This window comes from Impatiens glandulifera, chromosome 8, assembly GCF_907164915.1.
Source record: "Impatiens glandulifera chromosome 8, dImpGla2.1, whole genome shotgun sequence".
Classification (NCBI taxonomy): domain Eukaryota; kingdom Viridiplantae; phylum Streptophyta; class Magnoliopsida; order Ericales; family Balsaminaceae; genus Impatiens; species Impatiens glandulifera.
The window spans coordinates 726,764-795,512 of NC_061869.1; the positions used below are offsets into that span (position 1 = coordinate 726,764).

Genomic DNA, 68,749 nt, shown 5'->3' on the forward strand with positions numbered 1-68,749 from the left:
GTCTATTATGAGTAAATTTTAGTATGATTGTTAATAATTTAATTAAAATTTGGTTAAATTACAATTTAGGCAATCACAAAATTAGTTGGATCAACCACAAAGTTGTAAGGGCCGGTCTTAAGAATTACTGGCCCATTAAAAAAATATTTATGACACACAATGTTTAAATAAAATAATACTAATTATAATTGTAACAAAATTAATTAAAGTATATACATAAATTAATATATAATTATAATATCTACTGTATAAAATTTTATAAAATATAATTTAGAGAAAATGTATTAATTGATTTATAATATATATTAATTAATTAATTGATAATAAAGCTTCAATAACTTATTAAATATTGTTGGTTTTTTTTTTAATATCAATATTGTGTTGTTTTGTTTAAATTATTTTTATAATTTTTAATATAAATTGACCATTAAATAATAATAATAATATTTTTTGGAAAATTTGGAACCTAAATTGCCTTTTACCCACTTGATGCTGAATGTCGTAGAAAAAAAAATTATTAAGATAATTGTGGGTTCTAAATTCCTTTTAATAATTGAATGATATTATTACATTTTGTTTGTTAATTTATTTGGAAATGGTTAGATTCCATGGTTGGTTGAAATTACAATTATAATTTTTTTTTTGTTCAATCTCAATTAAATAATTAATTAATTCACTGATTAAAATGATGAATTTTATTCTATTTAACTCGAGTTATATAAAGCTTGTTTAATTTTGAAAATGATCCATATATATTAAAAGGATAAAAATTGTTTAAACACGTCGACAAAGCATGACATAATTTTTTTTAACTAACAGTTATCGAGCTCGTAGGTACTCTTAAAGAACGATTAACTCCCTAAATAATTACACCGACTTTTCAATCATATAAAGCCCGTTTAGTAATGTATTTTAAGAAATAAGAAATGTATTATTAATCTATAGAATAGGAAACATCGTGATGTCTGGAATCTTTGATGATTTAGGTTTCAATGAGAAATGATAGTTGAATTAGGGGAAGAATATTGAAGGTAAACTTGTTGAGGAAGAAGATTATACTTGATATTAAGTTCTTCAAATGCTTTCTTTATCTCAAACATCAATTCGGATCTTCGGTTGCTCTTCTCCGCGAAATTTTGGAAGTTAATGGTGTGTGTAACATAAAGAGCCATCTTCATCTTGTTTATGTTCTCAATATCCTTTACTTGAACGTTGTGTTCAGGACGCCAATATTTCGGTTTGCTCTCCAAATACCTCAAAATAAGAACAAAATTCATCCAAGAAAATCATGAGTTACAATATTAGGTTAATACATTCAAAGAGATGTTATAGTTTATATTTAAAAAAATATATATATGTTAAAAATTGAACTGCTAAATCAATCTTGTCAAAATGATTCTTTTATTTTCATGCATACTTTTGCAACTTTTCAAAAAATGTTTTTAGTTGCTCTTTTAGTGCCATATATGTAATTAACATATAACAAACATTAGCTTACCATTTTATCTTTGCCTTAAGAGCCAAAATATTCTCAACCGAAGTTGAAACATCAATGCAAAACTCGACGCAGTCACCCATCTCGGGGCTTCTATAGAAATTGCTAATTGGTTTCGTAGCCAAAATCGAGTTTGGATAGAATATTTTCTCATTGTCATATCTCAAGAACACCGTTGTCAAAATATTCATCTCTTCTACCACCATCTGCACAAAACGATTACTATATTATTCTATAAAATTATCAACTAAGAAACAACAAATTAAATTATAGTACTGACCTGTACTCCATCAATAACGCAACGATCACCAATATCAAACGGATGCATCACGAAGACAAAAATGATCGCTTCGAAAACCATCTTACAAGTATTTCCAAATATAAACACAACAAGCAAGAGTTGAGAAGAGATGAAGACGAGCACATTCGTGGTTAATAAACCCATCAAAAGCAACCATACGATCATTATGACAACTAAAAGAAGAGCCGATACTATTTTATTCAGCTCCTCGATCGCTGTTTTTGTGTCTTTTAAAGAATGAGCCAGCGATTTCCGCTCGTTGTATACATTCACCTAAATGAAACATGAAAAAGGAAGTTATAGTTCAAATTTGACAAAAATGAAAGTGAAAAGACTGATTTAAATATCTTGTATAAGTTGAGGGGCAAATATATATGTTAGTTACCACCCAAGCCTTCCAGGATGATTTTGGAATCTTGCCATTTCCTATAGCTCCATCGAACAAATGAAGAACATTATCCACGTCATCTTTTTTCATGAACCGCAATAAATCCTCCTCTTCAATATGCCTAAATTCCATAATAATCCAATTATTGCCCATAAGAACAAAAAATTGAAAGAAAATCTTTCAATTATGAATAAATTATGGGTTATGCCTAAACCATATGTGAGAAACATGGATTAAGACGGACAATAGAGCTATATCGTTATTATTTTTTGGTTTGAAAGGAATCACATGACTCTCAACAATTTCAAACAATTTCAAACGAAAGTGGCAAATTATTTATCGTGTTATTATCTACATTATACGAGGTTTGATCCGATAAATCGACAGATTATGTCGGTGATATGATTATCCTGTTGGAAGATCTTGGTAGACATTAATTTTTATGTTTTTGTCGTTTTAATTGAACGAAAATCTATTTTAAAATACTTTTATTCGTTTTTAAAAAATATGAATAAATTAAGGATAACTTTAAATATTATAGAGGTAATAAGTTTTTATTTGAATAATTTAATCATTAATACAAATAAAATATTATTAGTTATTTATCTAAAAATGAAAAAATAAAAATAAAAAATTATATAATAAAAGAGGAATATAAACTTAGTAGACCTTAAAAATAAGGTCATGAATCTGGAGTGGTCTGATATATTATCCCAAGTCTCCACATTTAGGGACCCAAAAATATATATATATATATATATATATATATATATATATTTTTAAATGTCACATTTTGGGTTAATGTGACCTTTCAGGACCCAAAAGGTGACTTTTCAATAGATTTATGGACCCGAAATGTGAAATGTGACATTTGTGATTTTTCGGGACATTTCTAGAACCAAAATACAACATTTTTAATTTTTCCATTCCTGAACTTATTATTTTCTCTGTAACTTTGCTGAGTTTATCATATTTTTTAAACAAAATTAGTTAAAAATATTGATTAAAAATGACATAATAATCTTACTTGGAATGAGGCTTAGCTACGTTTTTGAATATCCGAATGGCAGCAGCTTTGGCTTGAACTTCACTTGTAATCTCCTTTTGTCCGGCTCCGGCGCCGGCGGCCTGACCATGATCATCGTCGTCGTCTCCGTCAATGCTCCGATCAAGGACACTTGACAGTGTAGTCAAACGGGACCCACTTATAACTTCAATCAAACCTCTCATTGTCCAAGCAGAGATCTTATCTTGCTTCATCTTATGAAGCTTTTCAACATCAATCACTTCTTCTTTCTCAATTTGATTCTTCTTCGTTTGTTTCCTAAAACTCAACCTAGAACTGTTACTGTTACTATTACTATTACTATTACTCCTTTTCGAATCACTCTTGCCAACTAATTCCAAATCCTCGTATTCAACCAGCGGAAACCCAGAAAGCGTTTGAAGAACATACTGATGAAAGATCGATTCTTGAATCCTATCGAAAAATCTACTGACATGAAACGATGAAGCTAATAACTTTAGCAAGAACGTCTTAACCATCCATAAACCTGCACCGATTAGACACGACACAAGAGCCCTAGTTATGTAATTCAGAATCCGGGTTGTGTTTTTGGGTCTCTTTACGCCGCGATTAATCAAAAGGGTCCAAGCGATAAGAATCAGAGACAACCATATAGAAACGCGAACACTCTTCTTCAATGCGAATACGAAATAAAGAACTTTTCTTTTAAGAAGGAAATTCCTTTCTAATAAGAAAACTATCAAGTTTATGAACCATTCAGTAAATAATCCTCCACAGAAAAACACCAAAACCAAAACACACCATTTCCATATCTCTAATGCCCATAACATACAGCTTTTCAGTTTGTGAATGGTTAAACTTGAAACAAGAATACCCATTATGCAGATGAACAATGTCCATTCGATTAAAACCGTTGCTTTCAGCTTCTTACGAGATCTTTCGCTTACTTTAATGTTGGCAGTCTTGTAAACATCTTCATCGTCATCTTCCTCTTCCTCTGGTTTGGATGAAATGGGGACATTCTTGATCAAATCACCTTTGTTGTCATTAATGGAATGTGTGTCGAATGTTGGCTCTAGCAATCTGGAGTTGGGCTTTGAATTTGAAGAGCGAGTGAGTGTGGATGTTGTTCTTCTACGGGTGAGATTTTCTTCTGGAGTTGTGGAAATGGAAATGGGTTGGATTTCTTCGATAAGGGCGCTGTTTGAAATGGAGAGAACGACTTCTGGATTCTTCACCTTGTGGGTGTCGGCAGCAGTTTGCTCCACCGTCCCCATTAGATCGCAGAGACAAGAGACAAAGACATAGGAGTAGGAGGAGATGGGATTCTTATTAATGTTAGGATTGTTGTTTTCTATCGATGATCTGTTGTCACAAACATAAAAGATTCGATGGACAAAGAATATTATTGAACTGTGTTGTTAGCAAAAAGAAAAGTATAATGATCTCAACGGTCAAAATGTGAAGACTGGATTTTTGAGATATGGACCCAAGAAGCCAAGAATATGACCGACAATAATATATGTTCCTTTTTAAACCAAAAGACAAAAAAAAAAGAACAGAAAAATGGTTGGTTTGCGATCCAAGTTATTCTTTAATATATTTTCGGATAAGGTATTAAAAAATATTGAGATATTTGAAAAATAATTATTAACAATATTTTAAATATTTTTTTTTATAAATTATTAATATATAATGATAAAATAAAAATAATAATTTAAAATAAATAATATTTTAGTATTTTGGTTAATGAATTGAGTGACGGGTGAATTCTATTAATATCTGGAATTAATTCTTAAAATTTTAAAATTTTATGACTTCACATAAGGTTAACGAGTCTGATTTTAAAGAAATTTTTAAACATGTAAATTCTTATTATTTTAAATTTACGATAATAAGATTTTACGATTTTATAAGAATTTCGATTTTATGTTTAAAAAACAAATTTATATTTAAAAATAAAAAAAACAAATTATTATTTATTTAAATAAATTAATTAATATAACTAATTTTGTAAGTATAATTTTGTTATAATGTTATTTACTTATTATTATTTTTTAATTAATTTTATATTTAAATATATAAATTTTTATAATTGGTTAGATATACTTAATTATATATAAATAATAATAGTGTATAATTATTATTTTTTTTCAAATTAAGCTTAAGTAAACTCTAAATTTTACGAGTTTACAACTTGTTAACCATTTTACGTAATCTTTCAATTTTCACCGCATTAAATGAGATAAAATATACATATTAAAAACATGATTTTTCAATTTGGGTTGTTCAAATAATTCAAACCAAACCAGGCCCAAGTTATAGTTTAATTGAGTTTGATACACCATTTCTATTATTTAATTTAATCTTGTTAAATAGTTTAATTATAAAGATAAAAAAATATGTAATTTAAAATTAAACACTCTACCTTGTTTTTTAAAAAAATATCCAAAAAAATACATATATTTTGTGTTTATTTGTAGGTCAACCTACTCTAACAATGTGTTATAATATATTTTAATGATTATTTATTATATTTTAAAGGTAATTTGAATATTAAACTAAACTATAAAGATATTTTATAATATTATTGCATATATAAAAGGAGGTCGTTTCCTATTATATAAACCCTAATCTCATCTATTCTCTCCCTTCCAACGTCAACTTTAGTCATCACAAATTTAGCTTATTTTTAAAATATTTTTTAAACACAGAAATTAAAGTGTAGTACTCAATTGTATTTATCTCTTATATTTAAATATTTATTCTCTTTGTAAAAGAATAAAAATACATTTTGCATATTAACTAGAAAATCAATTATAATATATATTTTTGTTCCTAGCATTATTTCCAGATAACATATTTATTTCAAATAATAATCTAATTAAAAATATATATATTTAAATAAATTAAAAATATATGTTTAAATAGGATATTATATCCCATATCATATAATATTCAAACTAACAAAATCTGTAACAAAATATCTATAGAATCATCCAAAAAAAAATGAATAATTTAATACCACAGAATCACACGTATCTAAAATAGTTGATTTAGTCGCTCTCAGCAGCAATAGAGAAAATCATTCTTCACAATTAATTCTCAAATCTCAAAGCAAATTTCCACACAATCCTTTTCCATGGCAGCTGTTTTCTTCATACTTAACAACACCCATTACTTATAATACACATAAACCCTTCTCTCTTTATCAAAACCATGGTATTAGTACTATCACCGTCGCAGTTGCCGCCGCCGCCGCCACCACCATCTCCGTCTCTGAGACCACTACTCTACTACGCCCTAGTGATGGTTGCAACCGCCGCCCTTATCCTCGCCCTGTACAACATCATCATACTAAGGCTGTGCTCCGAGCACCGCCGCCGCCATCATTCAAGACAGAGTGAAGCACAAAGGTCAATTAATGATGATGAGCCGACTACCGCCACCACAAACATTGAGCAAATCTGTAGTTTCAAGTTCAAGAAAGAGATGGGTATTCAAATTCACGAGGAGGAGGAGGAGCAAGGATACGAAGCACCCGAGTGTTCAATATGTTTGTCGGTGTTCGAGGAAGAAGATGAATTGAAGAGACTGCCCAGATGCATGCACTGTTTTCACTCTAACTGCATCGACAAATGGTTCCTTAATTCACACATTAACTGTCCTCTCTGTCGGGCTGAGGTTGTGGTGCAAAGTAAGGAGACTAATCAGCTGCCGGTCATGAATTCCCATGTTGTCATACTCTTACCAGTATGATGATCAAACAAATTTGTATACATCTTGAAAAGTCAATGTGATTTGGATATTCTTTTGATTTATCTTTCTTATGAATAATCTATTTTTTCCTTATGAATTAGTTTAGTGCTAGCTAGCTATAATGCTATATGAATCAATGTAATGTAATGTAATGGGGTCATACTTTTATAAAAGGGTTAGCTTTTTACTCATCTAAATGCCCCCACAAGAAATATATATATATATAAATGATACACAAATAAGAGACAAAATCATAACTTTCTTTAATTTGCTGAATCCTTCAGCACTATGAATAGAAGAAGAAACAGACAAATTTGATCTTCCCCACCCACTACTCAAAGCTTAAAGTAACATAAACCCATCTCCTTAAATCAAAATACCAAAATAATCATATTGAATGATTGTAATCTAGTAGATCTTTGTTGATTTCAAATTGGGTTATCCACCATTTTGATAGGATATTAATCAATCCACAATCCACCCAATGATAAGTGCCATTAGTGGGGATACCAACAAACGTAAATTGAGTTCAAAAAGAAAGGCACTAAAACAGAAAGTAATATGTCTGCATACCTTATGCCATATCATTTTGAGGTTGTGCAATGTGGACTTTGCTTTTTCTTCCACCACCAACCCAAAGGTCATAAACCTTAAACCCCCCACCATATTTAACCTTCATCATCTTCTTCACGAGGAAAGCAAAAAACTGCTTTCAATGGAGGGGAACACCTCCTCATCTGAATCAACTACAGTCCAATCGACGACGCCATGGATAATTGACACAGTTTTGCTGATTCTCTTGATCATACTTATCTTCTTGCTCTTTATGTGCTACCTTATGCCTTCTTTTCTCTACAACGCATCTGATTTTCTCCAACCCAGTTCAATAAAGAAGTGTGTGGATTACTTCGATGTCTTACTCATAATCATTGCAATTTCAAGTCATCTCTTATCCAGGTATGGATCTAGATCTAGTAGTGACAATGACACCACTAGTGACAGAGACAACGAGATAGTCACTTCACAAGCTGACACATATTCATCTGAAGAGAAGTTTTATGATGCTCAACAGAAATTTGGTGAAGGGGGATTGAAAAGGATCAGCAACTCTTACCCAGATTTGAGAAACGAATCACTTTGGGGAATTGAAGATTATGGATTCAAATTCTTTGATGACTTTGATGTTGACATGTACCGTCCGGTTCAAGTTGCTGATAATTGTAACTGCACAAGACGTAGAAGTAGAAGAAAGAAGAAGGTAGCAGATTCTAATGTGAAAGAAATTCAGGTCGTACATCCGCCTACTCCACCAAAATCACCTCCCCCTGAGGATTCAGTACCGGTCCAAACATCTCAGATTCAAGATCACAAGGAAATCCAAACCCTGCCCACTGAAATTTGGAACTTTTCAGAAGAGGGTATGTCGACAACAAAGAGTGGTATGAAGAAGAGCAGCTCAGCGAAAGATTTGGCTAATCTAATAGCTTCATCGTTTATTAACCAAAGAGAACGGAAAAGGAAGCAGAAGATGAGAAACCTTCAATCAAATCAAAACGAGTCTTCACTTTCCGCATCGAAGGTCCCACCGCCGCCGCCGCCACCGCCTCCACCGTCCATCTTCTACAACCTATTCAAAAGGGGAAGGAAAATTAAGAAAATGGTTAATTCTGCACCACCGCCGCCGCCGCCTCTGCCGCAGCGTTCCGTATTCAACAATCTGTTCAAGAACGGCAACGTGAGCAAACAGTTCCAATCAATAACCGGATCGGCTCTACCTCTGCCGCCGAGTTCTGTTATCAAGAGCAAACAGTTACAATTAGTATCTGCATCAGCTCAATATTCAATCTTCAACAATACCCTTCAATCTGGTACCGAATTCAAGCGATTCAACTCAGTCTCTTCTCCACCTTCGCCTAAGCCGCCACTGATATCGCAAAAGACGATGAACTATAACGACGAAGACCAATCGCCTGCAGTCCATATTCAGTTGCTGCTGCCGCCGCCGCCGCCTCTCTCTGAACTAGAATTGGCGGAGGAAATTGACCGGCCTTCTTTCGGCTCTCCCCCCGACGTGGAAGAAGACGTCAATAGTGTTTCGTCTGAATCTACTACGGCCGGAAGAGATGTATCTGGATGGATGATTTGTCCAACTCCAGATGTGAATATGAAGGCCGATACATTCATTGCAAGACTCCGAGGTGAATGGAAGACAGAGATCATGAATTCCTTGAGAGAGGGGGGAGAGAGTTCTGGGATTTAGACCCATCAATGAGACCGATCATCAAAAATCTTAACTTTTGCAGAGTTTGTTGTAGCCCAATAAATTTTTCCAAGAAAAATATATCAAAATTGCAACTTTTTGTTGATAACATCTGGAAATTAGCTCTATGATCACACACATTCTAATTAGACAGCTTTTGTGATCAAGAAAAAAACTAATTAATTTATGTTCTATCAAGTTTTATTTAGAGTTTCTTACAATGGTAATAGTGTTAAACTTAAGTAATCAAATATTTATGTTACAACCTAAATTGAAAGCCATAACTTTTATGATGTCAAGTCTAATTTTATTTTATTTTTAACAAAATTTATTTCATACAAAAAAAAAAAAAAAAATTAAAGAAAGAATAAAATATCAACCCCCAAAAAAAAATTCATAACAAAATAATTATTTTGTGAACAAATCTCACACCCTACTAAGCTGTAAGTTGTCATGAAAAAAAAAATGATAGCGGAAAACAAACCGGATAGGGTGAAGACGAATAAGACGGTCTTACGTCATTTTAATATACCAAACCAATTAATGACTGGGTCATCCTTCAAATTTAGTGTGTTTTAAATACTTTTGTAGGGTTAACATACATTTTTTATGTAGAAAATATATTAATTTTGAAGTATGGCTCAACCTTTGAGACATTCTTGAGTACAACCGATCCTCTCCGCTAGAGGAGCACCTCTGTACTCTGTAGAGAGTGCGAACAACCTTGCTATGTCAAATACCATGACTCTCATGGGTTTGGACATACAATCCCATCACAAGCTCAATCCATATCAAAAGCCTTGAGAGAATGCCTTCTTTCTCAGTTGCTAGAGGTGAATAGACTTACTTTGGTCTTTCCTTGTCTTGAAGTGATAGGTTGATTCCTTTGTTCATCCAAAATTGGCGGGCTCGTATACCATCGTAATGAAACTTTTCATCCCTTTTTATTTTGATTATTTGGAAATGATTTTTGTTGATTTCGTCGGAGTCTCGTGTAACAAATTACGTCAGTTTCAAAAAGATAAATCGCGTTAGAATCAATAAAGTCACGTGGAGTTTCTAATTGCATAAAAGAAGTCAAAGTAGTGGGCACGTTGAGGTCACTTCTTCGACGGTCCCAATAGCCGGCCCGACAAACGTTGCCCCACAAAACCAAAGAAATGAGGAACAAGTGCCAAAGCGTCGATCATAAAATTATTTATTATCATACCCAACGCAGTCAAGTGAAATCGAATCAATACATAATTCCAAAGAACACAAATAAAGTTGGATAAGTCAATCACCAATTATATCAAAAACGAAAACTAAAAAAAAAAAATGGAAAATGCTCAAGTCTAGTTTAATTATACTTAAATAAATCTAAATTTATAGTTTTGGATTGGTTATTTAAAAAAAAAATGATAAAAAATTAAGCATGTTAATCACATTTTATTATACTTTTAAGCTATTGTGATAATTATGAAAATAAAATAATAAAATCAATTAACTTATGACTTGTTGTGGAGAACCACGACTATGTCCGAACCATATAGACTAGAGAGAGACCTTTTTATAAAATATTATTGTTGGCTTTTAAACTTATTCGTTTTGAATACAGACTTGCAAACTCAATTCCTAGAGCGAGAAACAGTAACGCACGCATTTACAGAGAAGCGAAAATCTACAAGCAATACTTTTGTATTCTTCTCCTTACAACCTTCTTTTACGAAATTTCCAACTTCATATTCTTTCTTCCTTGGCCCCGATCTGACCTCCTTCTATTCATGACTTGAAGAGAACAAGGAGATCGATCGATTGATAATAATCATAGCTCATCCATGGTAAGTCCACCTGCAAAATAATTCCTATTTTTTCATTCATTCCTTGATTCTGTTGACAGTTTTTTCTTCTTTTTTTGCTTAGTCAAATCTGTTAAACGTCGAGTCCATCCTTGATTTCTTTCTCGAATTGATATGTTTTTTGTGCAATCTAACTTCGTTTTAGGCAATTCCCGTGCGCTTAACTTGCTTCATCATATAGCATTTACCTGAACCTTTCAATCTTCAATTGACTGGCTATCTCGAGTTTGTGTTATTAGTGTTGAGTTAATATATGGAGATAATGAGGATATTCTGAACAAAACATGATATGTTGGATACTAGTTGTAAGTATGATTGGCTGTGGCATTATGAATTTGTGTAATACAAGTTTCTTGTGTTATTCGGAATCCATATGAGATGTTTGTTCCTTGTATTGATTTCGCTTTGAAGTTTAAATTGGAAACGTGAACTAAATCGGAAGATGGAATGGATAGGAATTAGATATTCAATTCTTGTTATTTTGTCTTAAATTTTGTGTGCTAGTTTTTTTATTCCTTTATAGTATAACCTAGCTATTTATGTGTATTGTACGGGCAAATGCCAAACACTACTTATTTAGGAATGCATTAGGTGAAGGATATATTTGTCAATGCTGGTTTCATCAAACTGCAGATAGAAAGAAATCTGATTGGAATGATTTGAATTGCATTTAAGCCATTCAAATTCATGTTATTATAATTGAAGAGCAAGGGCTCTTCGAAGAATTCGTGATTTCACCATGAGTTGTAACACTTGATCGTTTTTGTCTTGTTACATACGTTACATTATGGATTTTACTTATTTGGTTTGATTTCTACCATGATTAATGTGACTTTCGCGTTTATATGGTTTTAATCATTCTTTCATTTAAAAAAAAACTGGATGTCTTGAATTAATCAACTGCAAGTTTATTGTTCACCAAGAAATTTGCTAATGGATACCTTTTGGAATTCTCTTGGCATTCAAATGTCTCATAATGCATATGCATGAATATAGCCCATATAGGAAAAAACATAAGATTCATATGAATTCTCTAATTTGTAGACCTCATTCACTGCTTCACGTGTCTTTTGAAATTGTATGTTTGCAGACAACACCAGATACCATAATTGTGGGTTCTCATGTATGGATTGAAGATCCAGTGCTGGCCTGGATTGATGGTCAAGTCATTCAGATCAATGGCCAAGATGTTCGTGTTAAAACTACGAAGGGGAAAACTGTAAGAGTGTTGGCCTAATTACTTTGTTCAAAACTTATTTGTTTCATGTTTCGTTTTGGCAGGTTTAAAAATAATCTTAGATTTGTTATGTCATCACACTGCTGAAATTGAATGTTTTCTTCTAAAACAAAATTTAAGAACATTGATATAAGGATCTTGATGTTTTTGTTCTTAACAACTACATGTAATCTTATAAAAGAAAAAACACATGTGATCCTTGTTATTATTATTGTTATGTTTTTGAAAATAATCCATCCAATTAAAATAAAAATCGTTTAAGCACAACTACATGTAATCTTATAAAAGGATGTTTTTATTCTTAACAACTACATGTAATCTTATAAAAGAAAAAACACATGTGATCCTTGTTATTATTATTTTTGTTTTTGTTTTTTTTTGTAAATGATCCATGCAATTAAAATAAAAATCGTTTAAGCACAATGACAAAAACATAATATAAAAGAGAGTTTAAAATAAAAATAAAAATAAAATACAATTAATTGGCTCAAAGATCCCCAAGACTTTTCGGATCTAATCTCCGACATCGTCATGATAATGACATTGTGAATGAATCTTAGCGGCCTACTTTGGTTGTCAAATGTTCTCTGGTTTCTTTCCAACCAGATAGTTTACCAAAAAATTATAGGGACGAAGATCGTCCACCAAAAAATTATAGGGACAAAAATCCTTCTTGTAAGTCTCGCTCTTTTAGTCGCTTTGATCCATGCCTCCCAATAGTCACCGATGGTCTTCGAAATAACCCATTTGATTCCAGTCAAATTGAACAAAAGACTCCAAATACTTTTTTTTAACACACTTAACTAGGCGCAGAACTTGACGCCTGACGGACTCGAACCTAGGACCTCTCAAGGAGGCTGGGAATATCCAAATACTTGCCACAACGTGACAATGTAAAAGAAGATGGGAAGATGTCTTCACATCCTTGTAACATATACGACTCACAATAATCATGTCTTTCCGCATACATCTATCATCAGTGAGAATTCCGCCGTGAATAACACTCCAACAAAAAAATGAGATCTTGGTAGGTATCTTAGACACACAATTTTTTCCAACAAATCTCAATCGAGTTGACTTGATTGAACAAAATGTAATAATGTCCCACATTGAAGTTATCAAGATCACGTCACCGTATAAAATCCCAAGAAGACGGATTTAACCCTTTATTTCTAACCATGAACAATAGTCTATCATGGCATTTCCTTTCCTTTCCGTTCAATCTTCTTCTATATATGATACGGTTAGCAAAACTACTAGACCGGATGTCAAACATATTTTTTTACCAATGCATCTCTATAAATTGAAATAGAAGCAAGCTCGGGGAAAATATTTGCCAAACATTTAACATCACACCAAGTGTCGTCCAAGAAACTAATCAAATGTCATTCACCCACAATAATGTGATCCTTGTTATTAAAGAGATTTTATCTTGCATTGTGGTAGCCCCAGTTTTGGTTTTCTCACATGCAAGGTTACTATGTTCTCAGTTCTTAATTTTGTTTTTAAAGTTATGATTTTTGAATTAGGTATTTGACAATGTTAATTGACATCAGGTTGCTGCATAATCACATTACACTTTTTAATGGTTTACGAAAGAGAAAAATCATGAGAGAGCCAGGAAAAAGTTAGTTGTGTCCTATCTACTAGCCCTAACGTCTTGCTATCCATATTCATTTTAGTTACCTTTGAATTCGGGTGTTTGTGTGTTCCCTAGTTAATCTTGGTACGAGGAGTGATTGGTTTTCCTTTAACTACTCAGGCATGTCTTAGTTATTTTTTGTTTATTTGAGTTCTAATTCCTACTAGTCTTTGTGCTTTTGCATTTGAAAATGCTTGTTTTTGGTGTTGGCTTGCAAGACACCAAAAAAACTCGTGTTTTTGTTGTTTTGGATTTTCCCATATATATATATATTTTATTTTTTGAAATAAATAACCAAAAGGGCAATTTGTCTCTTTTCCAAAACAAAAAAGAGTTGTGGTCTTTGTTTTGTGATGACTGTAATTCTGTCCTGTATATCATTTGAAAGGACATTTAACATGTGATTCTAATTCCCACAGTCCATATATATGCAAGTTAGAGGTAGTGTCTCGGATGGATCATTTAAAACATGATAGAAGGATCTTTGGATTCATAACACCATGTCTGACCATGCTTCACTCTTTGAAAGATTTTCATATTGTATGTGAATTCTTACCCACCAGAGACAAATGGATGCAGGTTGTCACAAATATTAACAAGGTATATCCAAAGGATACTGAAGCCCCTCCAGGTGGTGTTGATGACATGACAAAACTGTCATATTTGCATGAGCCAGGAGTTCTACAAAACTTGGCTGCCAGATATGAATTGAACGAAATTTATGTAAGTTTATAATTTTCTTAATTGACATGCATTACATATGTTTGCTGATTCTATTTTCATATGCATCTCTATTCAACAGACATATACAGGCAACATCTTAATTGCGATTAATCCTTTTCAAAGATTACCACATCTTTATGACACGCATATGATGGGGCAATACAAAGGAGCAACTTTTGGAGAGCTTAGTCCGCATGTGTTTGCAGTTGCAGATGTTGCATTTAGGTAACTGCATATTTTAGTTGCTATAGATTGTTGTGACCTAACTTTGTCCTTAATTTTACCCCATTATGTACAGAGACATGTCTACCAAAATATATTATTCATTTTTTTTTTTGAATTTTGGAAGTTAGCACGACCCCATAGTCATGAGGCAATTCAATTTAAGGCGTTCTATTGAGAATTGAACCCGTGACCTTTGTTCTGTTAAGCACCGACTCTTGCCACTTGAGCTACCCTAGTGACTCTTGCTCACAAAATTCTAATAATACATCAAACAAATATTAACTTCTCCAGCCAGTCTCAGTTATCAAAAGTTCCTAATTTCCTTTTTGTTCCAGTATAATTTAATCTCATTACATTTTTATAAGTTGTTGAACCATACTATTAATAAAAGGCATGATGATGAAATTCAGTTGTCAGAACTAGTGTGTTATTAAAATTTCATTTGATTGAGTAATTGGTTTAGAGCTACAACTAAAGCCATCAACTATGTGCAATTTCTGTATGGGTGTGTTATTCAAATAGGGCTATGATTAACGAGGGAAAGAGTAATTCAATATTAGTCAGTGGAGAAAGTGGTGCTGGTAAGACAGAGACAACAAAGATGCTTATGAGATATCTTGCATACCTGGGTGGCCGATCCGGTGTTGAAGGACGGACAGTTGAACAACAAGTTCTGGAGGTATTATAGGAATTTCTTTTGATCTTTCTAGTGCCTCTTCTTGCGAACTTCATTCTTTTTCCTCTCATGACCTAAATGGCCTGGTGGTTGATGTTATTGTCTTTTCTCTAATATGTAGTCCAATCCGGTCCTTGAAGCATTTGGAAATGCTAAAACGGTCAGAAACAACAACTCAAGGTTGGTAACCCAGGAGTTCATTTATTATATATCCCCTCCCCCATAATATTCGTCGTGTGTATACTTTTAGTCCAAAAATCTGATTATATTTGTAATTTTTGTGTTTGTGGCACCCAAACATAGTCGTTTTGGTAAATTTGTGGAGATACAGTTTGACAATGATAGAAAGATATCAGGAGCCGCAGTAAGAACTTACCTGTTGGAGAGGTCACGTGTTTGCCAGATATCAGATCCTGAAAGAAACTATCATTGCTTTTATCTTCTCTGTGCAGCACCACCTGAGGTATCTGTCTCCTTTTGCCTCACTACTAAAACATGTGTATTTTGTGCAGGAAAAAATAAAAAAAAAACTTGTCTTTTGCTCTCATCTTTATTCTAGGTCAGGGAAAAGTATAAGTTGGGAAGTCCTCAATCATTTCATTATCTTAACCAGTCAAAATGTTACAAACTTGATGGAGTTGATGATACAGAAGAATATCTTGCTACCAGAAGGGCCATGGATATAGTTGGTATTAGCGAAGAGGAACAGGTTTGCCTTATCAGAAGATGCTGATGTATGAAGTTGCATGCTTGTATACTTAGCAGTAAATAGTTCTTTTCAGGAAGCAATCTTTAGGGTTGTGGCTGCAATCCTTCATTTGGGTAATGTTGAATTTGCCAAGGGGAAGGAAATTGACTCTTCAGTAATTAAAGATGAGAAGTCCAAATTCCATCTTAGTGTGATTACCGAATTGCTAAAGTTAGTTGATTCTCTACTGATCTTCGCTGTCTTTTTTGCTCTCTTGTACTTTTTCTTACCTCCGATATTTTCTGTGCACAGAAAACTTGATCCTTGCTAATCATTATTTTATTTAGATGTGATTACAAGCACTTGGAAGATGCCTTAATCAAACGTGTCATGGTAACACCCGAGGAAGTTATCACAAGAACTCTTGATCCAGAGGCAGCTCTGGGTAGCAGGGATGCTTTGGCTAAAACTGTATATTCTCGCTTATTTGATTGGTAAGGGTATCTAATTTTTTTAATTGCAGTCTTGTATTTATGTTTTTGGGAAAAGCATTTTCTTATGATTCGGTACCTCTTCTTTAGTTTTTCCCAAATCCCTATATGCTAACTCCTGTTCTGCATAGGATTGTGGAGAAGATAAACATTTCCATTGGGCAAGATCCAAATTCAAAATCAATAATTGGAGTGCTTGATATTTATGGATTTGAGAGCTTCAAATTGAATAGGTTAGTCTTTTGTTGCTCCCACTGTCCTTGTTATGTATGTGTTTGCACTGATTGATTTTGGTTTACTATAGCTTTGAGCAATTCTGTATCAATTTCACAAATGAAAAACTGCAGCAACATTTCAATCAGGTTTGTTTCTAGTTTGCATGAGTATTAGATTGCTGTTTCTATTACTGTATATTGTGTCAAGACAATGTTGTTTTGTCGTTGCAGCATGTGTTCAAGACGGAGCAGGAAGAGTATACAAAAGAAGAAATAAACTGGAGCTACATCGAGTTTGTTGATAATCAAGATGTGCTGGATCTGATTGAGAAGGTGCTAGTTTTTTTTTTCTTTAGTTAAGTTTCCTGTCGTATTGTTTACTTAAGAGAATCCATTAGCTGGATCTCCTGTAGTCATATTTATACATCATAATGGAGGCCTTTATGTTGGGGCTTCTAAATGCATGTCTTTGTCTTATGGCCAATTTTTCCATGTTGCAGAAACCTGGAGGAATCATTGCACTCTTGGATGAGGCATGGTGTGTACCTAACTTGTACTTTTCTTTGCTTGTTTAGGAATTGGTATAGCTCTTGTTTAAGTGCTGAGCATAATTGTGATATACAGATAGAAGGAAATACTGTCCTATTCTCTACTATTTTTCTTTCTTTCATCTTTTTCAATTTTTTTTCTTTCTTTCATGTTGGTTGGAATTTATTTGTCTAATTGCTTTATGTAGTATGTTTCCCAAGTCGACTCATGAAACATTTGCTCAGAAGTTGTACCAGACATTTCCAAAAAACAAGCGCTTCAGTAAACCCAAGCTATCGCGGACTAATTTCACCATAGTTCATTATGCAGGAGATGTAAGCCCTCTTTGTGTCTTTTGCTGCTTCAGTTTTTATTACTTGCTAATTGTCTCTTCTGATCTAGGTGACCTATCAAGCTGATCAATTTCTAGACAAAAATAAAGATTATGTTGTTGCAGAACATCAAGAGCTGTTGACGGCTTCAAAGTGCCACTTTGTATCCTCTCTTTTTCCTCCACTTCCACAAGATTCGTCAAAGTCATCCAAGTTTTCTTCAATTGGATCACGCTTTAAGGTATCACTCATCAAATTCGTATTATAGCTTGATTAATTTGGATACTGATTTTTGTTTACATGATCACTTCTACAAAACAAAGTTTTTTTAAACCTCATTATGAAATTGACAGTCCAAAAGAACTTAGTATCAGGAAATCTTGTACCCCATATTTATTCAATATTTCATAAATAATTTTTACATTAAAATGTCACACTCTCTTAATCCGAATTAAAATGAAACAAGCATTGAGTAATCCCTTGCATCCAGTAACCAATAATATTCTCTCTGGTTGAGTGTGTTTGCGGGGTTATGTGCTTTATCCGTGGGAATTAGTCGCACCCCGGAAGAGAAGCAGAGCCCAGCGTTCTAAAAAAAAAGTTCTCTCTCTTTCTGTTTGTGTGAGTTATGATTTGAGTTATTGCTGATATTCATAATGCATATTACAGAAACTGTGACAGTATTTTAATTTCAGAAAAAAACAGTGACAGTATTTCCAACAACAACAACAAGAAAAAAGAAATAGTGCAGTACTATTAAGTATTTGTTTGAAACATGTGATGTCCATTGTTCTGGACATCAGTCAGAAGATTATATGTGACTTGTGGGTGCAATTTACGATAGAGTGCTCTCTAAAAAAAATAGAGTATGAACTTTCTTGATATTACACCACTTAATTGATAAAAAGGGTAATCATCTGATATATCACAAACATCATGTCTCTCCCCTCAATATGTGATGATTTTGAACGTGTGTGGTGGACAGTATTTGTGGGATCCCATATATCATGGTTCTGAACTCTGGTTCTGTTTTTTTTCCTTTTTCTGATAAGCAATTGATATTGTGAGATTGCAGCTACAACTTCAGTCTTTGATGGAGACCTTGAACTCAACAGAACCACATTATATTAGATGTGTGAAGCCAAACAATGTCCTTAAGCCTGCTATCTTTGAGAATGCCAATATAATCCAACAATTACGTTGTGGTGTAAGTATCTTGTGCTTGACTTGGTTGCTTTTTGTATTGTTTCTAAATTACGTGTGTCCAAATTCTTCCTATGCTTTTTCCTGAATACAATAGTTTTGTTACTATACAGGGAGTCCTTGAGGCCATACGAATCAGCTGTGCTGGATACCCTACCAGACGAACTTTCTACGAATTTCTTCTACGATTTGGTGTTCTTTCTCCAGATGTCTTGGATGGGAAGTAGGTTTCTCTTCATATAGTTTTATGCTCTAATGCTCAGTTTAAGTATCAGATTGTTATACTTTATTGGAGAGATTTGTCTAATTTTCTATGGATACAGCTATAACATGCGCTTGACTTATGTAAATACATGCCATACCCTACTGTCATTACATGTGATCTTGTGGTGACCATTTTTCCTGTGCAGCTATGATGATAAGGTTGCATGTCAAATGATTCTCAATAAAGTGGGATTGAAAGGTTATCAGGTACTATTGATAATTCCTCAACTAAATCCAAATTCATTTTTATCTCCTTAAGAATCCAATTTTATATATACTATTGGCATGCCTAACAAAAGCCAAAACCAGAAGAAAAAAAAAAGGAAAGAAAATGAACGTTTTTTCATTTTCTTTTCCTACTTTTTAAAAAAAAGGGTCAACATTGTATTAAAATCGAAAGTAATAGTGAGGAGCGGTCATTTTATCAAGGAGAGGGGAAAGAAAAGACAATGAAACCAAAATACAGTAGTTAAATTCCTATCAAGTCAAAGAAATTCTATCCTATACAATTCCCCTTTTCTTGATGGAAGCGGACTTGATGTTTTCCTTCTAAGTTGCCCAACTTCATGTTTTCCTATTTAATACCATAAAATTCCCCTGTTGCGTGAACTGCGTTGAATGTGTCTTACATTATGCTACATGATCCTGCTAGCTTTATGTTTTCACTTCAAAGGTAACTTCGTCTATTTGAGTGTGGGAAAAAAGAAAAGAGACACCATAAATTACCCCTCAAAATATTGATGTCTGGGAGTTTCAGTTACAGCATCTTATTCAAGACATTTGTTTGCCAGATAGGTAAGACAAAGGTGTTCCTGAGGGCCGGCCAGATGGCTGAGCTGGATGCAAGAAGAGCAGAGGTTCTTGGGAATGCGGCTAAAAAAATTCAAAGGCAGATCCGCACGTTTATTGCTCGCAAGGAGTTCATCTCGTTACGAGAAGCTGCTATTCAACTGCAGTCATGTTGGCGAGGTAACTGCGTCATGATTTCTTCACATATTTTTTCACAAAATAAGATATGAGAGTCTCTAGCTAGGTGGTGCAGAACTTATTCATTTAGTAAGTATCGAGCTATGCGACAAGATAAGCTACTTTGCACTTTGGTCCAAAACTTCGGCATAGGAGTATGACTATTGGTTCTAAGCTACGCTATGTGATGTGAAAGTAGTAGATGTGATTTAGTGGGATCATACTTCGCTTCCTTGTTAGCTCTTACCACAACCCTGCCTTTCTTTTCTTCAAAGCAACATTGTTTATGAAGTGCTTGCAACATATGTTGATTTCCCAATCCATATGGCTCAAAATTTAGATGGTGGGAATTTGGTTTAGGTCCTTGGTACAAAAGAAAAACTGGGCATAATTGTCAGCTATTTGCTCTGCATGCCCTGGACCATGTCCAAACATAATATCTTACGATTCCTCGTTAATTTTCATTAAAATCTCCTGACATGTTTTTTTTCTACATTCCAGTAATAAGGTGGCTATACTGCAAAAAAGAAAAGAACTACCAGAGGGTCATTTTTTTTCTGTTAATATTGGGACAGATTTCTCATTGATTTCTGCTGATCTTCAGTCCAATATATATTTGCTTCTGATCTGCTCCTTTATTTTTATTTTAGTTTTGTAAATTTCTTTCTTACCCTATCATTTTGGGGTTTGGGTCATTTTTGATTAGGCATGGCAGCCTGCAAAATTTATGAGCAACTGCAGCGAGAAGCAGCAACTTTGAAGATCCAGAAATATTTCAGGCGTTATATTGCCAGGAAATCCTACTCAAGAAAGTTGTCTTCTGCAATAACTTTGCAAACTGGCTTAAGAGCTATGTCTGCTCGCAATGAATTTAGATATAGAAAACAGACAAAAGCTGCCATTATTATCCAGGTCTTATTACCTATGTTGTGCAACTGTTGTTTGATCTTGTTTCTGAGTTACTGAGCATTGATCTTGTGCTTTATTGGCTGTTTACAGGCTCGTTTTCGAGGCCACAGAGCATATTCTTATTATAAGAGTCTTCAGAAGGCGGCGCTTGTTTCTCAATGTGGCTGGAGATGTAGAGTTGCTCGTAGAGAACTTAGAATGCTCAAAATGGTTTGATAAAAAAAACCTCATCTGACCTAATTTATAATTTACCAGTGTTCTCAGTAGTTGCTTATTTCCTCTTTTCTGATTTCTTTAGGCTTCAAGAGAAACAGGTGCCCTCAAAGAGGCAAAGGACAAGTTAGAAAAACGTGTTGAAGAGCTAACATGGCGCTTACAATTTGAAAAGCAACTTCGGGTAAATGCTCATGTTCATTTTTCAATCACATGTTACTGTTACGTGGGAAAAGGGTTAGAGCTACCCTAGGGTTGAAATAGAAGTTAGTAATGGATAGTGGCGGTTACAAATAATAATAATAAAAATAGATTAGTCATTGCCACTTTGAGGTTAAGAAATGAATTAGTTGAATACTATTGTTAGAGTTTCTATCTCTCTCATCCCAATTGTATTCTCCCTAGCATCTAGGGTTCTATCTTCCCCCAACCATCTAATTATGTGAAGCAAATGATGAATTTAGTGTACTTATTTGGTGTTAAATGCAGACTAATCTGGATGAAGAAAAATCACAAGAAATTGCAAAGTTACAAGAGGCTATGCAAACAATGGAGAAAAAAGTAGAAGAGGCAAATGCCAAAGTTATTAAAGAACGAGAAGCAGCACGGAAAGCCATCGAGGAAATGCCTCCATTGATCAAGGAGACCCCTGTCATAGTTCAAGACACATCAAAGATTGATGCTCTTATGGATGAAGTGGAGAGTCTCAAGGTAACTTCTTATCTCATTATTGAGAAATGACTGCAGTAGTAGCGCAGTATATGTAGCATAAGAACCAAAGGAAGACGATAGGAAATGACCCAGAACAAACTTGCTTTGACTAGTGAAAACAAGAAGAACAAGCCAGCAGAAACAGTGTAATTCAACTTGACTCTGGTACCATGTTGTGAAAGGGATTTATTATGAATAAATGTGATTACCATAAAAACTCTAACTATGCATTATATAGTCCACAAATCAATATGAAAAAGAACCAAAAGATGCCCTAATGACACTTCTAATCCTAACCTAATCTCTCCAAGGCTTTCTATTGTAAGTAGGCTTGCTAGAGTCATGGGTTTTTGCACCTAGCCTATCATTGTTTATGAAATGGTATTGTGGTATTGTAACCTCTAAAGCTGTATGATTATTTACTAATTGTAGTAATGAGGCAATATTTTGGTTCATGTTTCCACTAAGTTTAAGATCAAAATTTGTACAGGCGATTGTGTTATCAGAAAGCCAGGCAACCGAAGCAGCTAAGAAGGTTCAGAGTGATGTCGAGGTCAGAAATGCGGAACTAGTTAAGAAACTCCAGGATGCAGAAAGTAAGATTGATCAACTCCAAGAATCTGTACAGAGGTTAGTAGACTATTTGTGGACAGTTTTATAGGCATCTAATGAGAAAAGAACGTAAGCAGTTATAAAGACTTGCATTGAGGTGACTATAGCCAGAAGAATGTAAATCTTAATTCTTAATTAACCTGAGCTAATATGTTAGCAACAACCAAGAAGATATTGTGGAAATTCGGCAAAAATCTACTTGAAAGGAAAGTATCCGTTACTGAACTACAACTTAGAAGATCTGAAGCTTGTTTGATATGGGATTTTTTCAAAAATAAAATGTTTATATTTCTTTGTTTTGGAAAAATTATTCTTGTTGAAAATGTTAATGATTTTGGCCGAATGTAGATTAAATATCCTTAGTATTTTAAAATGATATAAAAAAAGTAAGAGTAATTTAGTATTTTAATTGATTTGATGGAAGAAGTGATTGTTGATGAAATGGTACTTTATTTGGATTAAATCCAAATAATTTGTTGTATTCATTTACCGTTGAAGAAGGAACTCTTGTATATGTTGTACCCTGCCTATTTATGGAAATTCATTCATATACAGAAAAGTAAGACACAATTGTCTGCTTCCAATTCCTTTCTTTCAGCTGCTAATACACAGCACCTTCTTCGTCCTCTTGGCAGAATGTACAAATATTAGTATCACTTCTCTTGTTATAGCCCCTTCCATTTGCAAGTGACCTTTATCACATGTACACTTGTCACTCTGGAAGATTTTTCTGCAACTTGTTCTTCGCTTTCTTTTGTCTAGGCTGGAGGAAAAACTTTCTAATACAGAGTCGGAGAATCAAGTACTTCGACAACAAACATTGACCATGTCACCAAATGCGAAGGCTTTATCTGTTCGCCCCCCTAAGGCAACAATCCTTCAGGTAATATTGTGGTGTCGATTGTTTTTATTTTTATTTTTTTGTCTCTTGAGTTGTCAAGGGTTTCTTATCATCAACTCCTGGATATGATTGCAGAGAACCCCCGATAATGGAAATGTTCTGAATGGAGAAGCTAAACATACTCCAGTAAGCACACACCCTTACTTTGTGTTAATCCAGACTTGAGCTGTCAAGTCAAACAAGACATCTGAGAATGTGGATACTTGGGTGAATTGTACTCCTGTTTATGTTGTTTCAGGACATGGCACTTGCTGTTCCGAAACCGAAGGAACCTGAATCTGAGGAAAAGCCACAAAAATCTCTCAACGAAAAGCAGCAAGTGAGAGACTATCTGTCATGCATGAAGTTTGATAGAAATTGTTGTTCATGATTTGGCTATTGTCAGTCTGTTTTGCTCTTGGAGGTTTAATATGACTTTAAGTTTCTTTTTACATCTATCTTTCCTGGTGCAGGAAAACCAAGATCTACTGATCAAGTGTATTTCAGAAGATCTCGGATTCTCTGGGGGGAAACCAGTTGCAGCTTGTGTCATATACAAAAGCCTTCTTCACTGGAGATCATTTGAGGTTGAAAGAACTAGTGTGTTTGATCGCATAATCCAAACAATTGCTTCATCAACAGAGGTAATACGCTGCTGCTTTGCATAGATTGGTCTTGATATTCATTAGAACTGGATTTTCCATTCCAAACATTTAGGCCTCGTTTGATGCATAGCTATATTGATTAATCCAAATAACCCCTTATCCAATCATCAACTAAATTACTAAAATACCCTTACTTTGTTTTCTTTAATATTTTCAATATTAAATACAAAAGGTATTTTAGTCATTTAAACCAATCCATTTTTTCATGAAACATGATTTTTTCCAAAAAAAATACATCCAGCAAACTCTTATTGTTATATATTGACTTGAAATAAGGTATAGACTTATAATTAATGTCTGCAAACTCTATTTTTTTGAAGGTCCAAGATAACAAAGATAACAATGATGTGTTAGCCTATTGGTTATCTAATACATCCACTTTACTGTTGCTGCTTCAACATACACTCAAAGCTAGTGGAGCAGCTAATTTGACCCCTCAGAGGCGAAGATCATCTTCTCTTTTCGGAAGAATGTCCCAAGTGTGCTTGCTCATCATTTCTATTCAGAAAGTCCTTTGGCAAGTTATAACATTTGAATCTTTCTTATGTTTTTAAAGTTGTGCTGCTTATTAAATTCAGGGCTTGAGAGCATCTCCCCAGAGTACTGGCCTTCCATTTCTCAATGGACGCGTACTTGGCAGTAGATTAGATGAGCTGAGGCAAGTTGAGGCAAAGTATCCAGCTTTGTTGTTTAAACAGCAACTTACTGCCTTCCTTGAGAAGATATATGGAATGATAAGAGACAATCTCAAGAAGGAAATTTCCCCATTGCTTGCGTTATGCATTCAGGTATCCGTTATTTCTCTAGATGGTGATGTGGATTCGTTAGAGCTATTTACAAAAACGATCCCATTTGATATCATGATCCAAAAAATCTACACTTGTTACCTCTAAAAAATGAAAGGGATTATAATCTAGAAAATAATGTGGATAATGACTTGTATACCTCTAATAAAACAAAAAATATAGTATAATCTGGAGGATAATGATATAATAAATATGTGGATCCTAATCCAGAAAACAATCTTACACCAAACAAACAAAAAAATCACTTTCAGTTCATTTCTGCAATTTTGATAGTTATTTGTGACAAAATATCAGTTTCCAAATAGGATGCCAATTGGATAAAAATTGAATGTGAAGCTTTCACAATAAAGAAAAAATATTGATAATTGAACTTGAAGTCAAGTACTGCACTGCCAGATAAAGCTTTTCCCACTGCAACCTCTCTGTTTTCTGAATGTTGACAATGTTTCTCCAGGCACCGAGGCTATCTAGAGCTAGTATAGTGAAGGGACGGTCCCAAGCTCATGCTGTTGCACAACAAGCTCTTGTTGCCCATTGGCAAAGTATTGTGGGGAGTTTGAATAATTACGTGAAGATAATGAAAGCAAACTATGTATGTTCTGGTGCTCATATAACTTAGCAGGCATTTTGGTCATGTCTTTGCATATGAAATCTGACATTCTTCTCGTATGTCTGTGCAGGTTCCTCCCTTCTTAGTACGCAAAGTATTAACTCAGATATTTTCCTTTATCAATGTTCAGTTATTTAACAGGTGAAAGTCAAAAGTGCTTCTAGTTCTTTTTGTTATTAGTTGGATTGTAGTAACAACGCCTTGTTTATATCATCAAACAAAATACCAAGTTACCCATACTTTACTTTTTATAACATTTAATATTAAGTACAAAAGACATTTAACCCAAATAAACCACCTTTTCATGAAACAATTATTTTTTCCAAAAAGAATCTGATTATTTAAAAAAAAGAAAAAAAGAACTACATCAAACAAACTCGCAGCATTTATTTTCTTCTCTGCCTCTGCAGTTTGCTTCTCCGACGGGAGTGTTGCTCCTTCAGCAATGGGGAGTATGTGAAAACAGGTTTAGCAGAGTTAGAGCAATGGTGTTGTGAGGCAACCGATGAGGTAAATACCAACCAATGTGATTTTGGACCTTTCCAAAAAATATTCCTTCAATTTACTTCATTGCCACTTACAATCTGCTTATTGCAGTATGCTGGCTCTGCTTGGGATGAATTAAAGCATATTCGACAAGCAGTTGGTTTCCTGGTGAGTTATTTTTTTTATCATTGATATGAGTTAATTATGGATTTATTTGGTTGTTGAGATCTTTTATTCACAATGCTTGTGTGAACAGGTTATTCATCAAAAACCTAAGAAGAAATTGAGTGAAATAACAAATGATCTTTGCCCTGTAAGTAAAATCTGATGTTTTGGAGCCACATTTCATCTTTCTCATAATTTTATTAAGATTGGACAATGTCTTTCCAGATTCTAAGTATACCACAACTATACAGAATCAGTACAATGTACTGGGATGATAAGTATGGCACACATAGCGTCTCTTCAGATGTAAGTTTGACTCCAACTGACCTCACACTTCTCAAATTAAAAAGATAAAAATAGACCAGGGTTTTTCCCTGGGGCTTTTAAAATTATTTACCTCTATCTGTTACTTAATCCAATACATCATTTTACAGTATTCGAATGACCAAAACTCGAAATGTGTATAATGCTGTAGGTTATTACAAGTATGAGAGTTATGATGACCGAGGATTCTAACAATGGGGTGAGCAGCTCATTTTTGTTAGACGACGACTCAAGGTATTATTTAATTGATTTTGATTATTTTGTATTTAATGTTCTAGTGGACGGCTAATTATTGACCAAATATATAAATGTGGGGGAGCAGCATTCCATTCTCAGTTGATGACATTTCAAAATCCATACAAAAAGTAGAGATGGTAGACATTGAACCCCCACCATTGATTCGTGATAATTCTGGTTTTGCATTCTTGCATCAACGTTCTGACGGATGAAGCGAGTATATTATGGGGTTTCAACACGTCTGTGCATATATGTAGTAGCCAAGCAGATTTCACTACTCCCCACCTGTAACATAGTGCCGTTATTATTTTATTGTTTTCTTTTTTGCGCGCTTCATTTTCCCGGGCAAGCAATCTCTGTGCGTTCAGGTGCATTTCTTTCATCCCTTTGTGGCTTTTCAAGACAAGGGGGTATATTATTGTTTCTTAGCAAACTGTGGATATACTGCTACCTTTTTCTTTTTCTTTTTTCCTTTTTAAGTATTGTGTGACGTGTGAAGGATCATGCATAGATTTGGTTTGGTTCTGGTAGCTTGTCATTTCGACAAGATGATATTTTGTTTTGGACCATGATTGTTGTGATTTGATACAACTTCAGGGTACTTTTTTTTATCTTGTAAATGTTAATTTTAGCAACAGCTTATTTCAGTTGTACTTTTTTCTGTTTTTGGAAACATCAAATGTTGTTGATATATAGGTATTGTAGGTAATGTTCCATATTTGCATTTCAAAAGTATTTAAAAAATGTTGTTACATGTTTCTATTGATTTATTGCGCTGCATTTGAGAACTAGCTGGTTTCATATTATTGTTACTATTATTATTCTACAATAATTGGAGATTCATTCTCCTAGTATACTACTATCTATCTATAGAACAAAAGCAGCTGAATTTCGGTGCAACAGATTGTGAGCGATCTGATCTCTAGCCTGCATCGCCCCCGAAGATCTAACAGGATTCTCCGGCGTCATTTCGTCATCGCTAATCTGAAACGTGAACTCGGGTTCCATAGCCTCGCCACTCATCTCGCATATATTATGCAGAACACAGCAAGCCCCAAGAACAGCAGGCAAATCCGCCAGCTTCATCTCTGTTCTCCTTTGCAGACAGGTCCACCTTCCCTTGAGCCGACCAAACGCCTCCTTAGCCACTCCCTGAACTTCTCCAATCTTCCCGTTAAACGAATGTCTAGTCCACGTCAGATTCTGATTTGCATAAGGTGCCAAAACCCAATCCGTTAGTGGATAGTTTGAACTTCCTACTATCCAATTGCAATCCTTAAGAAGTCCCTCATTGGCTGCTCTCTTATTGAGGGAGGATTTCTCGAGGATTTTATCGTCTGGCATTGATCCCGGCCAGCCGATACAAACGTCGTTGAAGACGCCGTTATGATCGACAACTCCTTGGACTGTGATCGTGTAAGAAGCTTTTTGATTACGATCGGTTTGGTGTTTGTTTAAATAGGCGGCGGCGTTTTCCTTTGGAGCTACAATTGGGATGTGGGTAGTGTACATCGATCCACCGACATTGGGTATTCCCGAAATCGATTCGAATTCTTGTTTGATCTGTTTGGATCTGGATTCGTCTGGCCACTGGAGGAATTTGGGCATGAGGACTGTTTTAATTGCGGCGCAGACCTCGAGGACGAGTTTGTGACAGGTGGAGATGCCGAGGCCGAAGCGTTTGGAAACGAGTCGGAGGGGTTCGCCGGTGGCAAGTCTCCATATGCAGACGGCGACTCTTTGACGGACGGGAATAGAGAGACGGAGCATAGTGTTCTTCTTGACGACTGCGGAATCGAGTTCGTTGCAGATCATGTTGAAAGTTGATTTAGTCATACGAAATGCTTGACGAAATTCGTCTTGTGGGCAATCAGGATTATTGAAATGTTCCCACCATGCATTGGACCTGTCCTTGACCCAAAGACGACGAGGTTGGGCTGAAACTTCTTCCGGCATGATGGAAGTACGTTGGCGCTTCGTTGTTTGTTGGTCGGAATGGGAATGGGGGGTGGTTTGGATTGAGAATGAGGTGTGTTGTTGTTGTTGGTCGTTGTCTTCGAGAAAGAGCAATGTAGAGAGAATGTCAGTGAATGGCGGCGGTGATGATTCAGAAGAAGGGAGGAGGTTGGTGATTTTGCGCCTCTTCTTTTTGTCGTTGTTGTCGTGGTCATCAATTTTATTAGTGTTTATGTCTTCTTCGAAATCAGTAAAGAGTGAAGAGTATAAATGGTTGAAGTCATCTTGACTGAGAAAGGAATTGGTTGAGACTTCCATTGATACAAGAAGAAGAAGAAGAAAGCTTTATTTAGTGTCTGAAGAGATAGATAGATAGATAGATTGAAGAAGAAAGGTTTTAGATATATATATAGAAGCAGGCAGGCAGGCAGCAGAGCAGGTGAAGAAGACGCGTGATAATGAAGTGTTGAAGGCCAGACAGACCGCGGGAGGGAAGATTCCTGGATAGGAAGGAAAGGATATTAGATGAAGAAGAACAGTGTGGGACCTATCCACGCGCTCATGACGACCAGTAAAACAAAATTTATTTATTTATTATATTTATCTACTTCAATAAATAAATTAAAAAAGCTCTCAAATATACTTATATATTTGGACATATGTATGTCTTATGTTTTGATAAAAATAAAATTATTAATTATATTAAAAAATTGAAAATGTTATTAAAATATATAATAAATATTTATTTTAAATAAAATTTATCATATATATATATATATTTTTAAATAAATTATTTATTTTAAACTATAATTGATTTTGATAGTTATAAATAGATTATATATTTTTGAAACTTAAAAAAAATGATAATTTCAAATTATTAAATAAAACTTTTAAGTGAAATATGAATATTTTGAAACAAATAACATTTTATATTAAAAGATGAATTAATGTTATAAAATAATAATATTAAAGTCTATGTGGCAAGTATCTCTCTCACACACATAGATGAAATAGGTCTTATTGAATTCAAATAAGCACGAGGTGATAGAAAGTATACGTACGGTCTTGTGTTTGGATTGAGTTTAGAATTTATTCAAATAATCTTATTTAGTATATATAAATGGTTAGAGATTAATTTTTTTTTTTTTTTTGTGGGAACAGTATTAATGTATAATAAAAAAATATTATTTAAAAAATAAATAAATATTTTAATATTAAGATCGATAAATTAATCGACTTAGATAATAATTATTAAAGTTTATTTAAATAAATGGTACCAAATTGACTTAAAATTAATTTGACAACGATATTCTAAGATGATGTTCTTTATTAAAATAATAGGCATAAGAAAATCAACACGGTCTCTCTCTGTTCTTACTTAAACCCATTTAACAATTAGCCTATATATATATATATATATAATAAGTTAAAAATTGATATTTTAATTTAAAATTGTGTTATGTCATATTTGATCCAGGCTAAGGATGTGGATGAGAAACAGAGAGGAAACTATTTGCAGTTATTATCCTTCTAGGTTGGACTCTCTTAAGGACCAATGCGGGTCGGGTTGGGTCGGGTTGTGTCGGGTTGGATCGGGTTGGGTCGGGTCGGGCCGTCGCCAAAAGTAGGGGTTTTTAGGACAAACTAAACGAACTCAAAGGTTGCTGATTATTGTTATGTTCTTGGTGTTTCAGACAAGGAAACAGGGGATATTGAAGATTGTTCCTATTGCTTCAAACAAGGTTTTAATTCCAAAATCCAGCTCATGAATCTGATAAAGGACCTACAAGAACCCTTAAATGGATCTTGAGAAATATCTTCTTCAAATTTGATTAATTGTTTACAAGCAAAAGATAAAATATCAGTTTTCATTGTATTACAAGAAAAGGAAAATAAACAGTAGCTTATGTATAATGAAACACATAAACAGACTTAGGTAACAAACAAACATTACACACATAATTAATCAATCCTATAATTTTCATTCTTAGTATTTTTGGCATATCCTCTCTATTATCTATATCATCATCTTCATACCAACAACCATGAACAAACAACAAGCAGTTGAATTCATGGATGTCAAACTGTCAAATCTACAATCCATTCATCTTCTTACGTCCTCTTGGGGTTGAATACCGATCTAAATGGATAGGCGGGTAAAGATCAATTGAATTCATGTTCATCGAATAAAGATCAGAGGAAGATCCAGCATTGCTCCTTGAATCCACATTTGAAAGTGGAACCCTTACTTTCCTGTACATTTGATTAACGTTGTTCTCTGTTGTTGTTCCTCGCCTCCTCTGCTGCTGCTTCTGTATAGAAGGAGAACTGCAACCTCTCTGTTTCGCCATAATTGAATGTGTTGGATTCATATAATTAGGCCTGTTAATGTTCTCCCCATTTTCATCTCGATGATTATTGTTGCTTGATGAAGTCGTTGAACAAGTGCTATCTTCATTCACATACTCAGATGAACGAGAAAATTGGCCAGACGAAATTGGAAGTGGGGAAGATATTCTTGCCGGCGATGAAGACCCATAATTCCGGCGTCTAGTTAAATCATACCCAGAGGAGCTTGAACGAGAACCCATCACATAATCTACATGCTTATTTGAAACTGGTGTAGATGTTTTTAAAGGACTGTTTGATTCTTCCATTAACCGACTTTCCCATGGCTTGTTTGCCATCCAACGATCCAGCCAGTTCCAATCCGATCTACTGCTCTTGTGGGATATCATCTTCGTCCTTGGTTCCTGTAGATTAATAAATAAAACCCTAATAAGAAAATCATACAAATTTCATTTCTTTCTAGTTTCTTTTCAATCCAAATCCAATCCAATCCCTAACCTGTTTAGAACGGGAGTAGGCGGTTACTCTTTCTCTCTTGATAGCTCCTTGTTGCTTCATTTGAAGTTTTGACTTAACTTGTTCAACTGTTCCATGGCTATCACACCATCCATCCTAGAAACCCATAACAAAAAACAATTCTTTTTTTATGTTTGTTTGATTAACGGATTATTTAAAACATCAAAACATTATTATTGTTACTTACCTCTGCCAATTTGATTGGATCAGTGTTACTGCTTGCTCTGTCTGTAGTCTGATCAGACCTGGAAATGGCGGAATTGGCCCTAATTCTGGCCTGAACTCTTACAAGAGCTTCCATACATCTCAAAGTAACAGCTGCTTGCTTTCTTACTTGACGTCCCCTAAAGATAGCCTGTAATCTCACTACTGCCTTCAACGCTCTCAAAGCCTGTCTTGCCTATTCATTACAAGAACCCTAAAGCTAAGAAATTTCTGTAATTCAAAGGAAGGCGGGCAGATGAAGAAGAAGAGTTTAATTAATTAATTAATTACCAGGAAAGCGCGGAACACAGTCTGGATTCTGATGGCAGCCCATTCTTGTCTGAAAGCTATGAAATCTTTAGGAGGAGCTCGGAGAACTGTAGCCATGGCGGAAGCAAGACCTCCATCGGATCCAGATGATGAAATGTTTGATCCGACCCGATTGGTTTGCTGATTTCCTTCCGAAGCAGTCCTCCATAGCCGCCACTTCTTTCCTTTACCACTCGATTTCTTCTCCTACAAAACAAAGGAAAAAATATCAAGTTTCAAACACAGAGAGGTTATCACATTCATTTCTGGGAGATGGAGATTGATATATACTTGTTCGATCTTCTGATCCTGGGGCTTCTTATGACCGATTAGTAGCTTAAGCCACTTTCCTGAACCACCCATTTGATAAATATCTGAACTTGGAAGAGAGAAGAGACAAAATTTATATTTTGTGATGAACACTGATCAAGAGAGAGAGAAATGTGTTGTTATTAGGGATGATTTGGGGCGGGGTTTGGGTTTGAATTTGAAATTTGAAAAAAATAGGAAAAAAAGGAGAAAAGCTGTAACGGATAGTTTTCTAAAAAGGGCTTGCTTACTAAAGGAAGTGACTTTATTTACATTTGTTTTCTCATTTATGTCATCCAAAGCTTTTAAGATTTCTTCCAACTTTATCAATTTGAGATATAATAAACTAATTTTTTAAATATAAAGTTCAATTAAAATAATAATATCTTAGAGAGAGAGAGTTTGATTATTAATTATTTTCAAATAATTTATCCTACCATTGTATAATACTTTTCCATTCTCATTCAAAATTTGAATAAAATATTTTTATTTTATATTTTAAAATATTTAATATATACATAAATAAACTACATTTATATAAAACTAAGTTATTTTTTTTATCAAAATATTCAAATAATTCAAGATAATAAAATAAAAAAGCTCTTATTTTTTCATTGTATCAATAAATCTGTTCTTAGTTATTACATTTAATTATTTTATATTACATTCCTTGTATAAAATAAAATTTTAACCTATATGGGAAGATTGTTTTCTCATAATTACCTAATTTTTAAGGTCATTCGTATGCATAACAAGATATTTTTGTTTAGATATCGATTATGTAATATCAACAAAATGAAATTGAAACATATTACTATAAAAACACAATTCTATTGTGTTGTAACTGTCATAATGAAGTTGACTATGTTTAAATTGTTCGAGATAGACAACATCCTCCAATAAACCTGTATTTTATTATTAAACCAAACAGCTAAAATGAAAAGTCTAATAATATGAAATGAAAGGGCCTAGAATATGAAATGAAAAGTCTCCCCTTGAACATTTTAATTCTTTGATTTAATAATCATTGAATGGGATGTATGTTATCTTCGCAGTCATTCTCGTAAGTCAAAACCATTGTTATCTCGTAAGTCAAAACCATCTTTCATTTCCTCCATAGTTTGTTTACATCCGCTGCTTTAAGTAACATACAAACTTTAACTTAAAAAAAACAAAAAAAATATGGAAGCTTCTTGTAATTATTATTATATGGGTTGCATAATAATAATATTTGATTGAAATTAGGAGAATGAATGAATATACATTGATACATACATAGATGAATAAATTAGGGGGCTAACCTAGCCAGATATGGTGAGATATGTTCTCAACATAGTGGCTCCAGTAGGGTCAGACAAAAGATGCTTGATTAGGCTCATTCTCAGCTGGTTTGGAGCAATTGCGAACATGTAAAAGGCAAACAATACCAGATCTCTTGACGACAGACTCGACCCTAGAAAACCCTTCCACATCCTGCCCAAAATTTTCATTGATCAGCCACTCACTTCAACACAAAAACACTACCAAACTAAAGCTAATTATCTCACCAGTTGGGTAAACGGAAGAAAGTTTTGAAGAATGTCTGAATGCCTTCAATATCTAATTGCAAAATAAGAGCTAGCCCGAACAGAAAGAATGCTCGTTGTCGCTTCTTTTCTTGTGGCCACAGGCTTTTCCAAGCTGCGTGTCAATAATAATAATAATATCATTCAAATATAACACTTGGATGAGAATTTTTATTCACATACCTTGAGTAGAAATATTCAGTGCCGTGGTGGAAGAGGAAAGCAATTCCTTCGAATGACTATTCCTCAAGATATTTGCTATTGCTGTAGCATGTTTTGGAGCTTCTGATAATGATCTTACAACCGAATAACCTGTTTTTCAGGATATGACATTTTTTTTATCATTTATCTTCTCTTAACAATAACACCAAATGTCTACTTTATTACTTTTACCTGTGGCTGGATGGACCATACTGGCAGCTGCACCAAATGCAAGATTCTTTTGATCTGTGTTAGGTAAGGATCCCCCAACTGGAATATAGGACCATTCCTGTTTAACATATGAAAAATTATGACCAAAACTGAAACAACGTTAAAGGATGACGAAAAAACGGGGTTAAATTACCTCTTCATAAGTTTTTAATATTCGAATTCCCATTGTCTCTAATCTTGACATGAGCTTTCTCCTCAATAGATCAAAAGGCATCGCCTCTTTCGAAGCCAAACAAGTTTCCTGCAATAAAACGTCTATCAATATCAAGCAAGCAGACAAAGTGTAGATGCATAAAATAAACCAACCCTACCTCAAAGAAGATTCGTGTGGGTGACATGGGCATGACATAAAGAAATGTGGGATACTGTTCTTCTAAAGTCTGAGTTTTTCGTTTTGTATAATCTCTGTAGTCCATGAATACCATCAGCTTGGGATCATATGGACTGTTTTCTACCTGTCAGTAAGGCACAAATCTTAATTTCTACATCACACAAAATCATGGTTGGCATCATTAACTGTAACACATGAACACACCAAATATGGTGAATCACATGTATCAATTTATGCTTTTTCATACCTCGACTTCTACACCATAAGCTGTTTGGACTGAAACCCTTGGACCCCCCACCTCATACTGCAAGAGTTTCCCTGATGCTGCTCCGGATGCAACAGTAGCAAGCCTACATAGTGAAAAAGCAGCTTGAAGAAGAAACTGTTATATTGGAAACTAACTACAGATAAGACATAGACAATAGAAGCAATAAGAACAAATCGTACCTGCAAGGAACAACGATACCTTGGTCACACTCTATCAGACTATACCCTTCACTAGATTCAACAATTCTTTCCACTTTTGAGCTAAGATATGAGACGCCCGCCTCTGTACACCTATGAAAATTAATATGTATTACTTGTCTAAACTCTAAAGCACACAAATCTTTGTTAACTAAACCTAAATTACATATTTAAATCCTTCATCATAAGCCAATTCTTGGGTTCAAGTAACTATACACCTATACTTGTTACCTTTTTAATAGTTCCTCGTGAAGCAAATTTCGACTGACACGACCATATGCACGACCAATTAAAATAGGATCACTGTCATCAAGGTACACTACTGTATCTGGCCAAACATGTTCAATGCATCTTTCAAGTCCAAGACCTGAAACATTAAGTTTGTTTAAAACCTAAATTTCATGTATTATTGATGAAATATAACTGCATACCTCTGAATTCATCCTCCCACACACCATAATTGTTCGTGAATGGAAGATCTGGACCAATAAGTCCAACCTTCAGACCTAATCTAGCTGATTCAGCAGCAAGAGCAAGACCAGCAGGACCACAACCAATGACTACCAAATCCATTACAGAATTACCAACTGTTATTTGAGGTAACTGCAAATGGAGAAAAATGAACTATAACCCATATGATAATCAAATACTAACAAACAATTTGCATCATTGAAAGCACAAATAAACAAAATATGAAATTGTGCTGAAGTGATACCTTATCAGCCAGTTTAGACTGATTATCCATGGGTTTATTCTGCTGCATTTCCACGAACAAAAGTTCAGAACCGCCAGCTTTGATCAAATCTTCTTCATCCTCATAGTTTTCTTTTACCGCGACGCGACTTTCACTATTGGCAACCGACCTTACTCTAAGAGACAGCACGCGTGGATCACGGTTACTACGCCATGTACGAGTCTGTTTGTTTTTCAGTCTCCTGGTTCTACATCTCCAGTTAAAGGACGTAGAGACTGTGATTGCTGCTATGTTCTGAGCTCCAATACATTCCATTATTGTACTATTTCTCAATCTCCTTTTGAAAATCCCAAAAGTTTCGCCATTTATATTAAATTAGCTTCAAATACAAGAACCCAGATAATGGAAATTCATCTTAAAGAACAGAACACTCTATAATGGTACGGAAACACCTTCTTCTTCTTCCATGGGGGGTTAAAGGATAGGGAAGACAGGCTGCAGGGAAACTAACATATTAAGAAATCTCCACGTGGTTGAATTTCATTCGTTAAGATATACAATTCGACTTTCTTATCCGAATAAGCTAAGTTAACCTCTTATAAAACTAATCATTTTTTATATTTATACTTTATCTAATTCTTTTCAAATAATCAAAATTATTGTTAATTTACATCTAAAAAAGACTTATTAGGATTAAATAATGAGCATGAGAGATTCTAAGGTTTATTTGTAAAATAATATTTTGTATTTCTTGAATATTGATCCAGATTCTAAGGAAAAGTCAATGGCTTTGTTATTTAATCTTGTTTTGGGCAATTATAATTTGAACTAAATACAATATTTGATTTGAAGAATTTATTCACCATGTGCATTGATAGCCTCTAGAATAGTATATGTTTTGAAAGTTTTTTTTAGAGAATTCATCTTCAATTTTATTGGGGAGACAATTTATCTATCAATTTTTTTAATAGTAAATGAAAGTACTAACATGTTTTGGTATAGGTAGGAAGTAGTTTGAAGAGGAATGTTAACCGACTTAAACAAAGTATACAATAATGATGAAGTATGACAAAACACATCATGCATGATCATTTGTCTATTAATTTGTTAAAAATATTTTGGGGGTCTCATGTGTAACTCATTAAGTATGAAATCCATAAAATTGCTTTGATTCGAATTTATAATCTTTTAAGGTAATCAATAAAAAATGAATTCTTTTCTCAATAATATTTTTGGTGGATCATACTAAGTACTAACCTAGATAAACAAAAGAACATCATAGTATTGTGTTATGTTTTTCTAATTTTAGCTGATGTTAGAATTGTCTCCTTATTTATCTTTAAGTGATGAAGTGGGATCCTTTAATTATTTTATTGCTTATTCTTTGTTATTGTTTTATCTTTTTAAGAAAAGGTCAAAATGGTTTGTTAGTGCTGTTTTATTAATGTTGAAACTCTTTATTGTTAATATTTATCGTAGATTTAAACACATGTCTGGTCTATGTTTTTAGTTCTTTCATAAATGAATAGTCCCTTGTAAAATTTGGTAAGTTGGTCTTGATATAGGACTTGAATAATACTAATTATTTCTTTATTTTTAATCTTGTTGATGCGATTTCTTTCTCTTCTTTTCATAGTGTTAACGTAGAAAATGTTTGAGTTTATATCATTTTAAGGTATTTGATTCTTGCTGTCTTTCGATACTTTTTCTTCGTTGTTCTTTGTAGTTGATTTTTTATTTCCTTGCAATTGATTTCTTGTAGATGAAGTTTGAGTTGGTGATAAATTCTGGAGCTATCAGTTTTTTTCTTTTTTATTTTCATTAGTACGTCTCTTTTGGTCTTTAAGCATTTTTAAATGTGCCTGCACTTTTTTTTCTAACAAAAAAGAGACTAGAGATTGGACAATAAGAAATTCAATGATTTTTTTAAAAGAAATACCTGATTCATAATCAAGCTAAACTTATTCAAATTTAAATAAGGATAGTTGATTATAGTTAATAACATTGAGTGTGAGCTCAATTGTAAACAAAATATATCAAGAGATTTTCCACATATTTTGGTTTCCTTCTTTACCGTTAAACTATGTATACAAACCACTTTGTGACATTTCTGTAAGATTGTATGTATTTATAAACTTCTTAAATCTGGTCAATCACGAATTTGTCCTTGTGTAGCACTATCGGATGCATACATTGTTTCATTGAAATCTCTTCTTATCAACCATGGTTTATTGCTTGAATGTACTATTGATTCAATTATTTTCTATAGATTTGGAATGTCTGTCTCTTTAGAGTAACTATAAATAAAATATAGTCTACATATATCCTTTCACCTAGACCTGGGCTATTAGACATTACTGTCAATAAAGAATTGTGTAAAGCAATTTAATGAGATGTTAATGTTCCTCCAACAATTTCAATCGAAGGTAATTTTTTGAGTTGGAAATTCAGATTTTCCTTGCTATTTCTTGAACTTTGTCTTCTGAAATTCGTGTTTCTAATAGACATATAATTTTTTTGTTTCGTGCCTCCAAAAATTCTTTTGTTGTTGTGAAAATGTTACGGTGGTTCTCAACTCTTGACAATTCCAACATATTATACTCATTGTCCACACCTTGGAGGCTTAAAGAAATGACTTTGTCAACCTCAATGATATATTTTTGTATTTTTTTTTTCAACTAACTTTTTTTTACTTCATATTCTTTTTTCGAAATCTCCCTATATCTTTTTCCTTCTTTTTAAAATTTTTTTCTTCACATTTTTCTCTCATTACTTCCTCTTTTTTTCGTTTATGATGTTTCTCTTCAAGAATTTTCTTTCTTTGTGGGTATCTACCAACTTTTTTTGAATATTTATTTCAATGTTCGATAAGTAGTGTTCTTTTTTCCCTAATAAAATTTATTTACTTCCTTTATAACAATGAGATGGAGTCACGCCGTTATCATATGTTGTATTCGTTTCGAGTTTTCTGAAATAGTTTGCAATTTTCTCTTGTTTGATCTCGCCTCAACTATATTATCTATTTGCATAACTTTTGTATATTGTTTTAAAGTCTCACTTGCAATATTTTGGGAGGTATTGCAGAAAAAAAATTAGTTTTTGTATCAGATTGATTCCCTCCTTTATTTATTTATTTATTTATATAGTGGTTTGTATTTAAAACCATACTAATAACTTTTGAGTTTTAATATTCTCGATTAAAATTTGGGATAGTAAGTTTATTATGGAAACACAAGCCTTCTATTTTAGCTCATCTAGAGGTTGATTCATATTTACCTCCATTATATTTTCCATAATAAACTTACTACATTCTCCTTATATTTTTCATTTCTTAAAATTGTTTTTTCGTAAATCCTTTTAGTATCTTTTAGAATATTAATAGGGTTTTCTTTAGAAATTATTGTATCAAGTTTAAATAAATCATATGGTTTAATTAGATCACATATCTTACTCTATATTTTTTTTATCTTTAGTTGTTCTTTGGAGGTTTACGTATCTTCGTCTTCGTCTCTAAGTGTTATTTTATCTTCTCATATATTTCGTGCAAGTAACTCATTCCATGTTTTGTCATTCCATGTTTTGACAAAAGTGATATGTTAGCTCATTATGCTTATTTTGACATAATCTGTAATATGACTTATATAATATGTCTTCATCCAAAAGTTGTACGGAGACGGCATGATTTTTGCATTTTTTTCAGTCGTGTCACATTACTCCACATCTAAAACATACATCTCCGAGTTTTTCGTACTTGAATGCTATCCAGATACTTGATTTTCCATCTTTGGTTATTTATGTCTGTTTGAATTGGTAATGTGACATATATTTCGATTCTGAGTCTAACAAAGCTTGAGATGCATTTTCTATGGAAAAAATTGACATCCATTTTTATTACTAGGTCAATATTCTTTACTATTCTTCTATTTGATTCTTTTGTAGTTAGTCACTATGTGAGACCGTAGATCTGCATTCATATAGGTCTTTTTTGTGAAGTCAATGTTTTGAATCAAAACATCTTCACATCATTTCTTTGTTATCATTAGTTGGTTGTCGATTACCCATAAAGCTTATAAAGCTTTTTGTATAAAATTGTTTCGATCATCCTCTTTATTGAAAGTGAAAAAGAATATGTTGTCTTCTTTTTTTGGATCACCAGACCGTTGTGTTTCCATTCGCTTTCCACAATCGCTCATACAGATGCATTTTTTTTGCAAGAACTTTTTCGGTTGCATTGTAAACTGTTGTTGGTTCTTTCTTCTTTTTAGATGATTCTGCATTCATAGTTGTTATATATGGTTGTATTATCAAAGTATTGTTTAATTTATCCTACTTGTCTAATTTATGAGTTTTAATTGGTTAAATTATTATAATATTTTTTTATTTATAATTTAAAATTTATATAAAAAAATAAGAATAATTTATATTTTTATTAATGAATTAGATAATTTAATAGTTAGAAAAAAATCTAAAAATAACACATAACAGACAAACTAATTAATATAATTTGTTAGGTGAATTATTTAAATAAACTTTGATTTATATAAGAAAATTTGAATAAAAATTTATAATGGATTAATATATAATGATAAAATAAATAAATAAAAAATATTTTTATATTTTTATTAATAAATTAAATAATATGATTAATTATAGAGTGTTTGAAATACTCCATTCTCATTTATAATCCTCAAACTCACCTCTTAATCATAATTTTTAAATAACCCATTACCAAACAAGACTAGTATAGATTAATTAATGAAGTTAAGAAGTACAATAAATAATGTGGTTATATTGATTACGCGTGTCTATGGATGAGAGAATAGACAGAACTTGACCTCTGTTGTAGACCGTTGAAAATTCAATCCATCCATAATCGTAAGTGTGGAAAAATTGAAGAAAAAAAGAATTTCGCAGAAATAAATGTAATAATGAATTCTTCCCGAGTAGTTGAGAACAATGAATTCTCATTAACCCACTTCCCTTCTTCACTTCATTTGACTATCCCATTTCCCTATCTCCCATTCTCATTCTCCGTCAACAATCAATCAACATATTAATTATGCTTTGTTTGGAATTGTGGAACCACAATTAAACAACTGAATCATCAACTCACACCTTTGAATATATCAATCAACTTGATTTGAATCAACAAAAGACGATTCAAACGGTGGAATTCTTCTCCATATCTTGATCCAGACCCACTTCTCAATGTCCAGTGACAGTAAATAAAACAGATTTAATTTTTTAGGACCCATTATAAAAGGGGCAAGAAGAAGAAGACCCATCAAGGTAAGAACTGAGATTGATATACGAATTGAGTCAGTGATTCTCCTTAAGCAATCACAGTCAGGTAAACAAAATAATTACTTTTTATGCAATCAAGGTGTTTGAAGTTATGTTAATCTAACTTCTTGGGTGAATATATCTAGGTTGGATTCCTTATGGGTCTATCTCTATCCTTGGTAGCAGAAACTTTGGAAGAAATTTTCACCTGTGATCTTAAAGAACAGATGACAATGAGAGTTGATAAAATTGAAAAAACAGCACTAGATGTTGTTAATATTCCTCAATCAAATGAACTTTTGAAGGGAAGCAGTAAGAATTCGATTAATATAAGTGGATGTAAACCTGTAACTTTGATACTTGAAGAAAGTATTTCTTTCAAGAGTCTATTAATAGACCAAGAGACAGGAGATCATTCTGAAGTTGTTCCATCTAAGAATAATGTGGATGATGCTTCCTTTTTGTCGATACCCGAACCAGCTGTATACTTTTCGCCTAGGCCCGTGACTGAGCTTGAAGCTGCAGCTGTTAAGGTTCAAAAGGTTTACAAGAGTTATCGAACCAGGAGAAACCTTGCAGATTGTGCTATTGTTGTTGAGGAGTTATGGTAATGTATCCATCAACATTATCTTTACATGCAAATCCTAGAGCTATATTGAAAGGATTCAAAATTTTGCAGGTGGAAGGCATTGGACTTTGCAGAGCTCAAGCAGAACTCAGTTTCGTTTTACAACAATGAGAAAAGCGGAACTGCCATCTCAAAATGGGCTAGGGCGAGAGTAAAAGCTTCAAAGGTTGGTTTTTGGTTTTTGAAGTTGTCATTTAATTCCTTCTTAGAAATCAGTCCTCAATTGGTGTTTCATTTGACTTGTTATAGGTTGGAAAAGGATTATCCAAGGATGAAAAAGCTAGAAAGCTAGCCCTTCAACATTGGCTGGAGGCTGTAAGTTTGTCCAACCAACCCATTTCCTTAATTTATCTTTCGATTTGAAGTCTTTCGCGCTAAACTCGTGTTTGTTCGACGATAAAACAGATTGATCCTCGCCATAGGTACGGCCACAATTTGCACTTGTATTATGACACTTGGTTTGAAAGTCAGAGCACCCAGCCTTTCTTCTATTGGTATGTAATTGTTTGAATATTCTGAAAGAAATCTTGACAAATTGAATCTAAAATTGGCAATCAAAACAATCTTAAGGTTGGATATTGGAGATGGGAAAGAAGTAAATGTTAAATCTTGCCCAAGGTTGAAGCTTCAATATGACTGCATCAAATATTTAGGACCTGTAAGTGACTTTCTCAATCAATTTTGAACTAATGATGCGATTTGATAGAGTAATTAATTAGAAAACTTAAAATGTTTTTCTCAGAGAGAAAGAGAATCATATGAAGTGATTGTTGATGATGGGAAGCTCATGTACAAGTATAGTGGTGTTCTTGTGGATACAACAGAAGTCTGCAAGTGGATATTTGTTTTAAGCACGTCGAGAAATTTATACGTCGGGAAGAAATCTAAAGGAAAGTTTCAGCATTCGAGTTTTCTAGCCGGTGCTGCAACCACTGCTGCAGGAAGGCTAATTGCTCACAATGGGATCCTAAAGGTGGATTAATTGACCATTACTGTTGATATATTATGAAATAGTATAAACCAGTTTCTAAATTAATCTTTTCATGCAGGCTATATGGCCTTATAGTGGTCATTATCACCCAACAGAAGAGAACTTTCTAGAATTTATTAGCTTCCTTGAAGAACACAACGTTAATCTCACAAATGTTAAGGTATTAATAATTATGCAACTTATCTTGTTCATGGTCAAGAGTTTTCAGAATGAATTGAAGAAGAAAAAAACTTATCTTGTTCATGTTTGATTTGTCTTTGTTTCAATAAGAAATGTGCAATAGATGAAGACGAGCCAACGATTGTGAATGTGGCTGCACATGATCAAGAAGAGACTAAACGTAAGCCAATATTTAACACGGCTCATCGGATGTCATGCAAATGGACCACAGGAGTTGGGGCTAGGATTGGTTGTGTACGTGACTACCCTATTGAGCTGCAATCGCGTGCACTTGAACAAGTTAACCTTTCACCACGGACTGAGCCATTTGCTAGCTATGGTCCAATTCCTTCTCCAAGGCCCAGCTCCAAAGTGCGGTTATCTCCTAGGCTCTCGTATATGGGCTTGCCGAGTCCTAGGACCCTGATTGCCATGGCTAATTGCTAACTTTAATTTGAAGCAATCAAGTGAGAAATTTAGAAGAAACTAACCCGATTTCTTTGTTGTTTGGTATAATGTAATGGTTTGTTATGAAATTAATAAAACATTCTTCCTTTTGTGAAACTATTGTAATAGAAGGATAACTCAATTAAAAATCAATTCATTGCTGAACAAATTTAAATCAGCGACGGTTAGTTAACAAAATGAACTTTCCAACTCTTTAATTGCGACGTATTCTACAACTATTCTTCTTTTGCGACGGTTTTGTTTTAAAGTTATTTTGTGAGAATTTTCAGCTGAGAAGATTCTAGAAACATTTTTTAAATCTGAATTAAGATGTGAAATCATCAATCAATTTCTGAATCTTATATGATCAACATCCAAATATTTGTGGGTAAATAATTTAATTTGACCATATTTAATCAAATAGCTTACATAAATGGTACACACCGTCTAGAGTAAACTCAACAAGTCCTCGAGTTAGGAATGTCCACTCCCTACGACAATTCATTTATTATAAATAGTGAGATATTTTTGCTAAATTTATTGTAATTTCAAACCTAAAATGTTGTAATTTAGTGGTTTGAGATAAGAATTTTGAATTTTATTTAACTATAAGTTCGAATCTCAACAAAAACCAATTTTTTAAACTAGACCTAGGACAACATAACAAATATCGACATTTTTTCTATTGGGACTCAGGCAACTCAAGGCCGGCTCTAATGGTACACACCTAAAATATTAGATTTTTCACTCACGAATAGTCAAATTCAAACTTAAGAAGAGTTACAAGTCTTCGTACTAATGATAGATTATATGAAAATAATATTATGATTGTGAGTCAATGTATGTGTTACACTGAAGTAGGGAGAATTCTTGTATGTTTTTATATTGTCCCATTATTACAAAAGTAGAGAATTTTTTTTAAAATTTGACCGAAATTAAATGAGTTAATGTCGGTCACCGTTGGTGGCTATTGAGAGACATAGATTGATGAAAAGAGCGATACTTACGAGATTGATCTTTGTCCCTTTAAATTTTTAAAAGATTATCTGATTAGAAAAAAAATCGAAGAATATTTAAAATAAAAATAGAAATAGTCAACCTAAGAGATAAAAAAAAATTACGGGTTTGATGCCCACTAAAAACTCATTACGATGTCGAAGATTAAATACAGAAAATTTGTGAATTTGTGTGGAGAACTTTATTGTTGTTCTTAAATACCTTCAAGCCAATTAATTGTATTTATGTTTTTTAATTTTTCATCAATTTTTTAATTTTTTTTCATATTATATTATGTATTTGTCGTTATATTAATGTTTTTCTATTAAATGATTTTTTCAAAAAATTAAATAAAATTAAAACACAATTATTACAAGCGTATCATTTCCATGAAATGTTATATTTTTGTATGTTTCAGTCTAGGATTACATTTTTTTTATATTAAATACAGTTTATAAGTAATAATATGAACATAAAGTTAAAAGCAATATATTATTATGAATATAAGAAGCCAAATCTTCTTACCGTATGTGATGATCAGCAATCAAACAAACGAGCCTACGTATAAAGAAAATGTATACATTCCATTTTTGGTCAAGATCTATGTTCTATCCGACAAAGACTTTTCAACTGTATCATTTGAAAATGACTTTTTATTCAGAGTTTGAATAATATTAGTTTGGTATTGGGTTATTGAGATTTTTATTATGCTATTCAAAAAAATGTATTATTAGATGAAAAAATTAAGTTATTTAAATTTTTAATTGGTATAATTTTTAATATATATATATATATATATATATATATATATATATATATATATATATATATATATATATATATATATATATATATATATATATATATATATATATATATATATATATATATAAAAAGAGATTTTGATAAAAAAAAAAAAATCATCCAAAAAGGCAGCTGATTAGGTAGATTAAAGATGGCCATCACATTGGAATACGAAATTTGTTGAAGGCTTGTTGGTGGAAATTTTAAAAAAAATATGAAAATATAATTAATTTTAAAATGACATTTTTTATTCAAAATTAGGATTTACTTTCTAGAAGAAGATAGTGCAGTCCCTCTGCTCTTACAATCTATCTTTTCATGTAGAATATATTTTTGTTTTAATTGAAGAGAAATAATTTAGGTAACGAAGTATATACCATTTGTGGTGGTCTGTCACATGTATACGAAAGAAATAAAAAGAAATCATGTCTAAAAAAATAATAACAAATTAAAAAATGGCTATGCTCGGGAAATTTTTATTCCGAACATTGCTCATGTTCGAGACATAATATGGTCATGTTCAGAACATTTTAATTTTATTTTTTTTTAAATTAATATTATTTTTTGTATTTCTCTTTACGCACCGGTGAGAAGGCAAGCGTAATTTTGTTTTCGTTCTAACTTGATTGACCTACCAAATTAAATACTAAACCTTTATTATTATTATCAAGATTTGTACAATATAATATGTTTACATTATGTACTAAACCTTTATTATTATCAAGATTTGTACAATATAATATGTTTACATTATGTATCAGTGCGTCATGTGATGTCATAGTGGTGGAAAATTTTGAATAATTTATTCAATGAGTGCATGAACACACTCCTAAATAAAATAGAAAATTATGATAAATCAAAAAGGAGTTTCAAATAAGGCCTAAAGATTCAAAGTTCAAGTTTTCTAAAGACTAACTGACTAACATCCTTCCACGTCACTACAAAAAAAAATTAATTAAGTTTCTAATCGAGTTTGCATTCACACGTGTACAGTTTCTAATTGGTCCACATATCAATCACTTGGCGCCAGGTCAGACACCAACCTCCTCACAGCTTCTTGGAAGGAGCCCTCGTCCCATTCAACATCCTATTATATTATTAAAGAGAAAGAAAAAAAAAATTAATTAACTCATTTTAATCTCTTTAATAATCATCATATATTAAAATTGCCCTTTCAAACTTTAATTACATAAGGTTACATTCATTTGAAAATTACAAGATTTTATTATTGATTTAATATAAACTCTTAAAGTGTGGATTAATAATTAAGTAAAGAAATTTTATGTACCTCGTTAATATTAAGTCTCAAAATAATTCTATTGATTGGAGCCGATTCAACCATCAATATTTCTGTGCTCAAGGACATCAAGCTCACATTGTTGTCTTGTTGCACGAACTCCAACAATCGAGTAACCATACCTGACAATAAAATATTTCCTCGCACGAGAACATGTAAATCCACAATTCTCGATTGTGATGATGTCGTCGAATTAACATTTACGTGTGAGAGCCGAACATCAACTGATCTTTCATTCTTCGAGATGTTGTTGATGTCATTGTCAGAGGTTGAATATTGTGGTTTATCGAGAAGTATTGTCTCTAAAATCTGGTTCTTTCTTGTAAGATCTGATATTTGTGTTCTCAAAGAAGTCAAGTAATCTATAGTGCTTGAAAGAACTGAAGCCTTGTCTTTCTATTCAAAACAAACATTTTATTTAATTGGAAGACAAATAGTATACAATGAACTAGTTACAAAGTTTAAATTTGTAATATTTAAAATTAAAAACAAAATCATATATAGAATTTATTACCTTTGTACCAAGAGGGAGTATTAATGATCTAAGTATTTGGAAACTTTCATTGATTTTTTCTCTTCTTTTCCTTTCTGATATCATATGTTGCAATTGGGTATTTGATGAAGATCGTCCTCCATGAATTTGTTCTTGAATACGTTGGAGATTCAATGTTCTAAAGAAAGAGATTGATCGTTTCAACATATCCTGTCTTCTACCTGTTCTTGATGAATAAGTTGAAATTAAAGGCGCCGGCGATAAAGATGATCCACATCGCTTGAAAGCACTCGGTCGTGTTTGATTTGATAACCCTAAAGAAGATGATGAAGAAGAAGAAGACAAAACAGCAAGAATGGCTTCGGTCATTATTTCATGCTCACTTAATTTCTGCCCGGATAATTGAAAATCAAGATGCTGTCTTTGGTTCAAACCGGCTTGTAATAATTGATGATCAAATGGCTTGAATAGTAAAGGAGAAAGCTCAGGTCTGTCCATGGATAGTGATCTTAATGATGATGAAGATGAAGATGAAGAAGGAATGTTTTGGTCGGATGATATTGAATGATGAATAGACCTGTCTCGATAAGGTAATTGTCGCGAAAAATCCGTAGGAAACCAATTTTTCATCTCCATTTCCATGTTAACCTAAAAGAGTGAAGACTCGAACACATGATCATGAGACACGATTCGTTTTACCAAAAATAAAATCACGGGTTTGTTTACTTACTTGAGGTATACTCGACATGCCTAGTTCAATCTCACCACTTCCACATCCCATGAAAATCACTGTCTATATAAAAATGGTACTAATTAATTAAGATACTCAAATATTGAACATGAAACTGTTAAATTCTTGTGTTAACCTTAATTCTCCCTTCCTGCATTCCAAAAAAAAGAAAGTTAATAATGAATTAAGATAACAATTAAATAAGTAAGTAATTACCATGTAGAAATGCAGTTGTGTTTGATTTGATGAAAGTCTTAGAAGATCTAGTTCTTTAAACTCCAAATAAGGAACACCATTCTTAAAAGCAAATCCAGGAACATGGCTACAAATTAATTAATTAATTAAGAAATTAAACATCAAATTAAACAAAACACAAATTTGGGTATTATAAGAAAGTGATGCTACAATTAGTCTTACTTACTGATCATTCTTGTCAAGAACGAAGACGGATTTCCGATACGAATCAAAAGCAACAGCTTCGGAATTCGCCATTGAGGAGCTGACTAATCCATCCATGCAGATCAAACAACTGCATATTGATATTATATGGCATGAAATTATAAAAGATATGATTGAATATGAATATATGATGATACACTTACTTGGAGGGATTGGGTAAGTAAGACCAGAGACAAATGTAGGAGCATCCAAAGAACTCAACAATGTTTTGAAGAAAGAGTGAACGAGCTCCATCTTCAAGCAAGAAAACAGAGTCCATTGATTTTATTTATTAATTAATTTCCAAGATTTTCTATCAATCAATTAATAATTTTCAAGTATTGGAACTAGCTAGCTAATAGCTATCAGATCATTTCAAGTCTTATGACTGGTTAGCTACCTAATATATGAATGGAGGGATTAAGATTGAAAAGTAGTAGTAGCAAAGTTGACAAATTATGAAGTCTTTTTGTTTGAAAAGTATTATAATTGGTTCCCTCCTCTTATGCATCAGCATAAATTTGAATTGGTCCCTCAACTTCATTTAAAATTAGGGCGATTCTAGAATTTGTTAATGTTTTGACAGCGCGTCATTGTGCATCGAGCATTTACATAACAAGAAATGGGATGAGAAAAATAAACATAAGAAATGTTTAAGGTCGGAGCACGCTTGTTAAGGTCGGAGCACGCTTGTTAGAGCACCCGACAAACCGGGACGAATCATGAATTGAGTTGGGGTGTGCTTGAAAAAAAAATAGGATAGACTTAAAAATTAACATGAAGATTATGGATAAAACGAGTAAACAAACGTAAATTTTGTCAAATTTTTCATGAATTAAATAAATAAAATAAAATAAAAATAAGAATCATATTTCGCTACCCTAACGTCAAACATAAGAATCTCACTTTACCCAACTCTTGATTTTAATTTAGAATTTTGATGATATATATAGAAATATATTTACAAAGTTCTTAATTTGAACCCAATGCAGATAATTTTGGTTTTTGTTTTGGTTGGTATTTTAGTATAATATAACCCTAGTATGTATCGGTCTCTAAAACGCGATTCACCTATTTTGTTTCGAAAAACAGTTACACGGGGGATTTGTGTATATTGGTTTCACATTTTCAAAATATATATTATAACTGTGTAGAGGTGTAAGAAATATGAAATGTTCTAAATTATGGTCAATTATTTTGAACTAGTTCTTCATATTTTACAAGTACATGCCATATTTTAAATATTTATAAAGTATGAGTGATTTTTACATTATATATATGGTCCATTCACACTCCATGGAGCAGCCAAGAAAGATCAAAAGAAAAAGTTGTTTCTCGGAGTTTTATATATATTAATGATTTCGCAAATTTTAATAGCTGGTTTCATCTTTAGTTTTTTTAGAATTTTTTGAAAAAAAATTGTTTGATTGAAAAATAAGTTATTTAATAAATATAATTTATATTTGATATAAAAAATGAGATTGAATTAGATAAAATTTTATTTAGGTTTAAGAGTGAAATAAAAAAATGATACTTTGACCAATGAAATTTAAATAAATAAATAAATTATAAAAGTTTAATAAAAAGAAAAAGAGATTAAAAATAGTAGCTGTTACATTTATAATGGTCTTAAGCTTTTCTATTGCATTTCACACTTTGGAACATTCATTTGTTTTACCATTTTTTTAATCACGTACAGCTTAAACTTGCTTACGTCCATTATTAACAATTTACATTTATTAAATTATTGGGATGCATCCAAGGCCTTGTTTGATCTTGGATTAGTTACAAATAAAAGTGGGGTATATTTAGGTTATTTTAGTATAATTCTCAAAACATCTTTCTCCATTGCACATATATGAAGCTTATTGAAAACATTATGAACCGGGAAATCAATGTGGAATTTCGGACTATTTGAGTTATAAACCATTGCGATTCCATTGGTCATGAAAAGAAGTGGTGATTCTTCCCCTCATAATTTTGTGATAACCTTGTTCGATAAACATATAGATCTCTTCGAGACAATAAAAAACAACCAAATAGAATTATTAGGGTATGTTTAATAAGTTTGAAATTGATATTGAAATTGGAATGTTGGGGTTGAATTCCAATTTAGAATTCTAATGATATTAAGAGTTAAAGTTGAAATTAGAATTTCAATGAAATTCGATATAATCTAGTGTAATTTTTTAATTCTTAATTTTATTATTTTAGTTCGGAATTGTAATTCCAAATTTTATTTTTTATATTTTTTCAAACAAAAACAACTTATTTTTTATCATTTAAAACACGATTAATGTTATATATATATTTAGTTTAGGACGTTAAAATATTGAACCGATATATTTTTTTAATTAGTAAATTAACATTTTGAACTGATATATATATATTATTTTTAATTTAAGAATTTAATATGTCGAACTAATATTTTATTTTTGTATTTAGGATGTTAAAATATCGAACAAATAATTTTTTTAATTTATAAAGTTAAAATGTCGAACCAATATATATATTTTTTATTTAGAATCTAAACTCAAACAAAAACTCTTGACATTTGAGCTATCATCAGGTTGTATCAAAACTTAAACCAATATTTATATATATATATATATATATATATATATATATATATATATATATATATATATATATATATATATATATATATATTAAAACTATTTTTTCATTTAATTACAATTTTATAATTTTTTTAAACATAGAAATTGAATTATAATTTAATTTTAATTTCAATTCCAATTCAAATTCTAATTTCACTCGTTCAAACTTACGTTAAGAGTTTTATTTATTTATTTTGCTTACTACTTTAATTGAAATTTGGTTGGGATGTATTATTGATTTGTTGGACGAGATTATGATAATTAACGTTATAGATTTGAGATGTATTAATTGTGTTTTTTCAAATCAATTTTTTCTAAGGTATTTGTTAGAGGGATTTAGAGGACTGCCTATGTGATCTTACGCAATGACCGGCCTTGAGAATTAGACCTAAATGGTGGTGGTTTAGTGGAAGAAATTAATTAGTTTAATATAATTAATTTAATCATTGATGTCATCTTTCAAATATCATGACTAGATTGTGTGTGAAGTCAAGACTCGAGATGAAAACAAGAAAATGACCAAATTATTTATGATCATCACGACTTGTGAGTTTCTTTGACATTTCAGTTTAATGTAGGTTTGATATTTCTTCTATCCATCTCCTTCCTGACCTTACTTTATAGGTTGATTATTTTTAAATAATTTCTATCTAATCAAATATTATTTCAACCATTTAAAATATATATATTTATTTTAACAAAATTCATTTCATAAAAAAATAAATTATAGTCAAGTCTTACACCCAAACACAAGACGATGTTATAAAAAACAAGATAACTTAAAACAAACCAACAATAGTGAAGACCAAATCAATGTTGTTCCACAAAACTAAGTGCCAAAACGTCTATTAAAAAAATAATCGAGACACAATTCTAAAGAGCATTATCAAAACCTAACCAATCAATCACCAATAATGTAAAATAAAAATGAAAAAGAAGAACACCCTATTCTTTTTTTTTTTTTTATTCAGTGAAATTCAAGATATATAATTGATAAACTAAAATATCAAAATTAAATTAAATTTTTATATATAATTTAAATTTTAAATTATAACTCAAATAAATGTTTGATCCAATAGAATTTAAAATTTTTTATAACCAAATTGTTTACAAATAACTCAAGATCAAACAAAGCTGATTGGGTTTGTTTGTTTGTTTTTTTTTTTTCAGTTGTTCATACCAAAATAACTCAATTGGAATTGTATTGTCACTTCCTTAAATTTAAATATTTGTTTTCTAACAAATTCAAGAATAGATGATTATTGGAGTTTATATCCATACATGTTATCTATTTGAGAATAAATTAAATATTTCTTTTTTTAAATATTAACTTATATATTTTTTTTAAAAACGGTTTGAACTATTTCATTAAAATCCAAAAAATGAGAGGGTCAAAAATTAAAGCTAGACAAATCCTAGCTATGATTAAAGATGACAATCAAAAGACCCTAAAAAAACTTATTAGTAACATTCATACATTTAAAAAACAGAGATTAAAACAGAACATACTACATTCAAACTTAACCATCCCAGCCCGACATTTTTGCATGTCACCCGTTTTCATTGAGAGGCCTTCTTCTCATTCCTCTTCATCTTCCTCTGACGATGAAAGAAGATTGTATTGAATGGGATGATGAGTATTGTTGTTTCTCATTTTAAATTCTCTCTTTCTACGAGCCCGTTTTGATAAAAAATTGTTTCTTGAATTTTTGTGTTCTTGTTTTCCTTATCTTCGGCTTCAGCTTCAGACTCCACATCGGTTTTGAAATCTTCTTTATCGGCTTTAAAATTCTCTGTTTCAGCTTTTGAAATTCTAGGTGTCTTTCTCTGGAGTTTCTTCAACAACAACTTGAGGTTCATCTTCCATTTTTATCATGATCCTTCGCATTATAGCAATTTTTTTTCTCTTCACCTTGATTCCCTTTACTTTCTTTCACTGTTTTCCTTTTTCCTAGAATCCTTCTTACTTTTTTACAAGTGTTTGATTTTTGAGTTTAGCCTCCTCTATTTTCTTCTTGTTCTTTTATGCTTCAAGACTTTTATGATATTCTTCTTTAGTTTTATCACATTTATTGTGTAAAAAAGTGTTTAGAAAACACACCTCTTTGGTTTTCATTCATAAGATCTCCATGAAATTGTGCTCTCATTTCCTGTCAACAACGACCATTTTAATTGGTAGGACATTCCTATGATGCACTTCAATGCTAATTTTAGTAAAAGATGTTAGGATTTGTATCTCCCAAATCCGACCAGCTTGAAACAATCTGTAAAAAACACAAGAAAGAAGAACACAAGAACACACAGATTTATAATGGTTCACTCAAATTGAGCTACATCCACTTTAGCCACCACCAAATTTCACTATGAAGAAGAAGAAAGAATACAAAGTTTTTACCTCACACTTTATCTCTCTAGAATTCTGTCTTCACCATGTAAACTCTTAAATAATTACATATTTATAGGGTAAACATTCAGATAATAAACCTAAATAACTTTGGTCAGGCCCAAGCCCAAAACCAAAAAAGATAAACTCAATAAATTCTAATTAACAATGTAGAGTTTATTATAAGTGTAGGCTCCATAACTCAACAATCTCCCACTTGGAGACTAACTTCATCATCTCTCGATCGGTAGTGGCTTTCCATTCGGTTTCTTAGCGAAGAAGACCAACTGAAGTTGCACACAACTTCAATTTCTCATTTGTCACAGTTTTCGTCAACATATCAGCTGGATTCTCACTCTCGGGAATCTTCTCAAGAGCTAATACTCCATCTTTTAAAGTTGACCGGATGAAATGATAACGAACCTGTATATGCTTCGTCCTGCCATGATAAACAGGATTCTTTGCCAAATGAATGACACTCTGACTGTCGCATCGCAACACACTTCCCTCGTAGTCTTGACCCAATTCTCGCAAAAAAGGTTGTAACCACATCATCTCCTTAGCAGCTTCTGTCACAGCAACATACTCTGCCTCACAACTAGAAAGAGCAACAATATTCTGCAATTTTGAAACCCAACTGATTGCAGTACCTCCTAGAGTATAAATGTACCCTGTTGTGCTCTTCCTACTATCAACATCATCGCCATTGTCAGCATCAACATATCCTTCCAAACCCATATTAGACTTTCGAAAACACAAAGCAAGACCCGTACTTCCTCTTCAGTATCGTAGTATCCACTTTACTGCTTCCCAATGTTGTCTACCCGGATTGCTCATGAATCTGCTAACAACTCCCACTGCATGTGCTATGTCAGGTCTTGTGCAAACCATTGCATACATAATACAACCAATGACAGAGGCATACAGAACAGTTGCCATGTAATTTTTCTCCTCCTCTATTGAAGGCGACTGATCTTTAAATAGTCTGAACTGACTAGCTAAGGGGGTAATAACTGGTTTTGCATCATACAAGTTGAACCTGCTAAGAACTTTCTTCACATATTCTTCTTGTGAAAGCTTGAGAACTTCTTCATCCCTGAAAATTCTCATCCCAAGGATTTGTTTTGCAGCACCTAAATCCTTCATTGCAAACTTTTCAGACAACTCTTTCTTAAGCTTGTTAATCTCATACAAGCTTGCTCCAGCAATCAACATGTCATCAACGTAGAGAAGAAGAATAATGTACGATTTATCAAACCTCTTGATATAGCAGCAATGATCAACTTCACACCTCAAAAAATTGTTACTTTTCATGAAGCTATCAAACTTCTTGTACCATTGCCTTGGAGCCTGTTTCAAACCATACAGACTCTTCTGAATCTTACACACAAGCTCATCTTTTCCTTTGATTTCAAATCCTTCTGGTTGTCGCATATAAATTTCTTCATCTAGATCACCATGAAGGAAAGCAGTTTTGACATCCATTTGTTGAAGATGAAGGTCTTCTTTCACAACCAAACTCAAAATAGTTCTAATTGTCATCAATTTAACTACTGGAGAGAAGATTTCATTGTAGTCAATACATTCTTTCTATTGAAATTCTTTCACAACCAACCTTGCCTTGTACCTCATGGTTTTATCATGTTCTTCTTTAATCCTGAAGATCCATTTGTTGTGAAGTGTTTTCTTTCCCTTTGGTAGCTCAGTGAGCTCCCAAGTTTGATTCAACATCAAAGAGTCTATCTCATCTTTCATCGCAGACTCCCACTTAACCGATTCATCATATTGTATTACTTCCTCATAGCATTCAGGTTCACCTCTATCTGTCAACAAGATATAGTTTAGAGATGGAGACCACCTCTCAAATGGTTTTCGATTTCTTGACAATCTTCTCAACTGTATAATCGATGTTTGCTGATTTACCTTTGGAACCACGTTCTCAATGATTTCATCTTCAACAACACTTTGTTCTTCTTCGACAGTCGGTATATATTCAGCTGAAAAATCTTTTAAATCGACTATACTAGTCTCTTTCAACTTGGAATCACCATCTGATGTCTTCCCAATACAATTTTTGTAGAGAACCTGTTCATTGAAGATAACATTTCTGCTACGAATGATCTTCCGATTTTGATTATCCTAGAAACGATAACCAAACTCGATATCACCATAACCAATGAAAAAACATTTATTAGACTTTGGATCAAGCTTGTTCCTATCACATTCATTAATATGAACATATGATAAACAACCAAACACTTTCAAATAAGAAAGGTTTACCTTTTTATTGCTCCAAGCTTCTTCAGGAATTCTGAATTCAAGAGGAATAGAGGGTCCCCTGTTTATCAAATAGGCAGCAGTATTAATAGCTTCTGCCCAGAAGGTTTTAGGCAGCCCTGCATGCAATCTCATGCTTCTAGCACGCTCGTTCAATGTTTGATTCATTCGTTCAGCTACTCCATTCTCTTAAGGCGTTTGGGGAACAGTCTTCACCATACTGATCTCATTCATAGCACAATACTCTTTGAAATCTGAATTGATATATTCACCTCCGTTGTCGGATCTCAAGCACTTAACTTTCTGTTTTGTTTCATTTTCAACCAAAGCCTTCCACTTCTTGAAAATAACAAATACTTCAGACTTGTGCTTCATAAAATAAACTCATACTTTTCTTGTTGAATCATCTATAAAAGTCACATAGTAGTATAATCCGCTAATAGAAGAAACAAATGCATGTCCCCACACATCAGTGTGTACCAACTTTAGTTTTTCTTTCTTGAGCTCCTTCCCAATCTTTAAGAAACTCACCCGTTTCTGTTTTCCAAGAATGCAATTTTCACATAACTAATGTTCAACAGACTTCAGTTCTGGAATCTGTCCATTCTTCAAAAGAATTTTCATCCCTTTTTCGCTCATATGGTCTAACTTGCAATGCCACAATTCACTGTTCTTCGAGTCATCAACTACAGCAGCAACTGTTTCTCTACAAGTTGAAGTCGTGTATAACGTTTCAGTTTTGTGACATCGAGCAACAACAATTGCTCCTTTAGTCACCTTCCATGCACCATTTTCACAACTGAAATTGTGATTTTCTTCATCAAGTTGTGTAACAGAGATCAAATTGCGCATTAAACCTGGAATGTGTCTCACCTTATTAATCTTCCAAACAGAACCATTTGTCATCTTCAATTTGATGTCCCCCATGCCAATAATATTCAGTGGCTCACCATCTGCAAGATATACTTTCCCACAGTTTCCAGCCACATAATTCTCCATTAATTCTTTGTGAGCAGTGGTGTGGAAAGACGCTCCTGAGTCTAAAACCCATGAATCTATCGGGCTATCAACAGACAGAAGTAACGCATTAGTGACAGATTCTGAAACAACGTTGGCTGCATCATTTTTATCATCACCATTTTTCTTCGGTGCTTTGCAGTTCCTCTTTAAATGACCCTGTTTACCACAATTCCAGCACTCAAATGTCCGCCCAGACTTGGACTGACTCCTCCTGCTCCTTGATATAGATCTGCTCTTACCTCGGTTGAAATTTCTATCATTACCTCTACCCCTGTTTTCCACATTCAGAGCAGAACCTTTGAATGTTTCACCAGAATCAATTTTACGAACCTTTTCAGCAAGCATACGATCTCTAACTTCAACAAATTTCAGTTTAGCATTTCCAACTGAATTACTAATTGCTGCCCTCATAGGTTCCCAACTATTTGGTAGAGATGATAACAAAATCAGGGCACTAACTTCATCCCCAAAATCAATCTCAACAGATAGCAATTGATTCACAATAGTATTGAATTCATTCAAATGAGTAGTGACAGAAGTATCATCAACCATTCTTAAGTAAAAGAGTCTTTTCATTAAGTGTACCTTATTGTTAGTAGATGGTTTCTCATACATATCAGAAAGAGCTTTCATCAGACCCATGGTGGTCTTCTCCTTTGCTACATTATGAGCAACCGTCTTGGCTAGCGTCAATCGGATAACTCCCAAAACCTGTCTATCAAGGAGTTTCCATTCAGCTTCATCCATCTTCTCTGGTTTCTCACTCAAAGGAACATGAAGCTTCTTTCCATAAAGATAATCTTCAATCTGCATTCTCCAAAAAGCATAATTTGTCCCATCAAATTTTCCAATCCCATGTTGATGCAGCGTGCGTGGCTAGGATGAACCTTTATCAAGATTCGTTGATTCTTACGAATACCGAAAGTCGATAGATATTGAGGAAACCTCGTTTTCTAATTAATAATCTTCCCCTCACAAAGTGTTTTAAGATTCTTTTAAATACTCAAACCCTAGCTTGCAAAAGAAGTAAACAACTTTTAATAAATTGCAAAAAAACACCCAAAACTAATAAAAATGCGATTTTGAGCCCCTAAACGTTTCCGCCCGAAAAACACTAGGCAATCGTCGAAATCTGACACTTGCGAGATATTTTCGGATGCTGCAACTTTCGCATAAACGCCTCTTCGACTCGCACCGCATCATTCCCCCCAGGGTAGAAAAGATTCGTCCTCGAATCTGGAACCGCATCATCCTCATCAGAAGAAGACTCACCCACAAAAGGAACAAGATGCTTCACATTGAACACATCAGAGGTACGCACATGGCTGGGAAGACGTAAACGATAAGCATTGGGGTTGATCTTCTCCACAATCTCAATAGGACCAATCTTCTTAGCAGCAAGCTTGCTATATTCATGAGCTGGAAAACGATCCTTAGTCAGACTAGCCCACACAAAGTCACCATCTTCAAAATCAACAGCACGCTTTCTCGAATCAGCCTTCTCCTTGTACTTGGCAGTAGCAGCAACCAAGCGGTCATGAGTGGTCTGATGAACCTGAGCCAACTGACCAACAAAATCCGCAGCAGTGGAATGAGGACGCACCTTGCTGGGCAGCGCTAACAAATCAAGAGGAGCACGCGGAGACAGCCCGTAAATTACATGGAAAGGACTGAAACCAGTGGAGCGATTAACAGCATGATTGTGAGCAAACTCGGCCTGAGGCAGCTTCAGATCCCAAGCCTTAGGATGATCCCCAACTAAACTGCGCAGAAGGTTCCCCAAAGACCTATTAACAACTTCAGTTTGGTCATCAGTTTGCGGGTGATAGGCACTGCTAAAATTCAGCTGAGTATTAACCAAACGCCAAAGACTCCTCCAAAAGTGACTCACAAAGCGAGTGTCCCGATCAGAAGCACCACCCAACTGATCCAACAAGTCATCCAATCGGGGAATAGGAAACCGATAACGCACTGTAATCTTGTTGATAGCACGACTATCAATGCACATACGCCAAGACCCATCCTTTTTTGGGGTAAGAAGGGCCGGGACAGCACAGGGACTAAGGCTCTCTCGAATGTGTCCCTTAGCCAGCAAGTCCTCCACCTGTCTACGCAACTCTTCATGTTCTTTGGGACTCATGCGGTAATGAGGACGGTTGGGTAGGGCAGCACCTGGAACCAAGTCAATGTGATGCTGGATATCACGCAAAGGAGGCAAGGCACAAGGCAGATTCTCAGGAAAAACATCTGCAAACTCCTGTAACAGTGGCTGCACTGGAATAGGCACCTCAGAACTAGCACCACAGGTAATCAGCGAACAAAATAGAGCAAACACCATGCCCGATTCGACCATGGCGGTCTGAAAAGGACCCCGAGACAACAAGGTGGTAGGGGGGGACGCATGATGAGTGGGGGCAGCACCCTTCTTGGGCTGATTTGGCATCAACACAATCTTGGTACCATGAAATAAGAACGTGTAGGTATTAGCACGCCCATCATGTATAACAGAATGATCAAACTGCCAAGGGCGACCAAGTAAAAGGTGACAAGCATCCATAGGAACCACATCACAATATACAGCATCACGATAATGGGAACCAATGGAAAAATTAACAAGTACGCGCTTGGAAACTGTAACATCCGTACCTTGACTCAGCCAGGACAGGCGATAAGGCTTGGGGTGAGGTTCAGTGGACAGACCCAGCTTCGAAACTGCAACCTCAGAAATCACATTCTCACAACTCTCAGCATCAATAATGAAGGTGCAAACTTTGCCACCGATGGTACAAGTGGAATGGAACAGATTATTGCGTAACCACTCGTTGTCAGGAGCACGAGGGGTTAAACATGATCGACGAATCACCAAAAGGGGGCCAACATCACCAGAAACATACTCCTCCGCTGCCTCATCATCATAAACATCATACACTGGGGCTGAATCTGAAGGAAGAGCAGAGTCAGGATCATCCACCTCAGTAAAAAGACCACGATTGGTGGACTTTGGGTTGCGACACTCTGCTTGGCGATGGCCAACTTCACCACAATTGAAACAACGCAAGCCACCGGGACGTCCCTGCGGGGGGGCTGGGGTGGGATGGGCCAGCTGGGAAGAAGAACCAATGCCACTAGTGGGGACAACCTGTTTTTCAAAGCTACCCGAACCGCGCCTGGCTAGCTGTTTCTCAGCCTGTGAAGCACGCTGATGTGCCTCAGAAACAGTCAAGGGATCAAACATATTCAAAATATCCTGCAACTGGAGGCGAAGGCCACCAATATAGCGAGAAACCAACTGGAGAGGGGACTCAGACAGGTCAACACGAGCCACAAAGGTGTAAAACTCAGTGGAATAGTCATCCACGGAACGAGAACCCTGACGAAGATTCTGGAACCGCTGGTACAGGTTACGTTCGTAATTATATGGTAGAAACGCAGCCCTAATATGCTTCCTGAATTTGTCCCAATTCGTGAGCTTTGCCTTACCATGACGAACACGTGTCTGTTTCAACTGCTGCCACCATGCTTGTGCACGACCATGTAAGCGGATCGTAACAAGGGGTACACGACGATCCGCAGGAACTTCCTTGAAATCCAGAATCTCTTCAACCTGAGAAAGCCAATCAATAAACTCTTCCGGTGGTAGACTACCATCGAACTTAGGGATGTCCACCCTGAATGCCTGCTCCCAGCGATGATTGGGGCGTTCAGGGGATCGATTCCGAAGACCACCGAGAGGGTTTTCATCTGTCATCGTAACATCATCTTCAGGGTGGTGCATGTGCATAGATGCATCCATCCGTTGCGTCAACCATTCAACCTGCCGCCTCAAATCGTCGTTATCACGGCGAAATTCAGCGTTTTCACGTCGCAACTCAGTAAGGTCACCATCATCAGCACCAGGGGTAGGGTTGCGCGGCTGTCTTCGGGGCGGCATACCTCAGGGTCGACTGGGCTCTGATACCAACTGATGCAGCGTGCGTGGCTAGGATGAACCTTTATCAAGATTCGTTGATTCTTACGAATACCGAAAGTCGATAGATATTGAGGAAACCTCGTTTTCTAATTAATAATCTTCCCCTCACAAAGTGTTTTAAGATTCTTTTAAATACTCAAACCCTAGCTTGCAAAAGAAGTAAACAACTTTTAATAAATTGCAAAAAAACACCCAAAACTAATAAAAATGCGATTTTGAGCCCCTAAACGTTTCCGCCCGAAAAACACTAGGCAATCGTCGAAATCTGACACTTGCGAGATATTTTCGGATGCTGCAACTTTCGCATAAACGCCTCTTCGACTCGCACCGCATCACATGTCCTATACTGTTCTCACTTGCCATCATTTCCAATGCTCAGGTCTAGCTTAGCTGCTCTGATACCAGTTGTTAGGATTTGTATCTCCCAAATCCGACCAGCTTGAAACAATCTGTAAAAAACACAAGAAAGAAGAACACAAGAACACACAGATTTATAATGGTTCACTCAAATTGAGCTACATCCACTTCAGTCACCACCAGATTTCACTATGAAGAAGAAGAAAGAATACAGATAATAATTACATATTTATAGGGTAAACATTCAGATAATAAACCTAAATAACTTTGGTCAGGCCCAAGCCCAAAACCAAAAAAAAAAATAAACTCAATAAACTCTAATTAATAATGTAGAGTTTATTATAAGTGTAGGCTCCATAACTCAACAAAAGACAAATACTCACCTCATTCAATTATTGGGTCTACATATAATAGTTTTCTAATTGTACCTATAAAATGACTAATTGCTTCAGTATTGTACATGTGGGCTGGAATGTTCAGAGCTTGAACCAAATCTGAGCTGTTTCTTTAGTCTTCTCTGTAGATTCATCTTTTCTGACTATTTTTCCAGCTTCATACAATTTGATTTTATATAAATATATCATTTTTTCAGGATTTCTTTAAGATTTGAGCCATTTTTAACTACAGGAAGTAAAGGTCATGTATGTTTGCATAAACTTTTTTAAGCCCTTTTTTCTCTCCACTGTTTAATTTAAGTCTCTTTGGTAGTTGAGAATCATACTCTGTTTTTTCTAATTAAGTTTCAACCACCACAAACTTCCAGTCTTCAATGCATTTCTCTTCTAATTTAAAAAGCAGTTTGAATTCAAAAGGAGAGTTGAGTATCTATACCTTTGTTTGGATATCTCCAAATAGACTTTTCATTTGTATGCATAGTCTTCAAAAAAAAAAATCTGTTTTATTTTTCCATACCTCGTTGATTTTCCATGTTGAATTACTCTTGATAGTGTAGGTCTTAGATTTGGGAGCCTTCATCAGCTCCTTCATTGCATCAACTAACCATTCAACTATCTCCTCATATTCTACTTTTTTCAGCAAATTTCAGTCATGAAGATAATGAATATTGAGTTGTACTGTTATTTGTTGAGTTTTCTCTTTACTGATTGTGATTTCTCCATTCTTAGCATGTATCATGAGTTTGGTGATCTGGTTTTAAGACCAAACATATTAGCTCTTTCATTATAATCAACCTTCCATACTCCCTCTTTGTTGCTATGTTTTCCTGTATTCTTTTCTACAAGAATTTCTGCAGGATCTGTTGATTTAACATTGCTTTCCTCCTACTTTTTTAGATAATTTTATCAACTATCATCTTAATCTTTTTTTCTGCAACATTCTTAATTTCTTCATAATGAACTCCCTTACTTTTTTAGATATATTTTTTTTTTCTTCATTATAGAAGAAAACAGAACAAATACAATCAAAAGAATTTTTAGATCTTGTTATTGGAGAAAATTCCCAATTATATATATTCTGAAAAAAAAAGTTCAAGAATAATACTAGGGTTTCTAGATGAATGGTTTTGATGATGAGAGTAGAGAAACCCTAAAAGATGATCACAACAATCGATGGTGAATTCTTCAATATTCCAAGAGATCAGGATCGATGCTAAGCAGAAAGATCAATTGCATGGCACGTAGATTGCACAACACGATGTTTGTGATTGCACGACACAATATGGCACAACGAATGCACAACACGGCGATTGCACGACACGAAGATGCATGGTACGACGATTGCACAACATAACTCGGCGAATGCACGACACGCGATTGCACAGCGAGTTCCGACGACGAATTCCGATGATTTCTAAGATTCAAAGAGAATTAGAGTTTTGCTCTAATCTCTCTATAACCTTTATCAACTTATATTAAAATGAATCAAAAAATGCTTTCAAACATTAAAAAGTAGTAAAGAAACAAATAAGAAATAAGAAAACAGTGTAAAAAAATTAAACGATGATAAAATCGAAAAATTCTCTATACCATACTTTTTATCGAATTGAATTAAAACGAACCTGTGTAACATTAATTATTTGATAAGCCCATAATTTTTTTTCTTTAAAAAATGCATGTAATATAATAAATCATTCTTCTACTTCAATCTTCGCTTACAAATTAGACACTAAACCATCAAACAATTAAAAATTTAATGATAAGAAACAAATTATAATCTAACTATTAATACAATTATACCGAATCTAAAGAGCAGCAAAAAGTTTGGATTAAGGGTTTACTAAAAAAGGGGATTCTTACTTTGAATTTCCATTGTTTCATCAATCAATTCAGAGCTTACATTCTTCTGATTATCGCCTTCCCCAGATACGGTCTCCTCCAAAATCTCAAGATGGCTCTGTCCGATTCCACAGAGACTACTTCAGGTACTTTGTGTCTTTCTCGCTCAGTGTATAAAAATGTGGTTTTCAATCTAAGATATGTTAATTCATCGAAATGGGAATTGTGGGATCGGTTACGAATCGTGCCCAGTACTAATTGAACCTAGGGTTGATTGTTGAATGAATGAATGTGAATTCTGTTTATTTAGACAAAACAAGATAATGGGTTTGATTACTTTCAATGTTCATTTTGCAATTCAGTAACGAAGCAAAAGAAAATCATAATTCGAAATACCCATGGAGAGAAGCTTGTAGGCATATTACATGAAACTGGATCAAAGGAACTTGTTATCTTGTGTCATGGTTTTCGATCCACAAAGGTTATATGTCTTTCTTTTGAATCTATTCCTTTCTACAATCATCATGTGGCTCTCTCATTGTCTTCTATATGCAGGAAACCACAACTATAAGTAATCTTGCTGTTGCTTTAGCAGAAGAAGGCATCAGTTCTTTCCGTTTTGACTTCTCTGGAAATGGGTAAGTAAGCTTATTAATATGGAGAGTAAAACCACCCATTCATCTAACTTCTTTATTTTTTTTGGATTTTTCTGATGATATTATAAGATGAACATCCCTTAAGATGCACAATTTCCCCTTTTGTACTACTTTCTCTTCTAGTGAAAGTGAGGGGACATTTCAATATGGTCATTATCATAGAGAAGTTGAGGACTTGCGATCTGTTGTACAGTTCTTCAATGGAGGAAATCTTAAAGCAAGTACAATTCTTGGTCACAGCAAAGGTTTTTGTAAGATTTAAGCGCTCGGCCTACATAATTTATGCAGTGTTAATCCAGTTCCTTTTTTCAAAGCTATTAACAAATTTTTTTTTTAACATTTTTTAAGGCAAATGATGCAGGAGGAAATGTAGTGCTCTTATATGCATCAAAGTATCACGAGATTAACACTGTTATCAATATTTCTGGGCGATATAAGCTTGATAGAGGCATGGAAGAACGATTGGGACAAGACTTTCTGGAAAGAATCAAGAAGGATGGATATATAGATATTAAAAACAAAACAGGTGAAGTTTGATTGATAATCTCGGCCATCTCTTTCCTTAATTGACATGGGATTAATCTCCTCTTTACAGAGGAGGTTTACTTTCGCGTGACTGAGGAAAGTCTGATGAACCTTTTGAACACAAATATGCATGAAGCTTGTCTTAACATCAGCAAAGAAACAAGGTCACTATTCTGCTCGATTTTGTTAAATTTCAATTTTGTCATATAGAAATGTTGGATCAATATCTTCTATATGTGTATGTTGTACAGTGTGATGACAGTGCATGGATCTGAAGACGAAATTACTCCCATTGATGATGCCATTGAGTTTCCGAAGATCATACCAAACCATAAGCTATCCGTCATAGAAGGAGCCGATCATTTCTACACTTCACATCAAGCAGAATTGGCAGCAATTGTAGTGTCTTTCATTAAAGATTGCCTACAGAAAGGTGATTAAGATGCGAACTTCTTTCCTGCATAATAGAAGCCAACAACGGTTGCTATACAACACATGCTGCATCGGCTAACCATAATGACCCATTTCCGCTGCATCTGTCCATCACAAGGAATTCCGTTCTTGGATGGCTCTTCAGCTTACCCCATGCACAAAAAGGGACCTCATGCTGCTCAAATCATAACCTTCCTTTGTATTTTATTGAATCAATCAAATTATTGTAAGAGGGATTCCCTTGTAAGAATAGGTTTGTCTTTGTCTCTATATCATTGTAAATCTTAGTTTAAGATTCTTTTTATGTACAAACTTATTGTTTTAAAACATGATATCGTCTAAATCAATATTCAGAGATATTTCATTAAATAAAATTTAGTAGTTACTACAACTCTATCTATAATAATATCTCTTTTAGCCTAGCGCAAAATATGTGGATATCCCCGACCTTCCAAAGTGGCTCGAACTGAGTCACTTGTTAAGTGGCTCGAACTGAGTCACTTGTTAAGTGTTTGTGGGTGACTCGGTTAGAGCACTTGTTAAGTGTTTTACATTAGACTAAGATTGATTTCTGTAACACATTTGTTATCATCAACACTAGCCAGCAGATTCAGAAGTCAGTGGTCCGTCAAGTTGATTTCTTATCTCATTAAATGGGGACTCTTAATTTCAATTTCCATTCTTTCATTACTCAGAGCTTACATTCTTCTGATTTTCGCCATCCGCAGCTACGCTTCATTCCTTCACGCAGCCACACAATCCGAACAACTCTCAAGATGGCTCTGTCCGATTCCAAAAACGTGGGAGGATTGACTACTTCAGGTATATTAATATCATGACCCTATTTTGTCTCTTTCTCGCTTGTATAAAATGTGGGTTTCAATCTAAGATACATAATCTCATCGAATTGGGATTCGTGGATCTGCTACCAATGACAATGAGACAATCGGAATCGTGCCAATACAAATCGAACCTAGGGTTGATTGTTGAATGAATGTGAATTCTGTTTATTTTGACAAAACAAGAATACGGGTTTAATCACTTTCAATGTTTTTTTTGCAATTCAGTAACGAATCAACAGAAAATCATAATTCCAAATACCCATGGAGAGAAGCTTGTAGGCATATTACATGAAACAGGTTCAAATGAGCTTGTCATCTTGTGTCATGGTTTTCGATCCTCAAAGGTTAAATTGTCTTTCTTTTGAATCTATTCCTTTCTACAATCATCATGTGGCTCTCTCATTGTCTTCTATATGCAGGAATCCACAACTATAAGTAATCTTGCTGTTGCTTTAGCAGAAGAAGGTATCAGTTCTTTCCGTTTTGACTTCTCTGGAAATGGGTAAGCAGCTTATAGATATGGAGAGTAAAACCAACTATTCATCTTACATTTTGGTTTTTAGTATCCACAATTTCCCCTTTTATACTCTGTTCTCTTTTAGGGAAAGTGAGGGGACATTTCAATATGGTCATTATCGGAGAGAAGCTGAGGACTTGCGATCTGTTGTACAGTTCTTCAATGGAGGAAACCGTAAAGCAAGTACAATTCTTGGTCACAGCAAAGGTTTTTATCCGACTTAAGCTCTCAGTCTACTTATACTTTGTAAAGAAATGCTCATGAAATCAATAGAGTTTCCAATTAATTGAGAAGATGAAATGATGCAGGAGGAAATGTAGTGCTCTTGTATGCATCAAAATATCACGATATTCCCACTGTTGTGAATGTTTCTGGTCGATATAAGCTTGATAGAGGCATGGAAGAAAGATTGGGAAAAGAATTTCTGGAAAAAATCAAGAAGGATGGATATATAGATATTAAAAACAAAGCAGGTGAAGTTTGATTGATGGATCTCGGCTCTCTTCCTTGTGTAATTGACATGGGATTAATTTCGTTTCACAGGGGAGGTTTTATATCGAGTGACTGAGGAAAGTCTGATGGACCGATTGAACACAAATATGCATGAAGCTAGCCTTAACATTAGTAAAGAAACAAGGTAGTCTGCTCGATTTTGTTTAAATATTTTCCAATTTTGTCATGTACAATAATCTTGTATATGTGTATATGTTGTACAGAGTGATGACAGCGCATGGATCTGAAGACGAAATTATTCCTATTGACGATGGCATTGAGTTTGCGAAGATCATACCAAACCATAAGTTATGCATTGTAGAAGGAGCCGATCATTGTTACACTTCACATCAAGCAGAATTGGCTGCAATTGTTGTTCCTTTCATAAAAGAAGGCTTTCACAAAGGTAATTAAGATCCACACATATTTCCTGCAACTGGACAGTTATAATTATTGGTTGTCAAAACTCAACTTACCTTCTTTTGTATTTTATTGAATGAATTGAATTAACTGTAACAATATCATCTGCTGGGAGTCAAAACCGCTTCCTTTTAATGATTTCCCATCTTCTCTGCTGTTTGTGCTTAATTTCATTATGCTCAAAATGTTTTGTTAACCAAATTCATGCGAAAAAGAGTGGTTTCGCAAGTCTGGTATATTGTGCAAAAATGAGCAGGTAGGTTTATTCATCTGTTACTCAGTTGAAATCACATTTGTGACCACTGACCACCTCAAAACAAACTCACCAAAAAAAAAGATACAATCATTGAACTTTTACCTCAGAACTTAGGTAAATTAAATCATGATAGTTAAAGGGTCAACAAATCTTATATAAGAGATCAAATATATATATAGGTTCGATTCAAACTAAGACCTCTCTAATTTAAATGTGATAGTAAAAATTATCCATATTTATAATAAATTGGTATAGTTTAAGCAAAACATTACATAAAAAAAAATTAAAAATTAAATAATAATAATAATAATAGAAAGACATAAGAGAAAGAAAAAAAGACAATTGACTCAAAAAGTTGCACAAATATATTATTTGAAATATATATTTTTACTAACAAAATAAAAATCCACTAAATAAATTATTGCTCAGATATGGGTTGGAACCTAAGCAAATTTCTAAATTTATTTAATTTTTTTTTAAATATCTCATTTGAATATTAATTTATATGAAATAACATTTTAATTATAAGATCCAAAAATTTGAGTAAAAAGAATTAAGGTGAACTTAAATAAATAACTATAAAATTTTGAAAAAAGTGAGTAAATAAATGTATTTTTTTTAATAATTAGATAAAAAAAGCAGTAAAATTATATTGATTTTTTTTTTTTTAAATAATGGAGTTATGTCACATGTAAAATAAGATATGTATAACTTTAATTTTTCGGACTCCATCCCTATATATATGTATATTATTTTTCTTTCAATTTTTCCAAAACCTTTCTCACCAAGTTGGAGGTTGCTTGATATTAAATAATTATACCATTTCTAAAATAAAAGGTAATTGAAATTAAAAGAATAATAATGATTGTTGCTAGCTAGCTCGAAATTAGGAAAAGTGGGGGGTGCCTGCGGCCAATATAAACTAGATTCAAACATAATAATGATATGTTTTTTGAGAGTAGCTAGCTTTATATATAATAATTTGACATTAATTAATTTTTAACGTCATATCTTGAGTATAGTAGCCCCTCGTGTGAATTATATAAATAAATCCCGTTCCCATTATAAACTAGCTTTACGGCCTAATCATAATCATCATCACCAGCACGAGCTCATAATGAGCCTCCATCCCAACTTAAATCCCATCATTCTATGTTTGTCTACCCGATAATAATCCGATAATCGTGGTAAGTTGAGATCGAGGAGGGAGAGAATGTTACCTGATCATGTTCAAGGTTTGAGATCAGGAAGGGAATGTGCGAAATCAAAACTCGAAACCTTGCACCTAACTATATTAATATTAGAAAGTATATATAATATTTTTTTGGAAAACGACTTATGCATTACATTAAAAAAAAAATGGCATGGATTCGTTTCTTCATTCTAGACTAGCTCTAAATTTGATAATTAAAAGAAAAATAAATGAATCAATCTACAAACATGAGTAAAGAAAATTACAAACACGAGTTTTTAAACAT

General features: G+C 33.6%; 12 protein-coding genes across 14 annotated transcripts; 6 read left to right on the plus strand and 6 right to left on the minus strand.

The window, feature by feature from the left end:
• Window positions 1–910: 910 nt before the first annotated feature.
• On the minus strand, window positions 911–4,602 carry LOC124911454 (mechanosensitive ion channel protein 10-like). The gene is made up of 5 exons (XM_047451939.1): window positions 3,212–4,602; window positions 2,182–2,305; window positions 1,776–2,069; window positions 1,499–1,701; window positions 911–1,254 (listed from the first exon to the last, which is right to left on the minus strand). The coding sequence occupies exons 1-5, from the start codon at window positions 4,486–4,488 to the stop codon at window positions 990–992; spliced, it is 2,163 nt and encodes a 720-aa protein (XP_047307895.1). The 5' UTR covers window positions 4,489–4,602; the 3' UTR covers window positions 911–989.
• A 1,828-nt stretch (window positions 4,603–6,430) lies between these two features.
• On the plus strand, window positions 6,431–6,970 carry LOC124911587 (RING-H2 finger protein ATL16-like). The gene has a single exon (XM_047452089.1). The coding sequence runs from the start codon at window positions 6,431–6,433 to the stop codon at window positions 6,968–6,970; it is 540 nt and encodes a 179-aa protein (XP_047308045.1).
• A 457-nt stretch (window positions 6,971–7,427) lies between these two features.
• On the plus strand, window positions 7,428–9,334 carry LOC124911455. Its single transcript, XM_047451940.1, has one exon. The coding sequence runs from the start codon at window positions 7,455–7,457 to the stop codon at window positions 9,228–9,230; it is 1,776 nt and encodes a 591-aa protein (XP_047307896.1). The 5' UTR covers window positions 7,428–7,454; the 3' UTR covers window positions 9,231–9,334.
• A 1,479-nt stretch (window positions 9,335–10,813) lies between these two features.
• LOC124911457 (myosin-17-like) lies at window positions 10,814–27,569 on the plus strand. Its single transcript, XM_047451942.1, has 39 exons — window positions 10,814–11,050; window positions 12,159–12,287; window positions 14,527–14,670; window positions 14,750–14,895; window positions 15,418–15,574; window positions 15,693–15,751; window positions 15,875–16,034; window positions 16,131–16,280; window positions 16,354–16,490; window positions 16,607–16,753; window positions 16,882–16,983; window positions 17,055–17,112; window positions 17,197–17,298; window positions 17,466–17,503; window positions 17,702–17,828; window positions 17,896–18,066; window positions 18,901–19,032; window positions 19,142–19,251; window positions 19,439–19,499; window positions 20,084–20,261; window positions 20,965–21,170; window positions 21,258–21,377; window positions 21,466–21,564; window positions 21,870–22,091; window positions 22,582–22,721; window positions 23,466–23,586; window positions 23,680–23,730; window positions 23,843–23,923; window positions 24,057–24,227; window positions 24,569–24,727; window positions 24,827–25,036; window positions 25,509–25,646; window positions 25,735–25,805; window positions 26,075–26,174; window positions 26,262–26,318; window positions 26,407–26,463; window positions 26,541–26,621; window positions 26,791–26,873; window positions 26,962–27,569. The coding sequence occupies exons 1-39, from the start codon at window positions 11,048–11,050 to the stop codon at window positions 27,086–27,088; spliced, it is 4,605 nt and encodes a 1,534-aa protein (XP_047307898.1). The 5' UTR covers window positions 10,814–11,047; the 3' UTR covers window positions 27,089–27,569.
• Window positions 27,570–27,632: 63 nt separating this feature from the next.
• On the minus strand, window positions 27,633–29,206 carry LOC124911456 (protein ANTAGONIST OF LIKE HETEROCHROMATIN PROTEIN 1-like). Its single transcript, XM_047451941.1, has one exon. It carries the CDS (start codon window positions 29,148–29,150, stop codon window positions 27,744–27,746), a length of 1,407 nt encoding a protein of 468 aa, XP_047307897.1. The 5' UTR covers window positions 29,151–29,206; the 3' UTR covers window positions 27,633–27,743.
• Window positions 29,207–30,676: 1,470 nt separating this feature from the next.
• Window positions 30,677–31,583, minus strand: LOC124912386 (protein IQ-DOMAIN 8-like). The gene has a single exon (XM_047452999.1). It carries the CDS (start codon window positions 31,568–31,570, stop codon window positions 30,926–30,928), a length of 645 nt encoding a protein of 214 aa, XP_047308955.1. The 5' UTR covers window positions 31,571–31,583; the 3' UTR covers window positions 30,677–30,925.
• Window positions 31,584–31,640: 57 nt separating this feature from the next.
• On the minus strand, window positions 31,641–32,709 carry LOC124911589 (protein IQ-DOMAIN 6-like). Its single transcript, XM_047452091.1, has 4 exons — window positions 32,502–32,709; window positions 32,193–32,417; window positions 31,885–32,097; window positions 31,641–31,793 (listed from the first exon to the last, which is right to left on the minus strand). The coding sequence occupies exons 1-4, from the start codon at window positions 32,571–32,573 to the stop codon at window positions 31,641–31,643; spliced, it is 663 nt and encodes a 220-aa protein (XP_047308047.1). The 5' UTR covers window positions 32,574–32,709.
• Window positions 32,710–33,296: 587 nt separating this feature from the next.
• LOC124911958 (lycopene epsilon cyclase, chloroplastic) lies at window positions 33,297–36,494 on the minus strand. Of its 3 annotated transcripts, none has more exons than XR_007096632.1 (11): window positions 36,028–36,492; window positions 35,744–35,915; window positions 35,544–35,679; window positions 35,295–35,405; window positions 35,095–35,197; window positions 34,828–34,971; window positions 34,650–34,757; window positions 34,478–34,574; window positions 34,268–34,396; window positions 33,821–34,199; window positions 33,297–33,653 (listed from the first exon to the last, which is right to left on the minus strand). XR_007096632.1 is itself a non-coding variant. In XM_047452502.1 (11 exons), exons 1-11 carry the CDS (start codon window positions 36,319–36,321, stop codon window positions 33,821–33,823), a joined length of 1,599 nt encoding a protein of 532 aa, XP_047308458.1. In that variant the 5' UTR covers window positions 36,322–36,494; the 3' UTR covers window positions 33,687–33,820. The 3 variants fall into 3 exon arrangements, 1 of the variants encoding a protein (XP_047308458.1); XR_007096633.1 differs by having other exon boundaries at window positions 33,297–33,656; XM_047452502.1 differs by lacking the exon at window positions 33,297–33,653 and having other exon boundaries at window positions 33,687–33,992; window positions 34,067–34,199; window positions 36,028–36,494.
• Window positions 36,495–40,878: 4,384 nt separating this feature from the next.
• On the plus strand, window positions 40,879–43,667 carry LOC124911832 (IQ domain-containing protein IQM1-like). Its single transcript, XM_047452357.1, has 9 exons — window positions 40,879–41,356; window positions 41,436–41,896; window positions 41,969–42,083; window positions 42,167–42,232; window positions 42,323–42,411; window positions 42,488–42,575; window positions 42,660–42,890; window positions 42,967–43,068; window positions 43,179–43,667. Exons 2-9 carry the CDS (start codon window positions 41,448–41,450, stop codon window positions 43,512–43,514), a joined length of 1,476 nt encoding a protein of 491 aa, XP_047308313.1. The 5' UTR covers window positions 40,879–41,356; window positions 41,436–41,447; the 3' UTR covers window positions 43,515–43,667.
• A 2,629-nt stretch (window positions 43,668–46,296) lies between these two features.
• On the minus strand, window positions 46,297–48,552 carry LOC124911590 (putative transcription factor bHLH041). The gene is made up of 8 exons (XM_047452092.1): window positions 48,437–48,552; window positions 48,256–48,363; window positions 48,051–48,156; window positions 47,971–47,985; window positions 47,835–47,897; window positions 47,126–47,752; window positions 46,603–47,007; window positions 46,297–46,401 (listed from the first exon to the last, which is right to left on the minus strand). Exons 1-8 carry the CDS (start codon window positions 48,550–48,552, stop codon window positions 46,327–46,329), a joined length of 1,515 nt encoding a protein of 504 aa, XP_047308048.1. The 3' UTR covers window positions 46,297–46,326.
• A 14,614-nt stretch (window positions 48,553–63,166) lies between these two features.
• On the plus strand, window positions 63,167–65,021 carry LOC124912142. The gene is made up of 7 exons (XM_047452706.1): window positions 63,167–63,277; window positions 63,494–63,612; window positions 63,687–63,769; window positions 63,911–64,032; window positions 64,149–64,313; window positions 64,383–64,476; window positions 64,564–65,021. Exons 1-7 carry the CDS (start codon window positions 63,244–63,246, stop codon window positions 64,751–64,753), a joined length of 807 nt encoding a protein of 268 aa, XP_047308662.1. The 5' UTR covers window positions 63,167–63,243; the 3' UTR covers window positions 64,754–65,021.
• Window positions 65,022–65,326: 305 nt separating this feature from the next.
• On the plus strand, window positions 65,327–67,150 carry LOC124912143. Its single transcript, XM_047452707.1, has 6 exons — window positions 65,327–65,566; window positions 65,812–66,088; window positions 66,189–66,310; window positions 66,412–66,576; window positions 66,647–66,740; window positions 66,820–67,150. Exons 2-6 carry the CDS (start codon window positions 66,000–66,002, stop codon window positions 67,007–67,009), a joined length of 660 nt encoding a protein of 219 aa, XP_047308663.1. The 5' UTR covers window positions 65,327–65,566; window positions 65,812–65,999; the 3' UTR covers window positions 67,010–67,150.
• Window positions 67,151–68,749: the final 1,599 nt, after the last annotated feature.

Coding starts and splice junctions, on each gene's coding strand:
- LOC124911454 (XM_047451939.1), bottom strand. CDS start 4,488: ATGGGGACGGTGGAGCAAACTGCTGCCGACACCCACAAGGTGAAGAAT. Junction 2,306..3,211: donor GTAGCTAAGCCTCATTCCAA/GTAAGATTATTA, acceptor TATGGAATTTAG/GCATATTGAAGAGGAGGATT. Junction 1,255..1,498: donor CTTAAGGCAAAGATAAAATG/GTAAGCTAATGT, acceptor TCTTATTTTGAG/GTATTTGGAGAGCAAACCGA.
- LOC124911457 (XM_047451942.1), top strand. Junction 12,288..14,526: donor AAACTACGAAGGGGAAAACT/GTAAGAGTGTTG, acceptor AAATGGATGCAG/GTTGTCACAAATATTAACAA. Junction 14,671..14,749: donor ATGAATTGAACGAAATTTAT/GTAAGTTTATAA, acceptor TCTATTCAACAG/ACATATACAGGCAACATCTT.
- LOC124912142 (XM_047452706.1), top strand. CDS start 63,244: ATGGCTCTGTCCGATTCCACAGAGACTACTTCAG. Junction 63,613..63,686: donor ATGGTTTTCGATCCACAAAG/GTTATATGTCTT, acceptor TTCTATATGCAG/GAAACCACAACTATAAGTAA. Junction 64,033..64,148: donor AATTCTTGGTCACAGCAAAG/GTTTTTGTAAGA, acceptor CAAATGATGCAG/GAGGAAATGTAGTGCTCTTA.
- LOC124911455 (XM_047451940.1), top strand. CDS start 7,455: ATGATAAGTGCCATTAGTGGGGATACCAACAAACGTAAATTGAGTTCA.
- LOC124911456 (XM_047451941.1), bottom strand. CDS start 29,150: ATGGAAGTCTCAACCAATTCCTTTCTCAGTCAAGATGACTTCAACCAT.
- LOC124912143 (XM_047452707.1), top strand. CDS start 66,000: ATGCAGGAATCCACAACTATAAGTAATCTTGCTGTTGCTTTAGCAGAA. Junction 66,089..66,188: donor TTTGACTTCTCTGGAAATGG/GTAAGCAGCTTA, acceptor GTTCTCTTTTAG/GGAAAGTGAGGGGACATTTC. Junction 66,741..66,819: donor AACATTAGTAAAGAAACAAG/GTAGTCTGCTCG, acceptor TATGTTGTACAG/AGTGATGACAGCGCATGGAT.
- LOC124912386 (XM_047452999.1), bottom strand. CDS start 31,570: ATGATATCCCACAAGAGCAGTAGATCGGATTGGAACTGGCTGGATCGT.
- LOC124911590 (XM_047452092.1), bottom strand. CDS start 48,552: ATGGACTCTGTTTTCTTGCTTGAAGATGGAGCTCGTTCACTCTTTCTT. Junction 48,364..48,436: donor TACTTACCCAATCCCTCCAA/GTAAGTGTATCA, acceptor ATCAATATGCAG/TTGTTTGATCTGCATGGATG. Junction 47,008..47,125: donor TACTCCCTCTTGGTACAAAG/GTAATAAATTCT, acceptor TGTTTTGAATAG/AAAGACAAGGCTTCAGTTCT.
- LOC124911832 (XM_047452357.1), top strand. CDS start 41,448: ATGGGTCTATCTCTATCCTTGGTAGCAGAAACTTTGGAAGAAATTTTC. Junction 42,576..42,659: donor GCATCAAATATTTAGGACCT/GTAAGTGACTTT, acceptor TGTTTTTCTCAG/AGAGAAAGAGAATCATATGA. Junction 43,069..43,178: donor TTAATCTCACAAATGTTAAG/GTATTAATAATT, acceptor TGTTTCAATAAG/AAATGTGCAATAGATGAAGA.
- LOC124911587 (XM_047452089.1), top strand. CDS start 6,431: ATGGTATTAGTACTATCACCGTCGCAGTTGCCGCCGCCGCCGCCACCA.
- LOC124911589 (XM_047452091.1), bottom strand. CDS start 32,573: ATGGGTGGTTCAGGAAAGTGGCTTAAGCTACTAATCGGTCATAAGAAG. Junction 32,098..32,192: donor CTGTGTTCCGCGCTTTCCTG/GTAATTAATTAA, acceptor TGTAATGAATAG/GCAAGACAGGCTTTGAGAGC. Junction 31,794..31,884: donor ATCCAATCAAATTGGCAGAG/GTAAGTAACAAT, acceptor ATGGGTTTCTAG/GATGGATGGTGTGATAGCCA.
- LOC124911958 (XM_047452502.1), bottom strand. CDS start 36,321: ATGGAATGTATTGGAGCTCAGAACATAGCAGCAATCACAGTCTCTACG. Junction 34,575..34,649: donor TATTAAAAACTTATGAAGAG/GTAATTTAACCC, acceptor TATGTTAAACAG/GAATGGTCCTATATTCCAGT. Junction 33,993..34,066: donor TTCTTCCGTTTACCCAACTG/GTGAGATAATTA, acceptor AATTTTGGGCAG/GATGTGGAAGGGTTTTCTAG.